Source organism: Neopsephotus bourkii, unplaced genomic scaffold (assembly GCF_033783945.1).
Source record: "Neopsephotus bourkii isolate Nb327-2 ecotype Australia unplaced genomic scaffold, CSIRO-AGI_Nbou_v1 NB_818, whole genome shotgun sequence".
In the NCBI taxonomy this organism is placed as follows: Eukaryota; Metazoa; Chordata; class Aves; order Psittaciformes; family Psittacidae; genus Neopsephotus; species Neopsephotus bourkii.
Genome location: NW_026901314.1, coordinates 1 through 71,340, shown reverse-complemented (window position 1 = coordinate 71,340; position 71,340 = coordinate 1). Strand labels below are relative to the sequence as shown.

The window sequence follows — 71,340 nt, the reverse complement described above, 5'->3', positions numbered from 1 at the left end:
TCTCATGTTTCATTTGTCCTGTTGCCCTCCCCTATGAAAATGTATTCTGGGTTCAGGGATGTTATCCAAATTATTTCAAGAATGTTACAACAATTAATTCCTTCATGCCTTCAAGCAGCATCAGCTTCATCTGTCCCCATTAATGTATTCGCATTGCTTAATTATCCTGTTTGCTTACTTTTTTCCTTTTTTTTTTTTTTTCTAGTTGCTTGCTTCTTTTTAATGTTTATTAATTTGGAAAAATATCATTTTTATTTGCATTTTGATGACTATTGCTACAATATGTAAAGCAGCCAATGAGCCATGACCAGCATTAGCATTAACTGATTTTATTATCTTTTTTATTCTTAAGCAACCAGGTTTCTGAAATCAAACTATCAGCTATGCTGCTGTAACTAGGAAAAGATTTTTCTTTTATTATAACCAATACATTTTATTCTTCTTTCAGTTGATTTCAGTAATGTTTCTGCTATTCTTAGGTTTCTGATGTGCATCTCCAATTAAGTATTTTTTAAAAGTCCTGTGGTACAATACTGAATGTATGTTCATTCTCTGGGTTTCTTTTTTAATGTCTTGTCATGTAGTTGGGAAAAATTTCATGTTCTGCTATGAGAGTTTTTCATGTCTTAACAGTAATTCTAATATTCCACATCTTTTTAATGCTATGTATTTGGGTATGTTTAGAAAACAGAATGACAATTGAAAAATAGTTGAGACATTTCAACCTATAGCTCTGCGGCCAGCCCAAGGATTATTTCTTGCTGTGGTCTGAACTGTCACTCAGCGAGACTGCACTTATGAAATGCAAGCGAGAGAGTCCCTTTTAAAGAGCCCTTCTGCTTTCTTAGTGTTTCCTTTGGGAAGCACTAGTGCTTCCTTTTAGAAATTGTCTTCCACCCCCCACAAGTTGACCATCTTTTGCAGTAGCCTGTTCATTCTTAGTACAGGTTTTCACCATATGTAGTGAAATGTGCACACTCACATATCTGCACCATAGTCTGTTGAAGAGAGAACTTCCATATTAGACCAATGGGTATTTTACATTGAACCTGGAGATGAACATGTGTTCCTAATAAAATAACTTTGTGAGCTTAAAATCTGGAACTGTGTCTAGTGTTTGAGAGCACAAAAATAAAGCAGAACTGTATTTTCTCTGTGGAAATACAGATACATCTGATTCACTCTGAGTCACTTACCTCAGGGACAGCCCAAGTGAAGAAGGCTGACAGGTATCCTGTTCTTATTTGTCAAGGCTCTCTGGTTTTATGCATAATCATCTCTGCTAGGTCTCTGCTACACGGAGTTTGTGGAGTAATGTGTAAGGTGGGAGTTAGTTGCGCTTTACTGAGAAATTGTATTCCCCTTTGGTAATGTGACATGAATTACTGAAGACACACAGATGAATATTTTGTATATGCAGGGGATTGTGAAAGCATGAATAAATAACATCTCTAGTGATAACTGACAGAATGACAAACGTGCTGGTGTTACACTGAACAGATGGATTTTCTGCCCATCATGAGGGTCAAGTGTGGTTTATGCTATTTCCTCATGCAGGGATATCTTCCTGCTTCCCTTAAGCAGTGAATGTAGAGTAAAGCAATTCTGACAATGTCTTTTCTTTCACCTCCATTCCTGGGCTTTGGGAGCTGAACAACATTTTTTTACTCTTAGGGGTCGCTGAAAGGTTAAAAATTGTGAAATCTCATCCAGGCAAAAAAAAAAAATAAATTTCCCCCACTTCCTTCCAAAAAGAAAACAGAAAAGCTGTATTCAAAATCTATTTGAAGAGGACTGATTTGCTTTACAGCCCCAACTTTCTCAGCCTATCTTCATATGGGAGGTGCTCCAGTCCCCTGATCATCCTCGTGGCCCTCCTCTGGACTTGCTCCAACAGTTCCATGTCCTTTTTATGTTGAGGACACCAGAACTGCACACAGTGCTTCAGGTGAGGTCTCACAAGAGCAGAATAAAGGGGCAGGATCACCTCCTTCGACCTGCTGGTCACACTCCCTCTGATGCAGCCCAGGATGCAGTTGGCTTTCTGGGCTGCAAGCGCACACTGAAGCCGGCTCATGTTCATTTTCTCATCGACCAACACCCCCAAGTCCTTCTCCACAGGGCTGCTCTGAATCTCTCCTCTGCCCAGCCTGTAGCTGTGCCTGGGATTGCTCCGACCCACGTGTAGGACCTTGCACTTGGCATGGTTAAACTTCATGAGGTTGGCATCAGCCCAGCTCACAAGCGGTTCATGGTCCCCCTGCATGGCATTCCTTCCATCCAGTGGATCAACCGAACCACACAGCTTGGTGTCATTGGCCAACTTGCTGAGGGCGCACTCAATCCCACTGTTCGTGTCAGCGACAAAGATGTTGAACGAGACCAGTCCCAGCAGCGATCCCTGAGGGACACCACTCGTTACTTGAAAATGGGGGTTATATTTCCCTTTTTCCAATCTTAGGGAGCTTCACCTGAGTACCATGATTTTTCAAATATGATGGACAGTGGCTTAGCAGCTTCATTTGCCAGCTCCTTCAGGACCCACGGATGGATTTCATCAGGACCCATGGACTTGTGTACGTTCAGGTTCTTAAGATGGTCTTGAACCAGATCCTCTCCTACAGTGGGCCCAAGGTCTTCATTCTCACAGTCCCTGCACCTGCCTTCTAAGACTTGGGTGGTGCGGTCAGAGCCTTTGCCAGTGAAGACTGAGGCAAAAAAGTCACTCAGAACCTCAGCCTTCTCTAAATTCTGTGTAGCCAGTTCTCCCAAGAGCTTCCTGAGGGGGCCTACGTTCTCCCTAGTCTTTCTTTCATTTGCAATGTACGTATAGAATCCCTTCCTGTTATCTTTCACATCCCTAGCCAAGTTTAGTTCTAACTGGGCTTTGGTTTCCTAACCTGGTCCCTAGCTTCCCGGACAACATCCCTGTACTCTTCCCAGGCTGCCTGTCCTTGCTTCCACCTTTTATAAACCTCTTTTTTCCCTCTAAGTTTCCTCAGCAGCTCCTTATCCATCCAAGGAGGTCTCCTGGCCCTCCTGCTGCACTTCCTTCTCGTTGGGATGCAACACTCCTGAGCTTGTAGCAGGTGATCCTTGAATATCAACCAACAGTCTTGGGCCTCCCTGCCCTCTATGGCTATATCCCATGGAACCTTACTAAGAAGGTTCCTGAAGAGGTTGAAGTCTGCTCTCTTGAAGTCCAGGGCAGTGAGCTTGCTGCATGCTCTTCTCACTGTCCTGAGGATCTCAAATTCGACCATCTCATGGTCGCTGCATCTGAGGCTGCCCTGGAGGATCACATTTCCAACGAGCCCTTCCCTGTTGGTGAGCACAAGGTCAAGCATGGCACCTCTCCTTGTCGGCTCCTCTATTACTTGCAGAAGGAAGTTGTCTTCCACACAATCGTGGAACCTCCTGGATTGCTTGTGCCGGGCCGTACCATCATTCCAACAGATGTCAGGGTGGTTGAAGTCCCCCATGAGAACAAGGGCCTGTGAGCGTGAGGCTTTTCCTATCTGTCTGTAGAGCCCTTCATCCGCAGATTCCCCTTGATCAGGCGGTCTGTAACAGATCTCCACAGTAATGTCTCCCATCGCTGTTTTTTCTTTAACCCTGACCCACAAACTCTCTGTTATCTGCTCCCCTGTCCCCAGACAGAGTTCCATACTCTCCAGCCTATCCCTAACATAAAGGGCAACTCCCCCTCCCAGGCTGGTGGGCCTGTCTTTTCTAAAGAGCCTGAACCCTTCCATTCCAACACTCCAGTCATAGGAGCCATCCCACCATGTTTCTGCGATGCCTATTGTATCATACCCCTTTAGATGTGCACACATCTCTAATTCCTCTTCTTTGTTCCCCATGCTACAGGCATTTGTATAGAGGCATCTGAGCCGAGTTCCAAATGAAGCTGGCTCATTGGCTGGAGCAGCTGGAATATCTCTGCATTGCTCTGAGCATTTATTATAGGTGCTGGCAACTGACTGGGAGTGTTGGGACGGAATGATGCCCCCCCTCCCCCAACACATCTAGTTTAAAACATCCTTGACCAGTCTGGTAAGGCTCTTACCAAAACTGCTCTTCCCCTTCTTAACCAGAGCAGCTCCACCAGCCCCCAGTAGACCTGGCCTACAAACTTGGGTCCCATGTTCAAGACACCCAAACCCCTGACTATGACACCACCCTTTTAACCATTTATTAACCTGGCCAACCCTCATGGCCTTTAAGGTCCTCCCCTGTATCCTGGAGAATTGACAAAATGACAGTCTGAGCTCCAGAGCCCCTAACCACCTCTCCCAGGGCTCTGTAGTCCTTCTTTATGTTCTCCAGGCTACTACTATCTATATCCCTAGCACCTACATGGATCACTAGAAGTGGGTAATAGTCCGTGGGACTTACTAGAGCAGGCAGCCTCTCTGCCACATCCCTGATCCATGCCCCTGGTAGGCAATACACCTCCCTTGAGACTGGGTCAGGCCGACAGACGAGTGCTTCTGTCCCTTTCAATGTAGAGTCCCCTACTACTATGACCCGCTGCTTTTTCCTTGCAGCATCAGTAGAGATCTTTCCCAGTGCATCAGCCGGCTCTTTCTGGTGTGCGTTTCCTCATGAGCCCCCTGCAGGACAGCAAAGCGGTTCTGCGCGGGGACAACAGATTTAGGAGGAAGTCCCTTGCTCTTAATTGTCTTTTTCCTCCTTTTTTTTGTTGTTTTTTTTCTCACTAATTCCCAGCTTCCCGGGTTAACGGCCTCCTTATTTCCTCCATGAGCTACAGGGAAGCTTGAGGACTCTGCGCAGTTTGGGCCTGTAGCAAGCATTCCTGCTTCCTCTCAGCTTCCCTGGCATCTTGCAGTCTGTTACTAACATCCCGCAGCTCAGCCCCTGCTGCAGGAGGACCTCCATGAGGGAGCACCGAGTGCAGCCCTGCCCGTTGTGCACCCTCCCCTCACCAGAGCAGTGCAGGCACTCTCTGCACCCCGAGCTCCGCACTGCAGCCTCCCCTCTCATCGGCTCTCTCTGGGCGCCTACGCTGCCACCGCCGGGGCAGCCAGAGCAGAGCTCCCGGACAGGACCCCGCTCATGAGGTGGGCGCTCTCCATCCCGCTCTGTTCGCCGCGTTCACCGGGGCACGTTTTTACCCACTCAGGGTTGGTGCCGCTGCCCCTGGCTCCGCCCCCCGTGAGTCACGTGCTCGCGTCAGCTGAGCTGCCGGCTGCGGGGCAAGGCCTGGCGAGACCTGGAGGCTCCCTCCGTGGCTCTTGTAGCTCCCAGTTGGGGCTCCTGGAGGCTGATCTCAGCCCTGCTCCGGTCGGTGCTGAAGGCGTCCTCTCTCGAGCTACTCGCCTCAGCAATATGACTGCATATTGTTTGAAGCTAAAATCCTACCCTTGCTTCACAACTCAGATATAATTGGTCAGACATCTGTGACTTCTTTAAAGGTTTTCTAATGCAGAATATGACTAAACCCAACTCATTTCTACAGGTAAGCTCCAAGGTCTTTGTAAAGTGGAAGCATTAAAGACAGATAATATTTTCTTCCAGTTTAAATTTTCAGAGGTGTCAGAGGTTGACATTACATCAAGGGGGGTGGGGAGCATAGGGGGAAGTAAACAGTTTCCTGAGCCCTCTTTACAGACTTGGTTGGGAACTTCCCGACAAAACCTTTCATCAGGATATTCTGAGTCCTAAAAAAATTTTACTGATACTTGAGTTGCAAAACTGCCAACACATAGACAGCACATGAATCAAATCAGACAGATGCCAACAAATCCCACCTGATCTGGTTAAAAAAGCACAGAGGCATAACATTATCACAAACTACAAGAAGAAACACCCTGTGAGACAGGGCTCATATTAGATATCACTGTATTTTATAGCCTTGATGCCCGTTGATAGTCTGGCCTTCACTAATCTCATGTTCCTCTCTGGGCTGATGTCATGAAAGCTTAAATTGGCTTAACCCTCTTTCATTTGAAAAATGAACTGAAATTTAATTCTACGTAACCCTGACTAATTTTGCTGTGGACGTAGGGTTTGTTGGAAATCCTCCCAGTTACAAGAAGGATGATGAGAATTAGAGCAAGGTTACAGAAACCGGGACATTCTTATGGCCATTCTGTAGCAAAGGGTACTTTAAAAATACTACTCCTTTCAGAAATATAGTCTGCCTCACTGTTTCAATTTGGAGCGGAAAGAACTCACATTTTAATATGATGCACTGTATTCAGCAGGTAATTTCCATTTGTCTTACATATTTTTGTGTCCGGTTTACTCTATTACTACCTTTTACTGATATTTATTTTACTGCTGAACATACCCATGAACATGTTAAAGGCGGTAAAACCATTTTCTTCAGTTTAAATTCAGTAAAGAATGTAATTGTCTCCAGTAAGATTTAAGCTTCCTCTTTACAGCTTAACTGTTCCTCTTAACTGTTGTCTACCTGATAGCAATCAGAAATGGATATTTATTCCATTGATTCACTTGTGCAGTAATATGAGCTTTTGCTCATTTCAGAGGCAAGACTATTTATGAAGCAATTTAGTAAAAGATGTTGATAAAGAGCGAACACATAAAGATGGGAATTCATCAGTTACTTCACTACACCAAGCCAACATTATGCTCTATTTTAACTGACCTAAAGCATTTCCTTCTGTATTGGTATAAGAAATGCACATAGCACCCAGTCCAGAATTTCTAGAGTTCCCTAAGCTGCAGTAATGCTGTTCCCCTTCACTGATGCTCTGAAAAGACAGAATTTATTTGTGCTAGCAAAGTGTTCGCCAAATCCACGCACTGTCTAGCTGAAAATTTCCCACTTGTTTAAATATTGTTTATATTTCCATAATTACAGAAAGTGGTGTTTTGTTTTGTTTTGTTTTGTTTTGTTTTGTTTTTAAAGATATTTTAGTGTTGTACACTATTTGATTGCTTCCTTCAGTAAAATAAAACTCAAGACTCTCGCTGTCTTTTGGTGCCATCTGACTAACCATGGCATGCAGCTCGAAGAACTATCCACATATGCAGGGCACATAAAAAACTCTGGTAGAATTTGACAGTAATTCTTTTTCAAAGAACCCTTGTCAGGAAATTGTTTTGTTAAATTACAAATATTTTGCATGAATATACAAAAAACCCACAAGTACTAGCTATCTGGAATTTAAAAGAAACTGTAATCACTTGGATAAAATGTAGCGAAAATAGCACTTTGGCAATAAATGATTTACTCTTGCCCACTGTATTCTGTAGCACAGACCCATCTTTAATTAACACCTTTTTTCTCATTAATAAGAAATACAAACTGATGCGCACACGATGTGCCTAAGAAAAGGCTTTTTCTGCCTGCCCCTTCAGTGCCCTGCTGTGTCCCATGCCCTGTGTTCACCAGGACTTCCCAGCCTCATGCTGCATCCCAGAGGCAGACCCCAGTCTTGTCCCATATTTGCTTCTGATAAATATTAGTTGATGTTGCCTCAGGGGCATTAGTTGAGACCCATATTAACAAGTCTTTCAATCTGTCTTCATTTACAGTAACCCCCTTCTTCACTATAGCTTTTTCTAGCACTCTGAACACCAATTTGTGCTCAAGGGGATACTGAATTTTCATGCTCCTCCTCACAGCCGCTTACCTCAGTCAGAGGTATTGGTTAAGCGCTGCAGCCATTCGGCGTTCGGCTGGGCATCCCCACCGGTCGCGGAGTCATGGCTCTCTGTCAAGTCCCTGTTCTGGTGCCATTTATAAGGATGGAGGCACGGACCCAGAAGTAGAGTGCAAGCTGGATTGATTATTGCAAAGGTTACACAATATTTATATGCTTCCAAGCAATTAGCCAAGCACATCTGTGTTTGCCTTGCGGTTACATCAGGTGAAAGATCCATCTGATTTTCTTATCGACATCCTCTTTCCAGTTCTGACGTCCTTGTTCCTTGCCAGTTCCAACATCTTCCACGTACCAGTCAGGGATGGGTCACTCTTAATTGCCTGCTGTAGCTCCTCCTTCCCATGGTCTCTGACAGTTTCAATACATTCCAACCCCCACAGTAGTGAGCTGTCTGGAAAAGGCTGTGTAAAACACACTGCTCCTTGCTAAGAAGAAATGGGAAATGTGCTTCTTGAAGAGTTGTCTGTTCTTACGGTGTGCTGGGGGTACTGAGTGGGGCCTAGACACCCGGCGGGTTAGTGTGGTCCAGACACCTAGTTGTGGACTGTCAGAGCACAGCTGGCCTTGTAAAGGTGTGGGGTGACACCTGGAGCTGAGGTGCAGCTTCCTTGCAGAAGAAAGTGGTCAAAGCTGTGTGCTTTTGCCTGAGCTCTGTTGTGTAGGGGAGCTATAAGAGTGGCTGTAGCAAGCTGGGGGAAAGGAGAAGGCTCTAAACCAGATGTGGGCCCAACAGTGACTTCATAGGAGTGGATAATGACAGTTTCAGGTGCTGGGAGCTGCCGAGTGCCTGGGCATGTGGATGCCAGAAGAAAGGGGAGAATGGGAGTGCTGGAGCTTGGGGCTTGGAGGGCAGTGAAAAATGTGCCTTCAGGCTGAATGGTCTGTGTGTGGGGAGCTGTGGCAGGTGGGATGAGGCTGTGCTGGAGAAGGGATTTGTCTATCTGCGCTTTATCTAGCTGAATTGGAGCCACCAGCTTCCAGCAGCAGCACAAACTGTGCAGGGCTTGATCTGTACCTTAGCGTCAGGTAAACATAGAATCATGGAGTCCCAGACTGGTTTGGGTTGGAAGGGACCTCCAAGCTCATCCAGTTGCAGCCCCCTGCCACGGGCAGGGACACCTTCCACTAGAGCAGGTTGCTCCAAGGTCCTGTGTCCAAGCTGGCCTTGAACAGTGCCAGGGATGGGGCAGCCACAGCTTCTCTGGGCTACCTGTGCCAGGGCCTCAGCAGCCTCACAGGGAAGAGCTTCTGCCTAATGTCTGATGATGTTGCCTGATGTTTCAAGGCTGGGGCGGCCTTGCTGTGTTGGGGGACTGAGAAGCTTTGGAGGCAATAGTGGGCCAACAGGAGCGCTGTAAAGCAAGGAGAGGGACCAGTTTGTTGACTCTCAGACCTTTGTGGCGAAGGGAATTGCTGAGCAGAGGGCAGAGGGCCTGGAAATCTGTGTCCTGGGTGGCTTGTCAGGGAAGAGGGACGTTTTGTCAAGGGTTTGATGTGCCCACTGCCTGCTGAGCTTTGGGCTGCAGGTCTCAAAGCTGGCTCTGTTGAGATGGAGCTCTGCCTCAGAGCTCACTGCAAACCCTGTGGAGAATATAGCCACAGCGGTGGCTGTAATTGTCGTGTTCCTGGACCATAACGACGTGGGGGAAAGAAGAGTGGCAGCTGTAAGGAGTGCGTGAGATGTTACGGCTGGTGACTCCCAGATCTTCTTTCTGCTAGGTGTTAGGTCTGCTGTGGTTAGGTCTGCCAGAGGAGGGATGGATGCTTGTTAAAAAGCAGGAATCAAGAGGGAGCCCTGGGCCGAGCTGTCTGCTGGCAGAAGCGTGCTGAGCTCTGTGCCCTTGCTCCAGAAGATAATTTGCCTGCCAGTGCTGGAGGGCTGAGCAGATGCTCCCCACGGAAGGGAAACACTTTGCTCAGTCTGCCCCCTGCCCTCTCCTTGTTCCTTAAGGAAGGAGCAAAGCCCACTGAGGACGGGATCAGTGGCACAGAGGTGGAGTCGTGTGGAGTTCTTTTCAGAGCTGGGAATACCTCTGTGACAGCAGAGCAGGAGAGGAAGGTGGGCGTGACTGAGTTTTGGATTTCCCTTCTGCTGTGGCTCTGACAAGCCCGTGAGCTACTGCCATCCCAGCATACACAAGTGTGAGCTGGAGAAGAGATGGTGGGGTCCCATCCTCATCCTGCCTCAGGGCCGAGGCAGTCTCCTTTGGGGAAGGAGTGCTCTTGATCTGGGTCTGTGTATGGGTCTGGGTCTGGGCAGCAGGATGGGATATTTGCCTGTGACACAGAGGTCGCTCTAGGGCAGAGCGAAGCGCCACGTTTTTCTTTTGACAAATGTTAATTTTCAGCCTGGTTTCCCGCTGTCTGAACTGTTTTGTGGAATCCTGACTGTTCTCCCCAGCTGTCCATCACCGACTCTCATGTTTTGATGGCTCTTGTCACAAACAGCATGCTAAAAAGATCTTGGTTGTCTTCTCCTTTTTCCCCTTTTGAGACATCTCACTGACTTTTTGCAGCTGTCCTGGCTGTCTCCCCCTGTCATTCCTGGGAAGCAATGTGGCAGTTGGAGCTGTCCAGCCCCGGGAGGAGATGTGTTCTGCTGGCCCTAACGAGTTTGCTCCAAAGCTTCTCTGTTCTGCGGGTGCCATGGATTCGCCTGTTCTGCCCTTCCAAGTACAGTCACGCCTGTACAAATGTCGACATTGGAAAGTATCTTGCCTCACATTTTCTCTCTTTCGCTTTGTTTCCACTCAAAGGAGAGGTGTCATCTTAACTGCCTGTCTTGGAGGTGATGTGAAGGCATCTGTCGCTTAAGTATTGATGTGCCAAGCAAGGGCAAAGGAAATGAGCTGTCTCTTTCTGGGAGCATTAGTGCATAGGGACTGATAGTTGTAGTGCCAGCGGGAGACACCTCTTGTGAAGGGATGGTGGGGGTTCCGATCCCAGTGCTGCCAACCCTTGATCATGTCCTAGCTCTGTCACTCTGTGTCACAGCTGCCTTTGTCCGCAGGCTTTGCCTCCTGCCCTGGTGGGACTCTGGACTCCGGAGCTGTTGAGTGCTAGCACCCGAGTGGCTCTGGTGGGAATGGAGCTGGTCAGGCAGAGCCGAGTTCCACCTAGTAAGGAAGGAAGGAAGGAAGGAAGGAAGGAAGCTTCTGTGGGCCAACTGATGTTGCTGAAGCTGCTTTCGTTACCGTTGCAGAAGACCAAGCTCATCTGAGGGTCGAACGGGACCTGGAGGTTTGCTGTAGGTACCAAGGAAACGAGGTTCAGAAGGCAGTGCCTAATCCCATGTCAGCCTCCATGCTGTTTCTTGGTTCACTTGCAAGAGGTATTTTATTTGAGGTCTGTGTAAGGTGGTACAAAGCAATCCCATGCAGCTGGCAGCTAGAGGCAAGGCTATTTGTTCCAGGGCTTTGAAGAGCTCTACTGCAGTGAGAGCTGCCTCGCTGCTGCAGTGGTTGGTTTTATCTGCTTGAGAACAACTGAAGCAAACATCCCTTTCATTTCCTTTTCCCTGGGGCGAAAAGTCTCCCGATGGAGTTATGGAATGTTTTAATCTTCTTCTCCTGGAAAGGACTGAGTGCTGCTTCCAGAGAGACGGGGTTTGGAAGCTTGGAGCGCTGAGCTGGCCGTGCTGGGAGACTCCTGGCAGCAGGGCTGGGCTGCAGACGCTGCAGGTACTGGAGGGAGATGCTGGATGTCTAGTGGGATGACCTTTCTCTTTTGAGGGTGCTGTGGTTTATGTACCACGTGCTGACAAGCTGGTGTCTGTTGGCAGGGTGATGGCCCATCAGTCTGTGTTCTCAGAAATGAGCGCACAGGAGCCCCTTGCCGGGGCTTCGCTGCAGAGCTTCGTCAAACCTTGACAGCACAAACACTTCCCAGAGCATGCTTGAATCTCCCCGTTGATGCCATTACCACTCTGTGAGAGCCTTCCCATGGTTGTACCTGTGAGCTTTAGTTTTCCCTTCAGAGAATCGTTACCAAAAGCTCCTGTGTGTTTGTCACTTGCTGAATGCCACCGGCGAATCCTGACTTGGCGTGGTATATATACGTGCTCCCTCCCCATAGTGGCCACAGGGGTGACCCTTGTACCACCATCACCTGCCTCCCCACCCCGAGGAGCACTGAGGTGCCAGGCTGGATGGTGGGAGAAGCGTGTGAACCCATGTGCTGGATACCAGCGTTTTCAGAGCAAGGTGCAAAGGCTTGTCATGGGGCTGTGCTGGGTAATCCAGCCCATCCTATGCCTGCTGCTGCTGGTTGAAGATCTAGCAGTTCCCTGAAACGGTGGCACTTGCTCTTCTTTTCCTGAGTCTCTGTTGTTCTTTGTTTTGAGAGCCCTGGTGGTTCTTCCATTGTAAGCCTCAGCTTCTCTGACAGGTAGGTATGTCACCAGGGGCTTCTCTGCCCACCATTCCCTGGCAGCACCCCATGTACAGAGATATCCACAAGTGTTTCTACCATGGCCTTGAGGACTGGCCTTCTTGGTGTGGTTGGATTGCAGGAGACCATGAAGGAAGAAGAAGTAGGTTTCCTACTACATTTGCAGGACCAAAGATAAAGGCTGCTAAAAAAGGTGACTTTTATTTCTGTGGGATTCTTGGTCCATTGCACATCCTCAGGCACTTGTTTGTGCAAGGCAGAGCGTCTCAGCGCCTTTCTGCTGTACCCTGGCTTTCCTCTTTGGCACAAAGCTGCTGGCATTTTGGTCTCAGACAGTAGTTCAGCAGATGGCTCCTTAAAACCAAAAGCACCCAAGCCAGGAGACTTGTTCTTCTTTTCAGGGAGCCAAGGACCCTGAAGGCGCGTGCTGAGGTTAACTTCCAGAAGAAGAGCTGCAGGATCACAAGACACAGTCTCTCCTGGAGCCTGTGCTAAGGTTGAGGACAAACGTGACTGTCTGGTAACTCTAAAGGCAGATGGAAGTTTTATGTGATGATTCAGGGAAGTGCAAATTTGTCACCTTGTGTGTCACCCTTGGTCCATCCTTGGTCCATCCACCTTCCCTTGGTGCTGTCTCTGGCATGGGGGAGGATTTTTTTTTTTTTCCTGTGTCTAGTAAAGAGGAAAAAGTTTGGGGTTGGTTAAGGAAAAAGGGAAGGTTTCTTCTCTGTGTCTCGGCTGCTCTTGGAGTCCCTGTGCTGCTTTGTAAGGGAGAGATTTGCAGGGCTGCAAATGTGGGGACAGGACTGAAGCAAAGCCCTTGAAAGGAAGGCTGGTCGCTCTATGAAGCTTCTCTTATGCTCTTGGGTTTAGGGCATCACCTGTCTCTGCTGAGGCTTCTGGAATGCTGGAATATCTGAGCTACAGGCTGGGAGCTGGGAGCGTGAGATTCCTGCAGGCCCTGCTGGGGATCTCAGCTCCCGTCCAGGGACTTTGCTGCAGGGTTTGCTGGTGCTGGGAGGCAGAGGCATGGTGGAAAGAAAGGCTTTGGGCATCGTGGCTGTTTGGGGCAGCACAAGCACCCCTTGCTGTTTGCAGGGGCGGGAGGCTTCCAGACAGTCCTCATGTCTTGTCTTTCCTGATGGCAGAGAGCAAAGGCCTGTCCTGTCCTGATAAAAGGAGCTCTTCTTTACCAAGATTTCATCTGCTCCTGCTGTCTGTTGCCCACCTGAAATCCTCGTCTCCCGATGGCCTTGTTGTCCTTCCAAGAGCAGCCAGTTGTGCTCCTGCTGCACTGGGGAGAGGGATGGAGTCAGGATGGGCCAGTGGCTGGCAGCCTCCAGCTTCTTTTTATGTTTGCATCCATCCCCTCTCTTCCCTTTTAATGAGATCGCGTGCCAGAGTGCACTAGGAAGACTTCCCAGTGTGAGAGGAAGTCACCAATGGGGTACTCGGGTCCCTGCTTTCATCCTTGGCAGGGAGAGGCTGCTCAAATGAAACCTGCACCCCCTGGAGCTGGTCCTGTAACAGACCTTGTAATGGGAAACAAAACCCCTGCAGTGCTGCTGACAGCTCCAGACGGAGTGGGTCTGTCCTGCAGCTCTGAGCCTTGAAACTGGGAGATGCTTGTGTTGATGGTCACATTTGCCAAGGTGGCTGCTCCTGACCCACTGGGTGCCTGTCTTTTCATCTCTTTATCGTCTTTTTTGGTTTGTTTCTTTGTGTGTGCTTTTGATGTGGCTGCTGTCTTGTCTTCTAAAATCCCAGCTGCTTTAAATGATACATCCGAGGCTGGAGAGGTTCATTCTTTCAGGCCTTTGGTGCTTCCTGCAGAGACGTAACAGCTTTTCTAATCAACCACTGTTGATTTCACGAGTGGCTCCACTCCTGCTCTGTGTTTTGCATGGTTTGCCTCTGCTTTTGAGGCCCTGTGTCTGTTACAAAGGTGGTCTTTCGTGTGGGGGGCTGTTTCTGTCCAGGAGAATCTGCAGGAGATATTTTGGGATCACTGCGCTGGTTCTTTGATTCATGGTAGTTCTTGGGGTGCATGAAGGATGGGAAAAGGTTGAAAGGAAGGGCCTGAGGCATTCATTTAAGAATTCAGCTTGGAGGATGTGTATGTGGAAAATGAAGATCTGCTCCTCTGCTGCCAGTGCCCAAACGGGATGTGCTGGCAGTCAGCACAGAGGTCTGGATCACATCAGAGCTGTGGACTCTGACAGTACCTCCATGACAGAGAGTAGGGGCTCTTGTAAGGGATGCACTGGCTGCCCTGTTTAAAAATCAAAGCCCTGGCTCCTGAGCCAAGCTGCTCCTTTCACAGCTTCTGAAGAGCCTGTGGGGCTTCGTAGCTGCTGGGGTTGTGCCCGGTGCTCCTGTGGGTTCAGGTTGAAAGGCACGTCCCGGGCTGGGCTTGTTCCCTCCCTGTGTCTCCTGGTCTGATCTTTCTCTCCCTTGCTTCAAATCACAGAACCACATGCTGGTGTTTGAAGGTGCCCCGCAGCAGAAGTAGTAGCCCTGCTGTGGATGACCAGCTTGCTGCGAAGGCAGGAGCCAAGGAGAGCAGTCCTGCTGCAAATGGAGCTGCCGGGGGATGTCTGAAGCTTCAAATGCCAAGCAAGCTGTCGTGGAGCAGGTGAAGGGCGTGAGGGAGGGCTGTTTTTTGTCTTGGTCAGGAGAAGCTGGAGGGACGGAGTGAGCGCCTGTGGCACTTAGTGTGGTCCTTGGATGATGCCGCTGCCGGACATGGCCGCGGGGCTGCAGCCAAGGCCTAGGAAGGTACCAGCCCCCTATTCTAGTAGTTAAAAAATGAGGACGGAGACGTGACAATGTAACCAAATGCACAATGAAGATTTTGTCCCCAGACTACTTGGCTTGCATACAAGGAACAGAGGAACTTGGGTTGGTGGGGACAGGCTGGGGCAGGGGAAGAGCGAGAGGCTGATGTCTGTGAAAAGAAAGTGAAACTGCCTAGTCTGCTTTAAGAAAGACTGAAGAAAAGAAGCAAAAAAGCACCCTGCTATTGTAGAATCCACCCACTCGCTTCTGAAATGCTCAAAGACCCAGACAGGCATTTACAAACACCACTTCTAGGCACTGAATGGGAAGCAGAAAACACTCCAAATGCCCAGAGGCAGCTTCTGTAGACCCAGAGAAGCAGCTTTCCAACTATACAGGGGTTATGGTCAGAGCCATTTTCTTTCAACTATTTTGCTACTGATGCGTCAGTCATTAAGCTCAGTGTGCCAGACCATAGGAAGACACCTGTACACTGATTTTCAGCTCGAGTTAACCAGCCAACATGCTCTACTTTGTATTTTTAAACAAAGTCACACAACTTCCTGGAGAAAAAAATAGAGTTCAAAAGCAGACCAACATGTCCTATTGCTCAGAAGCTAAAACAATAACAATGATAGGAAAAGGAGCTCGCAGTCAGTTGACTGCAAGACCAGGGTGAAGAAAATGCAAGTGCTGAGCAGGGTTATAATTGCAAGCATTGTTGAGAGGCATTCAGAAGCATGACAGTAAAGCAAAGCTTCACAGTTTTAGTGCTGATTTAAAAATTATTCTGAAAATCATAAATTCAGTTCAAATAAAGTATATTCCGTATAATACAACCAAATCAATGTAAACCAAACCAAACCAAAAGCACACCAAAACCACACAAAGCCACCCCAAATCCAACCTGTGCGGCTTCTCCTATGGCATACAGGGTGGGAGCCACCTACCCCCCACCCCCAAACACCCTAAACCACCCCAAAGGCACCTTCTTCTGATTCTCCTACGGTATACAGGGTCAGTGCCTCATAACAGCCCTAAAATGGCCACAAAACAGCCCAAAACACCCCCAAAACTCCCCCAAAACACCCCCAAAACCAATCCAAAACCACTCCAAAACCACTTTCTCATGCTTCTCCTATGGCATACAGGGGCAGAGCCAGAAAACGCAACATAAGCCCCCCAAAAACAACCTAAACCACCCCAAAATCACCTTGTCCTGCTTCTATAGGATACATGGTCAGAGCTCAAAACCATCACCAAAACAGAAGAAAAACACCCTAAAATACCCCCAAAATACACAAAACCACCAAAAAATCCCACACCAAACCAATTCTCATGCTTCTCCTATGGGATACACAGTCAGAGCCCCAAAACGGCCCCAAAACAGCCCAAAACCACACCCAAAACATCACACAAATAAAAAAACCCCACCCCAAAACATCCCAAAACCACTTTCTCATGCTTCTCCTATGGGATACAGGGTCAGAATCCCAAAACACCCCATAAACAGCCCAAAAGCACCCCAAAAACCTGCAAAACCACCCCAAAACAACCTTGTCCTAATTCTCCTATGGAATACAGGGTCAGAGCCCAAAACCACAACAAAACCTCTCAAAAACCACCACCAAAACAACACTAAAACACCCCAAAACCCCCTCGTCCTGCTTCTCCTACGGGATACAGGATCAAAGCCGAAAACCACTCCAGAAACACCCCCAAAACACCCTAAAACACCCCAAAAACACCTTTAAAAACCCCAAAACCATCTTCTCATGCTTCTCTTATGGATTACAGGGCCAGAGACCAAAACCAGCCCCAAGACACTCTAAAACTTCCCCAAAACACCCTAAACTGCTCTAAAACCACCTCGTCCTGCTTCTCCTATGTGATACAGGGTCAGAGACCCAAAACACCCCAAAACACCCAAAACCACTAAAAAACACCTTGTCCTGCTTCTCCTATGGGATACTGGGTCAGAGCCCAAAACTACCTCAAAACCACCCCCAAACTCCCCGAAACCACCTTCTCTAGCTTCTCCTATGGAATACAGGGTCAGAGCCCAAAAGTATCTCAAAACATCTCAAAAAAGTCGCTAAACAACCCCGAAACATCTTAGTCAGCTTCTCCTATGGGATACAGGGTCAGAGCCCAGAGTCACCTCAAAGGCACCCTAAAACACCCCAAAAACACCTTGTCCTGCTTCTCCTATGAAATACAGGGTCACAGCCCAAAACCACCCCAAAAACGCCTCCTCCTGCTTCCCCTATGGGATAATGGTTCAGAGCCCAAAACCACACCAAAGCCACCTCAAACCACCCCAAAAACACCTTCTGCTTCTCTTATGGGGCACAGGTCAGAGCTGCAAAACAGCATAAAACCACCCCAAAACCATCCCAAAACCACCCTGTCCTGCTTCTCCTATGGAATAAAGGGTCAGAGCCCCAAAAGAGCCTCAACCCAATCCCAAAACAGCCCCAAAACAGGCTAAAACATCCTAAAACACTATAAACAACCTCAAAACCACCTTGTCCTGCTTCTCCGATGGGACACACATTCAGAGCCCCAAAACAGACCCAAAACCATCCAAAACCAGCCCAAAACCACCTCCAAACCACAACACCCTAATTCACCCCAAAGTCACCCCAAAACCACCTTGCCCTGCTTCTCCTATGTGATACACATTCAGAGCCCAAAACCAAGCCCAAACATCCCCAAAACACCCTATACCACCACAAAACCACCAGGTCAGAGCTGCACAACAACATAAAACCACTCCAGAACCACCCCAAAACCATCCTAAAACCCCCTTGTCCTACTTCTCCTATGGAATACAGGGTCAGAGGACAAAATCACACCAAAAACCTCCTAAAACACCCCAAAACCACCCTGTCCTGCATCTCCTATGGGATAGAGGGTCAAACACCCAAAACAGCACAAAAACACTTGCTCCTGCTTCTCCTATGGAATAAAGGGTCACAGCCCAAAACCAGCCCCAACACAATCCCAAAACAGCCCAAAAACATGCTAAAACATCCCAAAAGTACCATAAACCACCTCAAAACCACCTTGTCCTGCTTCTCCTATGGGATACACAGTCAGAGCCCCAAAACAGACCCAAAACAGCCCAAAACCAGCCCAAAACCACCTCCAAACCACCATGTCCTGCTTCTCCTATGGGGTACACATTCCGAGCCCAGAACCAGCCCCTAACCAACCCAAATCAGCCCAGAGCACCCAAAAACCACCTTGGCCTGCTTGTCCTATAGGATACAGGCTCAGAGCACCAAAGCAGACAAAAAGCATCTCCAAAAGCGCCTAAAACACCCCAAAACCACCCCAAAACCACCCAAAACCCACCCCATTAACACCGTGCCCTCCTTCTCCTATGGGGTACAGGTCACAGCCCCAAACCAGCCCAAAACAACCCCAAACACACCTTGTCCTGCTTCTCCTATGGGATACAGGGTCAAAGCCAAAAAACACTCCAAAAACACCTCAAAAACACCCTCAAACACCCCAAACATCCTTAAACACACCCAAAAACCACCTTCTCATGCTTCTCTTATGGATTACAGGGTCAGAGACTAAAACCAGCCCCAGGACATCCTAAAACTTCCCCAAAACACCCGAAACCGCTCTAAAACCACCTCGTCCTGCTTATTCTATGGGATATAGGTTCAGAGATCCAAAACACCCCAAAACAACCAAAACATCACCATGTCCTGCTTTCTCCTATGGGATACAGGGTCAGAGCCCAAAACAGCCGTAAAACAGCCCCAAACCACCCCAGGAACACCCAAAACCAACACAAAACCACCTTGTTCTTCTCCTGTGGCATACATGCTCAGAACCCCCAAACTGATCCAAAGCACTCCAAACCAGGCCAAAACCAGCCCTAAACCACCCATACTCCAGCCTAAGACAAGCCAAAAGCATTCTGTCCTGCTTCTCCTATGGGATACAGTGTTAGAGCCTCTAAACAGCCCGAAACCACCCCAAAATACCCCCAAACCAACTTCTCCTGTTTCTCCTATGGAGTACACGGTCAGAGCCCAGAACCACACCAAAACACCCCAAAACCACCCCAAACTCACCTTGTCCTGCTTCTCCTATGGGTGGCACCAGGGAGAACCCAAAGTAGCCCCAAATCACCCCCAAACCACCCCGAAATGGTACCTTCCGGTGGTCGCTGTGGAGCTGCTTTAACATGGCCTGGAGCTGCGACACCTTCTCGGGTAGGTCCAAGGCCTGGGGGTGCTCTGGGGGAGGCAAAGGGCAATGGGGGGGGGGGGGGGCCCTGGGGTGTCTCCATATTGGGGGCAGGGGGTTCCAGTCCCAAATGTGTCCCAGCCCCACATACAAGGGGGACATGGGGGGTCCCCCAATAGGGGGGTCCCTGTACCCGATGGGGGGCACCCCCATGGCCTTTCCAGGGCTTGGGGGGTGTCGGGGCTCAGCACCGACTCCATGAAGGAGAACAGGGACACAGCCCTTGGCGCTGGGGCAACGGCACGTCAGCACCCCAAAACCAGCCTGGAACAGCCCAAAACACCCCCAAACCAGCACAAAACACCCCAAAAAACCCCACAACACCCCAAACCAGCTCAAAACCTCCACAAAACAGCCCAAACCACCGAGAACAGCCCCAAACACGCCAAAACCAGACCAAAACACCTCTGAAACAGCTCTAAACACCCCTAAAACAGTCCCAAACATCCCTCAAACCAGCCCAGAACACCCCCAAAACAGCACAGAACATCCCCAAAACCAGCCCAAACCCCCCAACCACCCACAAAACCCACCCCTTTACACCCCCAAAATCAACACAGCACCCCCAAACTCACCCCATACTCAACCTCAGCACCCCAAAAGCACCCCAAACCCACCTCAAATCCAACCTCAGCACCCCAAAACCAACACAGCACCCCCAAACACACCCCAAACCCGACCCCATGCTGAGGGTGCAGTTTGGGGGGGGGCTGGTACCTTCCTAGGCCTTGGCTGCAGCCCTGTGGCCATGTCCGGCAGCAGCATCATCCCGGGATCCACGCGGCGCAGGGAGAGCTCCAAGGCAGAGATGGTGCCTGCAGGGACACGGGAACCATTGGCATCCAAAACCATCCCTAAACCACCCTAAACCACCCTAAAACCACCCAAAACCAGCCCCAAACCTCCCAAAACCAAACTAAAGCACTCCAAAACCATCCCCAAACCATCCTAAAACCACTCCAAAATCACCTCGAAACACCCCAAAACCAACCTCAGCACCCCAAAAGCAGCCCAACACCAGCAGTTTCCTGTTTCCATGGGCAGTTTCTTGCTCCCAAATCCCAGATTATCACTTTAGGAAACCTGAACCATAGACAAGGTGATGGCACTGGGGAAGGGAGCAGGGCTTAGGGATTCCAGCCCACAGGATTTGGATGCAGTTAAGGGCAACAGAGGCCCTTGGGATAATCCTTAGGGATAATGATTGAAATGTGGGGTGTGTGACAGCAACTTTGGGATCACTTGGGAAGCTGGGGCCATCCCACAGCACCCGGAGACAAGGAGCTTCCCAGCTCCAGGAGTGAATCCAACGCCCAAATCCCCTTTGCAAAGGGGCTTCCAAGCCCATAGATGGTTCATGGAGACCCAACCGGAACCTCCACCATTCCATGATCATGGAAGAGCCAACGAGGGCACTCAAGTGATGGACCCACAGCACATTACTGGGAAACCATCCCACCTGGAACAGCTCATGGAGCGCAACCAGCTCCTGCTCCTGAGGCAATTCCAAGGCCAAGGAGAAAGGATGGAGCAGCCCCAACGAGAAGGATTTAGGATGCTGGGTGAGGAGAAGCTCAAAGGGAGCCACCAACAGCCCATTGTGTCCTGTGGGATCTTCCCATTGCGTCCTATGGGAGTTCCCCATTGTGTCCTATGGGAGCTCCCCATTGTGTCCTATGGGAGCTTCCCACTGTGTCCTGTGGGACATGATCTGCATGGTCATCGAGGCCATGAAGGACTCGAGAATCTTTGACAGGAGGGTGCCAGAGGACATCCTGGAGCTGGTCACAAGGGACCTCGACTTCTGGCTGGCAGAGGTGGGTGCCCCATGGCTGCATTCCCATCCCCTTCAGTCCTTCCTCCCTCCTCCCAAACCTAGGAGGGGTCTTGGGTACCCAAAGCAGGAGAGAGGGATGGGGAACACGGTCCCAGCCCCACCCGTGCTCCCGCTTCCAGATGCCGAGCGCCGTGAGAAGCATCCATGAATGCCTGCAGAATAGCAGCCGGGAAGCGACGTGGCACAGGATGGAAGGGCTCCTCATCCTGATGGCCATCAACGACCCGAGGGCATTCACAATCAGCATGGTCCTCAATGTGCCCTTGAGAAACAGGTACCAGCCTTGATGTTAGCGTAGGAACTGACACATAACCACCGGAATGGTTATATGAGGTGCTTTATTGCAGCACTGGGAAACCAGGGGCACGCGCCCAAATCTGGCTTCGACCTCGTCACACCGTGTTCGCAATTTATACACTGAAAGTTACATAACTAATACATATGCATTAAGGATTGCCACATCAGTCTATTATGACATCAGCCTCTTCTGCGCTTGCGCAGCCCCCTCTGGTGGTCGTCCTGATGAAGTAAGGAGTCTTCCTCGGATGAAGTAAGAAGTCTTCCTCGGATTGTTCTTTTCACCTTTTTGTCCTCTGGACATATCCCAGCCATTATGTGGACGCCAGCATTGTTCTATTTTCCCTTGACTACCTCTGGTAATTTCTAGGTTCTGCTTGGATAGAATTTCACAATATATCTCTCTAAATTCACCCATACACCCTTCACCATATATGGTTATATAAGCTCTTGCTACCAAGACTACCATTGTATCACTGGTTACAGGTTAACCACGATACCGGACTGCAGACGGAACTGCAAAATTATAGCTCTTTCTAATCTACAAAATCACACTATTGATTTATAAACCTCTCAAACATAATCGTTCCTACCATTTTATATGATTATTTATCTTAAAAACTTCACTCTTTTCTAACATTGAGGGCTTGGTCCCTATGGCCACCAGACCCAAGGACCCACGGCAATGGATGATCTTAAGGCCCTTTCTATGATGCTGAGGATCAGGTCCCTGCATCCCACCCCATGGCACTGGGGCTGGAATAGGATAATCTTAAGGCCCTTTCTCTGATGCTATGACATCCCTGAGGAGCTGGTCCCTCCATCCCACCCCATGGCACTGGAGTTTTCATTGGATGATCTTAAGGCCCTTTCCATGATGCTGTGGCATCCCTGAGGAGCGGGTCCCTGCATCCCACCCCATGGGGAGCACCACCGCTAACCCCCACAGGACATCCCATGGGATGCATGGACCATGCTGACTCAGCGCCCTGCCTTCCAGCGCTGACGTTTACATGTGGGACATGGTCCTGACCACATCTGAGACTTCGGAGGCCCTATGGGAGCTGCTGAGGATGCTCCAGGGCACCCAGGACACCTCCATCCCCAACTTGCTTGTGAGTCCCAAAGGGCCCTGATGGCCTCCCATGAGCCCTACAGGCTCGATGGGGTCTCAATGCCTGTGTTTGCCTTTAGCCCATGGCCTCCAGTGCTGGTGGTGCTGAGGGCGCTGAGGACCCCCAGAGACTGCTGACACTGTCCTTGCTGCTGGAAAGGCTCTTGGAGCTGTCAGAGAAACCTGGCTTGGTGAGCGGGGCATGGCCATGGGGCAGGGCATGGGCATGGGGCAGGGCACGGCCATGGGGAGCCCCAAAACCACTGCAAAACCACCTTGTCCTGCTTCTCCCATGGGATAGAGGGGCAGAGCCCCAAAACAGCAACAAACAGCCTAAAACCAGCCACAAAACCACCCCAAACCAGCCTGAAACGACACCAAAACCACCCAAAACTACCCCCAAAACAAGCCAAAATCCCCTTGTATTGTTTCTCCTATGAGATACAGGGTCAGAGCCCGAAAACAAAACACCCCCACAACATCCCAAACCCCCCTTGTCCTGCTTCTCCTACGGCATACAAGCTCAGAGCACAAAAACACCCCCAAACCACCCCAGAACACCCGAAAACCACCTTGGCCTGTTTGTCCTATACGATACAGGCTCAGAGCCCCAAAACAGACCCAAAGCAGCCCCAAAACACCCCAAAACCACCCCAAAACTGTAGGTAGTTAGGGTCTGGCGATCGGAAGATGTCGCGCTGTACGGAAAGATAAGACCCCCCTCTGAGTAGCCAATAAGACCCCCCTCTGAGTAGCCAATAGGGCCTAACCTAGGTCGTAAGCAGACGGACGTGACGTTGTAAACCTAGGCTATATAACACCGTGTTACTCGCCAATAAACGCCATTTGCCATCCACCACGTTGGTGTCAGTGAGCTGATGGCCCGAGCGGCCAGGGGTTGGCCGTTGTGTCGTTCCTGAACCAGGTCGCCACGCCAACAAAGGCAACAAGTGGTGCCGAAACCCGGGAGTCATCTGGACAGGTGAACGACGGCCGGAGCGGCTGGACCAGCCCGGCGGGGAGGACGCTCCCAAGCAAACAAGGAGGATGGAAGCCCTTGTTAAGGTTGTATCTCAATTACATAAGCAGTGGGGTATTGATTGTAAGCCCAAAGATTTTACTCTCGCAGTCGCGAGGCTTTTACAAACTGGGGTCATTGACCAGCCAGTGGATATTCTCCACCCTGAGGTGTGGGATAAATGCACTAAAGTGTTGGCCGAGGAGACGATGTCCTCGGGTAGTGGGAAATACCTTAAGTCGTGGGGGAAAGTCGTACAGGCCCTGCGAAAGGCCATACAAGAGCAGGAGACCTGGACGGCAGCAAAGAACTGTTTGTTGGCTATCCCGAAATTGGGAGTCGGGGCAGCTACACAAACCCTGCACCCCCCAGACGGTGACGGCTCTACCGAGCCTAAAGATATGCAAGAAGGCGACACGCCTCCCCAATCCCTGAATCCTGACCCGCCTACGGAGGGACAGGAACGAGCAAAATCCTTTTGGGGAGGGCTGGTCGAAGAGGCCAGGGGCGCCGCGGAGAAGGCGGAGTCCGAGGCAATTAGGGTTAGACCACCGCCCTATGCGCCCAAAAATGGCGCTGAGCGGAAAGAAGGAGGGCGGGGCGAAGATATCCCCTGCGGGAAGAAGGAGGAAGTGCTAGAACTAAAAAGTGCGTGTACATGGGGGGCGGAGGAGAAGGAGGAGAATCGAAAGGGGGAGGGACGCGCGAGCGAGGGGCGGACAGCCAATCAGAGCGGCCATCTGAAAAAATGCTGTTGTAGGGCAAACACCCCGCCGAGCAGGGGGCGGGATAAGCCAAGAGGGCGGGGTGAGCCCAGAGGGCGGGAGCGGCCCGCGCGCAAGAGAAGCGGGCAGGGCCGGAGCCCAAAGAAAAGGCACGGGAAGCCGGAAGTAACTAGTCAGTCGACTTCCGACTCGGACTCAGACACTAGCTGGGACGAGTGGTTCGCAACCGATTCAAACTCAGAGGAGGAGGAAACGGAGGTAAACAAAGCTAAGAGCCGAAGGACTCCCATCCGGACTAAAGAGGAACGGCGAGGGGAAGGAGTCCCTCTCACAGACTGGAAGGAAATAGAGCTTGCATGTGCCGACTGGGCCCCAGCAGTCAAACTGGCATTCCCGGTCCGGGTAACAGACGGGGGACAGAGGGTCTATTCGCCAATAAATCCTAAGGATGTCCAAGCAGTTGTTAAGGCAATTGCAGATAAAGGGCTTAATTCTGCCATGGTTTCCACCCTCATAGATGGTGTTTTTGGAAGAGACGATATGCTTCCGTTCGATATAAAACGGGAATGGAGATGGGGATGGGAACAAGGATAGAGGCTAGTCCTTACAGGGCGAGGGTATGCCGCCGTCAGAAAAGATGGCAGAGTTAGGTGGTGCCCACTTAAATCTATTAAACCAGACCTCCAGAATAAAACTAATGAAAATTGTGAGTTTCTGTTCACAGGATTAGATCATCGAACGCCCTCGTAACTCGTACGCCCCAGTGACAAGAGGACGACAAGTCACTAACCCTTGAGTCTGTACCCAGGAGCTCCACACCAGCGGAACCCGAGCAACAGCGAAATAGCCCCCAAGGGAGGGGGCCGCGATGCCTTTGTCTGATTTTGATTTTGGGGTTTGTTACTGTAGGGCAAGTAGAATGATTGTGCTGGTATTGCTCTTTGGACCCTGTATATTGAATCGCCTTGTGTCATTTGTCAAGAGCCGGCTAGAACAGGTTAACATCATGTTTGTAGAAAGCCACCAACTACTTTAAGAATGTATCTACTCAGTATTACCCCCGCTTATCCCAATTTGTCCCAATTTACAACCCATCCCCTTAACTACCCCTCACTAACCACTTGCCCAAAGCCACTAACCACTAACCTGAAGTGCCTTCTACTGTAACATTTTATATGTATATGCGTACTTTTTTCTACTTTTCTACTTTTTTACTTTTTACATTAGCCTATTTAATTAAACATAGGGAGGGGGGAAATGTAGGTAGTTAGGGTCTGGCGATCGGAAGATGTCGCGCTGTACGGAAAGATAAGACCCCCCTCTGAGTAGCCAATAAGACCCCCCTCTGAGTAGCCAATAGGGCCTAACCTAGGTCGTAAGCAGACGGACGTGACGTTGTAAACCTAGGCTATATAACACCGTGTTACTCGCCAATAAACGCCATTTGCCATCCACCACGTTGGTGTCAGTGAGCTGATGGCCCGAGCGGCCAGGGGTTGGCCGTTGTGTCGTTCCTGAACCAGGTCGCCACGCCAACAAAGGCAACACAAAACCACCCCAAACCCAACCCCATTAACACCGTGCCCTCCTTCTCCTATGGTCTAAAGGATCAGGGCCCTCAAACCACCCCCAAACCACCCTAAAACTACCCCAAACCACCTTGTCCAGCTTCTCCTATGGGATACAGGGTTAATGACCAAAATCAGCACCAAAACAGCCCCAATTCAACCTAAAAACCACCAAAAAAACCACAAACCCCCCCAAACCACCTTGTCCATCTTCCCCTATGGGACACAAGGTCAGAGTCCAAAACACACCAAAAAGACAGCAAAACCACCATGAAAAACCACTCAAAAAACACCTTCTCCTGCTTCTCCTATGTGATACTGGGTCAGAGGGCCCAAATATTCCAAAACACCCCAAAAAAACAGCAAAGCACCCCAAAACCATCTTATCCAGCTTCTCCTATGGGATACAGCGTTAGAACCCCAAAACAGGCCCAAACCAGCCCAAAGCCACCTTGTCCTGCTTCTCCTATGGGATACAGGGTCAGAGCACAAAACCAACACAAAAACACCCCAAAACCACACTAAAACACCCCAAAACCACCTTGACCTGCTTCTCCTAGGTTATACTGGGTTACAGCCCCAAAACATCCCCCAAAACTCCACCAAAACCACCCTAAAACACCCCAAAACCACCTTGTCCTGCTTCTCCTTCGGGACACAGGGTAAGAGCCCCTAAACAGCCACAAAACAGCCCAAAACAGCCCCAAAACACCACAAAACCACTCACAAAACACCCTAAACCACCTTAGGATCACCCCAAAACTAATGTGTCCTGCTTCTCCTAGGGTATACTGGGTTAGAGCCCCAAAACAGACCCAAAATATCCCCAAACCCCCTTGTCCTGCTTCTCCTATGGGATACAGGCTCAAAGCCCAAAACCACTCCAAACACTCCCCAAAAACACCCTGTAACACCCCAAAAACATCCTGTAACACCCCAAACCCACCTTCTCATGCTTCTGTTATGGATTACAGGGTCAGAGACCAAAACCAGCCCCAAGATACCCCAAGACTTCCCCAAAACACCCTAAACTGCTCTAAAACCACCTTGTCCTGCTTCTCCTATGGGATACAGGGTCAGAGCCACAAAACAGCATAAAACCACCCCAAAACCACCTTGTCCTACTTCTCCTATGGGATACAGGGTCAGAAGCCAAAATGACCCCCAAAACCACCTAGAACACCCCCAAAACACCCTGTCCTGCATCTCCTACGGGATAGAGGGTCAAACACCCAAACCAGCCCCAAAACAGACAAAAACCACCCCCAAAACACCCCCAAACCACCCCCAAACAACATGGTTCTGCTTGTCCTATGGGATACAGGGTCAGAGAACCAAAACAGCTCAAACCAGCCTCAAACCACCCCAAAACCATTTTGCCCTCCTTCTCTTATTGTATAAAGGGGCAGAGCCCCAATACAGCCCTAAAACCACCCCAAACACACCTCATCCTGCTTCCCTGGGATACAGGGCCAGGGACAAAGACCACCCCATAAACACACCAAAAACACCCTCAAACAACACAAACCCACCTTGTCCTGCTTCTCCTCTGGAATACAGGGTCAGAGCCAACAACGTAAGAGAACAGAGGATGGAAGGTGATAGCGGAATAGACTCCACAACTCGTTAAAGTTGTAAAGTAGGTATGCCTTATTCAGCTGAAGATTGGTCCTATTGAAGGTTGGTCTTATTGAAGATAAGGTATGCCTTATTCAGCTGAAGATTGGGGGGATTGGTCCTCCAAAAGGCATGCGTGCCTCAGTCCCGTTTTCCTTTTACATTTATCCTGTAAAGTCATACATATGTATTAGGTCGCACAATACGCCTATACATATTCAAATTCTATCTCCGCTTCGTATTCTAATGAGCTAAAAGGCTCTCCACGCATGCGCAGTGCCTCCTGGTGGTCTTGGGCAGGGGTCTTCAGATGAAGTAAGTAGTCTTCCTCTTGTGGGTAGGGGTCTTCAAGATGAAGTAAACGAGTCTGCCTCAGGCTTGAACTTTTTACCTCTGGTCCTCACGCCTGCTCTTTAGGAGCTGGATGGGCCTGGTCTGTGTCCAACTGGTTTAATGCGCTATTCCCTTCGTTAGGAGGTTCTATCCTGGTACTGCCTGATAAGGCATCTGCTGAGCTTGTCAAGCCAGCTATAACTTAGGCAGTATCCCCTTGTACAACCCCCCTCTATTCTCCTTATTAGGAGGTTCTTTCCTGGTAATGCCTGATGAGGCATCTGCTAAGCTTGTCAAGCCAGCTATAACTTAAACAGTACCCCCTTGTACAATCCCCCCCGTACATTTTGTCTAACCCCCTTGTACAACCCCCCGTACACAATAGGCCACATCAGTTTCAGAAGGGACCCCAGAAGGTCCCAAGTCCAAGCCGTCAGGAGCAGGGTCAGAGCACACGGTTCAAGGCTTGGTTCAGCGTGAGCTGGAACTCCCCGAGCCCAGAGACTGCACAGCCTGCACAGATGCAGCACTTGCCTGAGCCCATGGCAACAAGGTTGCTTCCTGTCCTGGCTGAACCTCTCCTCTGTCGCTATCCCCCCCTGCCTTTTGTCCTCCCACCAGGCACCATGGGGAGGAGCCTGGCTCTGGATCCTCCATGTCCTCCTTGCCGGTACAGGCAGACAGTCCCCATCAGCCTTCCCTTCCCAAGATCTCGGATCCCCATCAGCCTTCCCTTCTCCTCCCCAGCCTCTCCCGCAGGTGCCATGGGGAGGAGAAGAGAGGTGCTTCTTCCTCCCCGTGGAAGGAAGGAAGGAAGGAGCTTGCCAGTAGCGTTCCTGAACTGGGGATCTGAAGCCTGGATGGAGCATTCCAGAGCATCCCTTCCCTTGTTCTCCTGCCGTGCTCCTGCTCATACAGCCCGCGATGCTGCTCTCCTCCCTTGCTGCCAGGGCACACGCTACCTCCTGTCCAGCTCCGGCCCACCCAGACCTTTCCCATGGGCTGCTCCCAGCCAGGCAGCCCCAGCCTGGGCCATTGCAGGGCAGTTCCCTGCAGGGACCCCTGTGCCCCCTGCTCTCCTGCCCAGGACACCCGGAGAGCTCTGCAGCCCCCCCATGCCATCCCACCTCCCCACTCCAGCACAACAGCTCCCCAAGAGCTCTTCCTGCTCCAGGCACAGAGCAGCCATCCCAGAGCTGGAGCAGCCAGAAAGCTGCTCTCGTTCCCCTTCATTCCTGCCATGGCAGGACTTACCACAGAGAAGAAGCTGCTGCAGGATCATTTACTTTACTCAAATCCATCTGCTGCCTCCGGGCATGGGGCACTGTCAGAAGAGAAAAAGGCAGTGACAGGGTAGGGGAGACTTCTCAGGGTAAAACCAGTTCATTTCCCTTCAGATTTCCACCATCCCCTCACGTTCAAATGCATTTCCCCGTTCCTGGTGCTGGTGGCTGAGTGTGCTGGGTGAAGCCCTGTGGCTCCAAGGCCTCAGCTCTGTGCCACTGCAGGGGTTGCATGGAGCCGCTCTGCAAAAGCTCCAATAGGCATGAGGGATGTCAGGTTGTAACAGAGGTTCAGGGCCTGCATTCACAGCTATGAAGATGGTGGCTGCAGAGCAGAGCCTCGGCGTGACTTTATCAGCATTTTCTCAGAAGTTTCTCAGCTGACAAGTGCTATTTTAGGTGTAGAAATCCTCATTTTTGTAACTGACCGTGTGGTCAGTATTGGGACAGGACAGGGGAAAGGGCTCAGCAGCCCGTGGGTTAGTGCATAGTCTGGAGAGCTGCAGAGTCCATCGCTCTTGCTCCCAGCTGCCTTGCACTTGTCCTTGCCATACCCCAGCTGTGACTGCACACACAGATAAACAGAGAGAGAAAAGGAGAAAGAATGAGATACAGAACAACTGCACTCCTTCCGGTGCCAGGGAGGGAGCCCTGCTGATTCAAACCAGCCCAAAATAGCCCGTAATAGAACAAACCAGCACTAAACCAGCCCAAAACACGACAAAACAGCCCAAACCAACCCAAAACCGCCCCCAAACACCCCAAAAGCAGCCCAAAACAGCCCAAACTGGACCCAAAACAGCCAAAACCAGCCTCAAAACAGCCAAAACAAGCCCCGAAACAGCCCAAACCAGCTCAAAACCAGCCCCAAACCAATCCAAACCAGCCCTGAAACTGCCACAAAACAGCCTAAAACAGCCCAAAACAGCCCAAAACCACCCCCAAACACCCCCTGCACTTCAAAAACATCCTGAATCCCCCCTAAATCACGCTAAAACCACCCCAAATCAACCCAAAACCACTCAAAAAATACCTGCAAAATACCCCCTCCATCCCAAAACACCCTCTCTCCCACAAACCCACCCCAAAACACCCCCTGAACCCCAAAACCACCCTGAAACAACCCTTAATCACACCAAACCCACCCCAAATTCCCCCAAACACTTCAAACCCACCCCAAATCAACCTAAACTCACCCCAGATCAACCCCAAACTACCCCTAATTCACCCCCCAAAGAACCCAAATGACCCTAAACCCACCCCTAAATCACCCCAAACTCACCCCAAAACTACACCCAACCCCTCCAATCAACCCAAACCAGCCCCTGTATCACCACAAAACCCCCCCAAATCAACCCAAAACTACTGCTAAATCACCTGAAACCCACCCTAAATCACCCCAAAACCCAGCCCAAATCAACCCAAAACTACTGCCAAATCACCCCGAATCAACCCAAACCCACCCCTTGCACCCCAAAAACACCCAACCCCCCCAATCAACCCAAACCTACCCCAAATCACCCAAACCCACCCCCAATCACCCCCAAACCATCCCAAATCCACCCTAAATAACCCCCAAACCACCCCTTGCACCCCAAAACCACCCAAACCCCCCAAATCATGCCCCCGGACCAGCTGCTGTTCTGTGCTGACTGCGACCGCGGGTACCCCAGGCACTGCCTGAGCCCCCCATGGCCGAGCCCCCCGAAGGTCAGTGCGGGGGGATCAATGGGGGGCACTTTGGGGGTACCCCCCCGGGTTTTAATTATTTGCAATGGGTGGGGAGAACTTGGGGACCTTCGGTTGGGTTGGGGGGGGGGGGTGTTGGTGGTGCAAAACAAGGGGGGGGGGAAGGGAAAAGAGGGGGTGCCCCATGGGGATTATGGGGTGTTGTGTAATAACGGATGTCGTGGCCACCCCCCCCCCCCATCGTGGTGCTGTTGGTGTGAGCTGTGAGTGTCTGTGATTAAACTGTGACAGAGAGAACCCCCCCGTTATTGACCCTCCGGCACCCAAATGAGACCCCACAAATGGGACACCAGCACACAAAATGGGCCCCCTGCCCCCAAACTGGGACCCGGGTACCCCAAATGGGACCCCTGCCCCTCAAACCGGACCCCAGCCCCCAAACGAAGCTTCCCCCCCCCCCCCGCTCCGTGAGGAAAGGCCCCGCCCCTCACGGGGGTCCCGCGGCCCCCCCGGGCTGCAACGTGCGCATGCGCCGGAGTCCTGACTACAACTCCCAGCGTGCCCCGCGCGGAGAGCCGCGCGCTGATTGGCTGCGGCGGAGGCGGGCCTTGAACCGGCGGTGGGGCCTGTATCCGGCAGCAGGGGGGGAGCAGGGCTGGGGGTGTGCGGGGTCCACGGGGACCATGAGGACATAGGGGTTAGAGCTGAGCTGAAGCAGTGACAATGATGTGTCAGGTAAAGAGCAGCTTGGGCCTGTTCAGTCAGCAAAAAGGGATGAATGAGGGCTGGGTCAGGAAAGGGATGTGTAAGGCATGGCTGCATTGAAGGCTTTACAGAAATCTGCACGTTTCCCAGTACTGGATTCGGAAGTTTGATTGAGGTCCCATTAAATCAAAGTCCTATTCAAGTTCCCTATTTAATCCATAGGAAATCAGCTACACGTGACTTCAACAAACCAGTGGTAAGTGGGGCCTAAGAGTTATTGCGGTCAGGCTTCAATTCACTGAACTTAAAGTGTTTCTTTATCCAAAGTCCGGGACAAGTTTCCTTCCCTTTGGCTGCAGCAGCTCCATTCCAGATGCCCCAACAGCCCATATTGAGCAAAGTTGCATTCCAAGAAAGAGGGCAGGTTCCCTTCTTGACCCTACTCCATTTCTAACCCTACAACATGGAAGCACCTGAGGAGGCTTCCTCAGAGCAGCCAGGGCCATGGGCAGAGGGGAATAAACTATGTTAGGGCAGGCAAAAGCCCTTCAGGAAACAGGCGAAGTTGATTGTTGCAGACACAGGGTGGAGGTAGGGAAAAATGACATCAAAACCCCCTGATTTGTCCTTTGTGCTGCTGATAAAGCAGCACCTTGTCCTGCTTCTCCTATGGAATACATGGTCCGAGCCCAAAAGTATCCCAAAACATATCAAAAAAATCAGTAAACAACCCAAAACCATCTTAGTCAGCTTCTCCTATGGGATACAGGGTCAGAGCCCAGAGTCACCTCAAAGGCACCCTAAAACACCCCAAAAACACCTTGTCCTGCTTCTCCTGTGGGATACAGGGCCAGAGCCCAAAACCAGCCCCAAACCTACCCCAAAACCACCCCAGTAGCTCCCACATCTGTAACGAATTCTTTTCTCTCTGATTTAACACCAATTAAGTTGCTCCTATATCCACTAAAATTCCACTTTATTTCCTCTAGTCCCTAGTTTTCGTGTAACCGGTGGATCTGCTAGCGTAGATTCCCTAGGTCCCCATCAGTTTAGTTCCAGTTCAGTCACCAGAACCACCCCATGGCACTGCCCCCTCCCCCCAGGCAGTCTCACTTCCAGCGTCCAAAACCCCCCATAGCACGCACACCGATCCGGTCCCACAGAAGAGAAGAGCCCACTCCCCCACCTCCTCCCGACATCCCTCCTCCCACACTCAGACACAGGAGCTGCTCGAGCTCCCCCTCTTTCCCCCTTGGTTTTCCCTTTTTTTCCTTCTCACAGCGGCTCCCCCTGCTCTGCAGGGCCTGCAGGTGCCTGCCTCTGCAACACCGCTTCTGGTTTAACCCCTTCTTAACTCTGAACGTGGATGTGCCGCTGGTTGCCAGTGACAGCAATCTCTTCCTCCTTATCAATATCAGATAGGAGAGATGCAGAGAGTGCTCCTCTCGGAGGTACCTGTGGTACGTGATTTTCCACCCTATCTTCCTGATTACTGTTTTTTAACTTTAAACATCTTTCCCCAATGTCACAGGCTGAGCATCTCCAGCTTAACTTTCAGTTTTTCCCTGTCCTTTTCCAAAGCCAAAATTAAGGAATCTGGCAGAGCTATATTAATTTTGCATTCAGTCTGTCACTCCGTGTGATTTCTTAAAGTGAAAAACATATCTGCATACATTACTTCATCCCATTTTCCTTCCCCCTCAGAACAACATCAACTGTAACAATGTATTACAGTTCAGAGTTCCATTTTTAGGCCATTTTTCCTGATCTTCCAAAGTATACAAAGGCCACCATTGGTTACAATATTTTACCAATATTTTCTTATTTACCAAGCCCCCAGGAGACCCTCCAAGTTCTTTCCAGTGTGCCAAAATGCACCCAAAAGATGCATTCACTCTCACAAAATGCACCCCAGATCTCTTCACTCTGCTGATTTTCCATTATCAATCTCACATTCACACACACACACACAAACGGGATCCCCCAGACACACTCCACACAGTTACAACACTTGAGACAGAGACTTAAATTCAACCAGTTAATAACACAGTTATAACATCCTGTCACCAGTACCAAAATCACAAGACCAAAATCATTACTGTAACAAGCCACAAAATAAGATGAATAACATTAATAGGGGAGTTTCCTTGAACGCTCTATAGTTGACCAGCCTGTCAGTGTCCCAGGAAGGACGAGACCCTTGTGTCCGACCAGCCTGTCTGTGCCCCACTGTGGGAACCATACTGGACAGCCCACTGTATCGGAGGGTAATTCGACTAACCTATTCAGGCACCCACGCTGACAGCATCACTGAATCAAATCCTTTATGGGCTATTTATAGCACACTGGACCCAAAACCATTTCCACAAGACACCCCCTGCATCTTGTGGGACCCAAACCACAAGATGCCCCCTGTTTAGTTATAAGAGTCTGTCGCTGATACCAAAATCACAAGACCAAAATCCTTAACATAACAAGCCACAAAATAAATCAAATACCAACAAGATCCAAAACCATTTCCACAGGACACCCCCTGCATCTTGCAGGACCCAAACCACAAGAAGCCCCCTGCTCCTTGTGGGTGTATACCAAACGGATGCCAGCAGCTGGTATATACCTTTACCTACGAGATTTCCTATCTGGATTTACAGAAGGCTTCCAAACCATGCGTACGCTTACCAAACCAATTTACCAAGCCGAGATGCCCCCTGCATCTTACAGACTATAGAAAAGAAAAGAATACCCTTTATGAGATGGTCCTTGTCTGCTCCCGCAGCGATCTGCATGAGTTGAGGGGTCCCTCCGGGAAAAATTCCCGAGGTCCCTAGGGAGCCCTGTCCTCAGCGGGTCCTGCAGCCGAGCAGAGAGGGTCCCATCTGGGGTGCCAAACTGATTCGGAGAAAACTCCAGGAAGAAACTTGCCAACAAAGCTTTCAAGCTGACAAGCAGGTATTCTTTATTGCGGCGCCGGGAGACACGGGGATAACTCCTCCTAACGTGTGTCCCCGTATTGCTATACAAGCCATCCTTTTATAGTTCCTGGGCATACATACATATTCATGAGGCTACGTATGGATTACATCACTTTCCAGAGAGTTCCCCGCATGAGTACAGAATTGTGGTGATGGTCTCTGAGGGTCGTTTACTTCTTCCAACAATCTTCATCACTTCTGGCAGCCTTTGAAGCACGCGCAGTAGATGCTCATACCAGTTTAATTGGTTCGTTAGCACCAGAGACATAATAATCCTCCTATCCTCCTACTTATCAGTTAGTTTACTGTAGCCCATCCTGGACACTTGCAGTTCCCAGATACTCCTTATCCCTGTGTCCTGTTCTTCTAGACTGTTTTTCCTAAAACTATGCCAACTGTAATGATTCATCTTGTGAGAATTCTCAGTACGTTCTCTAGCTGTACTCTATTTTTTTTCTATGTGTCATGCGCCTCAATAATTTTCCATTGCTACTGTTACAAAGCCATCAAACTTAACATTACTTAAAACTGATTCTAAATGTTTTTATATATTCCATTTTGTGATTTTGTGCCCCCTTGTCTCACCAACTCCCTCCCCAATGGCTGTTATGTCGTTGCTGTTATGTCCCTGCTGTCATTTCACTGATGCCAGATCCCAGTCAAGCTTTTCCATAAGGGCACATCATTTTGGGACTAGCCGATTTCCCTTGCCTTCAGAGAGCACTGAGCCCCGGCCCCATGGTCCCTCTCCACGAAGTAGGATGCTGCAGGCCCCTCACTGCTCATGACACCCAATGGCAAACATCATGGAGTTCAACAAGACCAAATGCTCCAGCCTGGAGAAGAGAAGGCTCCAGAGAGACCTTAGAGCCGCTCCCAATGCCTGAAGAGATCTGGAGAGGGACTTTATACAGGGGCCTCTAGTGATAGGATAAGGGGGAGTAGTTTAAACATGACTCATTCCTTTTAACCTGAGTTTAGATTTGACATTAGGTTTAGATTCAACTTTAGGTTTAGATTAGACACAAAAAAGAGTCGACATTACGTTTAGATTGGACACAGGCTTCAGATTAGACAAGAAGACAAGAAGAAGACTCAACATTAGGTTTAGATTAGACACACAGAAGATTCGACATCAGATTTAGATTAGACATAAGGTTCAGATTAGACGAAGATTTGACTTCAGGTTTACATTAGACATGAAGAAGACTCATCTTTAGGTTTAGATTAGACATTAGGTTTAGATCCAATTTTAGCTTAGTTTAGACACAAGATTCGACTTGAGGTTTAGATTAGACATTACGTTTAGCTTAGACATTATAGGCCAATAAAACTGTTGTGTTGTTCATTCACCCTGTGTCCTGTGAGTTGATTAGACTTGTGCCTTTTGGAGTCTTGCCCTGGTCTTCAGAGCAAAACCAAGCCGTGCCTGGAGAACCTATGAGCAAAGCACGGGGGTGTCAGTGAAATGCTGGGTGCACGGCTGCATCCTGGCTCAAATACAGCGTGTTCTGGTGCTGAATAGGGTCCAAGAGGTGCTCTGGCACCCTGCAGCTTTCTGAGGGTGTGAGAGGTTGGAGAAGGAGTTTACTCCCTTGACTTGGAAGCCTTTGTCATCCAAATGGAGAAGGAGATTGGCCAGCAGCTCACCGCAGGGTTTGGGTGTAACATCGACACTGCCAAGCTCTGCATCCAAGGGAGGCTCCACACCCTGAACATCTGCAGGTGTCAGTGCTGCTGTGGACACATCCACATGTCTTTGGGCCATGGATGTGGCCTGGAACACAGCCAATGACTTGTGCAGGACATCACTCACGAGGAGCCTGGCTGTTTCCTGATCAACCACCTCCTTCGCTGTGGGGCTGAGCAGGGCAAAGGCATTCCTCTGTGCCTCTGCTTCTGCCTCTCCTTCTGCCTCTGCTTCTGCCTCCTGCTCAACAAAGCCAGGGGAAGCTGGTACCGCTGCTTCTTCCTCGTCTTGTTCCACAGCAGCGAGAGGTGTGTGGTGCTGCTCTTCCTCAGTATCCGAGAAGACATCTACTGTCATGGCCTCTTCCTGCTCCTCTAGAGACACGGAAGGCACCATGTCTGCTCCAGCCTCGCCTGCTGCTGGGATGAGAGGGGCTGTGCTGGGCTCTACCTGAAGCTCTGCAACCAAGAAAGGCTCCACACCCTGAACATTTGAAGGTGTCAGTGCTCCTGTGGACACATCCCCACGGCTTTGGGCCATGGATGTGGCCTGGATCACAGCCAATGACTTGTGCAGGACATCACTCACGAGGAGCCTGGCTGTTTCCTGATCAACCACCTCCTTCGCTGTGGGGCTGAGCAGGGCAAAGGCATTCCTCTGTGCCTCTGCTTCTGCCTCTCCTTCTGCCTCTGCTTCTGCCTCCTGCTCAACAAAGCCAGGGGAAGCTGGTAGCGCTGCTTCTTCCTCCTCTTGTTCCACAGCAGTGAGAGGTGTGTGGTGCTGCTCTTCCTCAGTATCCGAGAAGACATCTACTGTCATGGCCTCTTCCTGCTCCTCTAGAGACACGGGAGACACCGTGTCTTCTCCAGCCTCGCCTGCTGCTGGGGTGAGAGGGGCTGTGCTGGGCTCTACCCGAAGCTCTGCATCCAAGGGATGCTTCATGTCCTGAACATCTGTAGGTGTCATTCCTGCCATGGACACATCCCCACAGCTTTGGGCCATGGATGTGGCCTGGATCGCATCCAATGACTTGTGCAGGACATCACTCATGAGGAGCCTTTCTGTTTCCTGATATACCCACTCTATCGCTGCATGCAACCGCAGCAACTTGCTGTTGAGGCTGCCCTTGCTGCCCGCTGCCAAAATTGGTGGCAGGGGCTCTGCTACTTGCACAGTTTTCCTCAGTTTTTGCTGAGTTGCTGGGGCCTTTCTGCTGTTGGCTGCCAGGAAGGTGTCTCCTCTCATGTGTGTTCCTGCAGCTGGTGACTGCTGGCAGGGTCCCTGGCTCCTAGTGGTGTGCCTGCGCAGCACTGTGCTCATGCTCCCTGAGTTCTTTGTTGTGGGAGCAGAGCCTGTGGACCTGCGTAGAGCAGGCTGACAGGTCTCCAGCCATGTATCTCTGCTGCCGTAATTGGGGACATGGCGCAGCTGGGCAGAAGCTCTTAGAAGCTGCTGTGGCTTGCTGCTTAAGGTGGTGTTGGCTGAGTCGCTCACACTGCCAGAAGCTGCAGAGGGTGCTGGTGTTACAGGTGCCAGCCTGCAGCAGCTGCTGACTGCTCTCACTGAGCGAGGTGGTGGCCGGGGTGCCATTGTCACCAACGGTGGCTGACGGAGTGTCTGCTCCTGTCTTGACCCCCTGGTGCTGGGCAGCACCGCTCGGTGCACCAGGCTGCCCATCTGCAAAAGAAGCCGAGGAGAGAGGCTGTGTGACTGTGTCCATTGTGCCCACGTCCCAGCAGGCTGAGCTCAGGCAGTTGGGATCCCCTGCCAGCCCCAGGGCAGGGCTCAGTCCCACAGGTGGCTGCCTCCTGCTCCTAGAGCTGGCTGGAAAGAGGGCTGGGCACCCGCAGCCCACAGGCACTTCCCAGAGCACCCCCGGCATACCCGGGCAGCCTGCAGGGGGCACGGCATGGGGGGCTCAGCTTGCTCCCTCCTGCACTTCCTGCCTGCCCGTCAGTATCTCCTGGGGTTGGGAAGACGTTTGGCCTTGTCTCCCTGGGGCTGCCTACCTGTGCCTGTTGGATGGCGACAGCCTGAAACTTCTCTGGGTAGCGCAGCTGTAGCAACGTGATCCCATGGTGGGATGACGCCTGCCTCAAGCTGCCCTGAGGCACTTCTTCGGGCTGCCTGTGTGCCACCTGCGGGCAGGAGGAGGAGGAAGAGGCGTGTGATGGAGGCGGCTGCCTTGGCGCAGCGGCCCGTGCAGTGTTATACTTGCATGTCCTAAATCTAACATAATTACAAAAATGATCAAGCTGCTCAACATCGTTTCCCTGTTCTCTGCCAACTCCCAAAACCACAATTGAAACCACAACTACTACACCCAAAATCATGCAACAACGATTGTTCCACCCAGAAGGCTCAAGTACATCCCCCACACAGTAGTGTTACCCAAACGGAACAGTTTACCCGACCACAATCAAGGCAGCGGTGATATGCTGGCCCTTCCCTGTTAAAAGTCTGTAAGGAGTTAAGCAGTTCAATAAAGTTCTCAAAACTCTTGCATCGGGTAATGTCTCGATCAAGTTGCTTGTGGTAACCTTTCAGTTGTGACAGCAGGGGTATCAGGATGAGCTTCGCCTTCTGTCTGATTCTCCTTTTGGTCTCTGCAGTTATCGCTAGAGGGAGGCGCTGCATCAGCGGCGGGCCTTGTCCAACGCGCGGGCACCCACACCGTTCCTGTTGGAGTAGAAACACAAAGATATCCCCTTCCCCAATATATGACTTTAGCTGGATCTTGCCAAACACCTGTTTTTGGGTCCTTATATTTAACCCAAACCTCTTTTTCATTTCCTAATGGCTTTCCCTGAGCATGACGCTGCTCTGCGGGGGACTGAGTTGCGTCTCCAAAAACGCACAAATAATTAATAACAAACAGACTCTTTTGCAATCTGGAATAAATATCCTTAACCTCTTTATGTTTTTCCAAGTATCGCTTTAGAGTACCGTTTGCACGTTCAACTATCGCCTGACCTGTTGGCGAGTGAGGAATCCCGGTTACATGCTCTATCTCCCAAGTTAAGAAAAACTGCTTTATTCTATCGCTTATATAAGCAGGACCATTAGCTGTTTTTATTCTTTTAGGGATTCCCATTACCGCAAAACAACTGAGTAGATGACGCTCCACATGTAATGCCTTTTCTCCAGTTTGGGCTGTTGCCCAGATAAACCGACTATACGTATCTATAGTAACAGGTACATATTTCAGACGCCCGAACTCAGATACATGAGTAACATCCATCTGCCAAATTTCGTTTGCCTGCAGGCCTCGTGGATTTACACCGACTCCGAGGCCAAGACCACTATTATGATGGCTACAAATAGGGCAGGCTTTTATCAGCGCTTTTGCTTCAGATAGAGGTATTTTGAATTCCTTAACCAAGCCCTTAGCATTTTGATGGAACATAGAGTGAGCCTCTTGAGCCAATTTTAATTTGGATATCGGTGTCTTTTGAGCCACCGAGACTAATTTATCCGCTCTGGCATTTCCTTCACCCAGGCCCACTTCCCATTTGTGGCTCCTAACATGAATAATGGCATATGCATGTTCTCGCAACTTAGTTGCTCTTTTTAGTTGCATCAATAATTCAAACAGTCTAGGGTTTTTCACTTCTCTTACATAAGCATCCTCAATTCTATCTGCCACTCCTGCCACATAGAATGAATCTGTTACCACATTTAATGGTCCCTTCAGATTCATTAATGCCCATACAACGGCCAGGAGCTCCATTGTTTGTAGGCTGTCCGAGTCCCCTGCTTTTAGCACCTGATGTTTCCACCCTCCTTTATCCTGCCAGGTCACTGCGGCAGTTCGGGATTTCCTCCCGGCATCAGTAAAGGCGGTTATCGCCCCTGAGATAGGTTGACTCTCTTTCTGTGGACGAACTATCCAATCCCAACCTCCCTTCCATTGTATAGGTGGTGGCCGCAATTTGTCTGTTTCAATCAGACTGCTTACACCCAAAAGGGCCTCCTGCAGATCAGGACTATTTCTTAAATAGCACTCAAAACTATCCTTTTCCATAGGAATCCTGATTACTGCAGGCTCTTGGCCCGTTACCTGAGTCAACCGCTCGCGACCTTTCTTAATCAAGGCCGCCATATTTTCGATTTTTTGTACAAGAGTTTTTGTTTGTTGTAATGGCGGGGAGACCCCCTCTAATACCCATATCTCCCCCGTTTTCCTCTTCAATTGTGTGAGAGCCCCAAGAAGGTAAACTGGGCCATTCCAAATAGTTAAGTCGATAGAGAGAGTCAGATCTCGGCGAAAAACCTGTCCTTGGGTAACACACTTTAAAATCTCTTGCAGGGCTTGTCGGTGTTCTGTATCCAGGTGTATACGCCGGGCTGGATCTGTGCCTCTTAACAAAGGACGCAGGACAGATAGGAGCTCATTAGGGATTCCCACTATTGGTCTGAGCCATTGAAGATCCCCGAGCAGGTTCTGTGCGTCGTTCAGAGTTTGAATGTCAGTGCTGAGTTGCACCTTTTGAGGTGTTATAATACGTTCTGATATCGTCCACCCCAGATATTTCCAGGAAGCTGTAAACTGGATCTTCTCAGGAGCTATGACAAGAGAAGCCTGCGCTAGTGTGTCCCGGATATCCATAATTTGCGTCTCTGAAAATGGGGTTGGCTGCGTAAATAAGATGTCGTCCATATAGTGATATATGATTGCATGAGTCCATTTTTGCCGAAGAGGCTGTAAGGCTGCATCCACATATATTTGACACAAGGTGGGGCTATTGCGCATGCCCTGGGGAAGTACAGTCCATTCAAATCGTTGATTCGGACCTTCCCGATTGAGTGAAGGGAATGTAAAAGCAAACCGCTTCATGTCTTGTGGATGGAGAGGTATAGTAAAAAAGCAGTCTTTTAAATCAATAACCAATAAGGGCCATTCCCTCGGAATCATAGCAGGATTAGGCAGTCCAGGCTGTAGGGCCCCCATTGGTTCCATTTGTTTGTTAACAGCTCTCAAGTCGTGTAAAAGACGAAATTTTCCAGATTTTTTCTTAATTACAAAAATAGGTGTGTTACAGGGACTGGCAGACAGTTGTAAACGCCCTTGTTCAAACTGTTCTTTGACTAAGTCATGGGCATGTTGAAGACTCTCCCTTTTCAGAGGCCACCGCTTAACCCACACTGGTTCATTTGTAGTCCAGGTAATGGGAATTGGCAAAGTCCAAGCAATGGCCATTAGCCCAAAGGGTGCTCGTTCGTCAAAACCACCCCCAATTGAGCGAGGATGTCTCTGCCTATTAAACACTGAACAGCAGGGGGCAGCGTTTTGCAACTGAAAAAACTGCAGTGCTCTGTTTCCCATCCATCAGCACCTGCAGTGGTGGAGATTGGCTAGCCAGCTGCAACCCCCCCACTCCAGTCCCCGTGGTAGTTGCGGGCTGTATTGGCCATTCGGGTGGCCAATACTGCAGGCTGATAATGCTAGAGTCCGCCCCGGTAGCCAGGAGCCCCATAAGGGTTTTTCGTTTGCCTTGAAACTGCAATTCGATCTTTTTCTTTGGTCTGTCATTTAGATTCATAGTGAGGAGGGTAAGGCCACCGGTAGACCCAAAACCGTTATCCCCCCTCTCATCCTTTACGTCCTAGACAAGGTTCTTAGTCATTTGCTCTAAAGGTATTAATTGGGCAATCCGCTGCCCCGCTTTAATACTCATAGGTGGAAATGGGGTATACGTCATAATCATAATTTCCCCGCGATAATCCACATCGATTATACCTGGAAGGACAAACAGTCCAAGCATGGAGGCTGACGAGCGTTCCAGCAACACAGCTCCCATAACCTTTCCGTGGATCTGAATCGGGCCGTAAACGCCGGTAGGGACCTTAACTGGGTGATTAGTCATTAGGGTGACATCTACTGAGGCTGCCAGGTCCAAGCCGAGGCTCCCGCTGGTGGCTGGCTGGAGGCAACTGAAGGTGCCTGCGCTGCAGTGGCGACTTGTGTCGGAGCGCGGCTGCTGGGTCCCGTGCTCTTCTTGAAGTTTCCCAGTCCGCGCCGGCAAATCGTAGTATTGTGACTGTCGGTCCGACATTTCTGGCACCACACTCCTGTCGCCGTACAATCACGACGGAAATGTCCCATTCCTCCACATCGACAACAACGTGCGCGGCCATAATTACGACGGCCCACATTAGCCGAAGCTTGAAGGGCCGAAGCTTGAAGGGGAGTAAGAGTGGCTAACACCTGAGTTTGAGGGGCTTTTGCCTGTTCCTGGAGCCCTACCGCTAATTCTTTTATAGCCTCCACAATTAAAGCTTGCGGTCCCATTGGAATTGACGCCGCTTTTTCTAGTGCTTCCTCTATAGACCAGTTAGCCCCTAACGTATTTATCACTGATCTAGTTGCTTGATTACAATTCTGCAAAACGCATTGCTTCAATAACATTCCGTTCATAAAGTCTGGAACTCTGGCCCTTTCTATAGCAGCGGCGGCTTTATCAACAAAAGATCCGAGAGACTCATCTCTGCCCTGCTTAATGCCCATATATGACGGAATTCCCCCTGGTTCCTTAACTCGATCTATTGCCAGGCGAACGAGCCGCATGGCTTCTCGGCACTTTTCTGGCCCTATTAACGCCTGTGCCTCAGTTCGGAGAAAGGGACCTAAGCCCATTAGCTCGTCTATTGTAATCCCTGCCAGAGGATCTCCCGGTCCCCTCTGTACGGCAACGCACTCGTTAACTAAATCCTGCCAGTGAGCGTTAAAAAGTAACCGTTGATGTTGGGTGAAGATCAATTTAGCTATGCCGCGACAGTCGGCCGGTAATAAAATTTGAGTTCCCCAAATGTAGTCTAACATTTGGCGTACTGGCTCACTCGTTACCCCGTATTGACTAACGGTCGAGCGTAATTGAGACAAAAGCTTCCAATCAAGTGCAGTAACCGTGGCTAATAAACCTCCTCCTGGGTTCTGCTGAAAAGTCACCGGGCACGCTAGGGAAGTTGCTACTGCGAGCGCCTCAGTATCCCCCTGGTTAATACCTTCTCCAGCCAGTGCAGCCCAAGCTGCTCTCCTTTCTTTCGCAATAGCCTCCGCTAGGTCACTTTCTGCCCCAGGGATAGGCTCATTGCAAATTGGAGGGGCTGATGGCGAGGCTGAATGCGATAATGACTCCACAGGGGGTGCAGCGGGCTCCGCATTTTGACCAACGACCCCATTGTTCGGCGCAGGAGGAGGCAGCACCATTTGCGTGAATGCGGGGGGCATAGGGGTGGAGGGAGACCAGCTATGATCATAATTACGATTCTTGCCCTGAGCAACAGCCGCTTGCTCGGCTGCCCGTTTCTCAGCCTGATATTGTAACAACTCATTATGAACCACCCTCCATAACTTTCCCAACTTTCTAGCAGTTTTATCATCTTCTAAAGATGATATTCTTTCCCAAAGAATATCACCAAATCTACACCATTCCGCTAGCTCACGGACAGTGTGAGGGTTGGCAAAAAGCCCCTTTTCTTGCCCGTAGGCTAACAGCCCTGGCAATTCCTTTTGTAAATCAATTCCCTTAACCTGTCGTTCCCCCAAAAAAGAAATAAATAAATCATATGCCGCTTGCCTTTCCATTATTCCTTTATGTCAGCACGCTGTTGCAGCCCTTCAAGGTATCGGCGGCACGTATCGGCCGGGCTCGTCTATACGGTCACCCGGGGCTCTCCTCGACTTAACGACGTCCGTCCCGCGGCTGCTATCGGGACCCAAACTCCTTCGTCGTCCACCGTGGTGCTCGAGTTCTATCACGTCGGGGTCACCATTTGTGGAAAAACGACGGGAGACAAGTCCATCCTATAATGCAACTGGTCTCGTTTATTGAACGCTCGGTAACAGGTTATATAGCATCTATAATGAGCTCATTCATAGTGCAAAACCTGAGCTCATTATTGGTTAATTGCTAAATGTCAACACCGCCCCTCTTGTGGTTAACTTCAGTGAATTAGAGCCTCTTTTTACCCCCTGTTATTGCAAAAAGGGACTTTCCCGCTAGCACAAGCGCACAACGACCTTGCCTATGATTGGTTGCCTGGCCGTTGCTTATACCTTGCTTTTGTTACTGGCCCACAAGCCGTATGTGCTCTTCATGTCCCCGCTCTCCAAGCCATGTCTCAATAAAACTCTCGACATACAACTGGCTATTAAAAACTACACTGAGAGCAATGGGTGGTGGGACTTGCAAACATTGGGGTACACCTTTAGCAAAAGCCACCTGGTTGGTCAACACCAGAGGATCTGGCAACAGTCTAAACTTTTACATACTGTAGAAGGGGATGAATTTTCTGATGGCCAGGCCGTGTCATCTGCACGATTCTTCGTTTGGCAATTCCACTTCCTCTGACATTTGAGAGGGAAAAAAAGTCCTTGGGGCATAAAGAGAAGACTTTTGGGAACAGCATTTGACTGAAGAATCTATATTGATTCAACTGGAGTGAAATTGGAGGGAAAAGGAGCAGGCAGAGGCAAGCACTGGGGAGAAAGGGACCTGGTTTATTGGCCCGAGAAAGTGTCCACAGCGAGCGCAGGCAGCAGCACGATGTCTTCAGCGCAGCTCCCTCCGGCCTGGAGCTGGTAGTGGAGCACTACTCCTCCACTTGCGGGCTGATGCAGGAGTAGCAGAAAGCCCTGCGCAGAGCCTTCAGCGCCCTTCTGAGGCGAGATGGTCGTCGCTGTTGGGCTGGCCCTGCGTCCGGGAGAGCGGCGATGCCTGTGGGGAAAGGAAGGCTGTAGGTGTGGGGCTGGGCGACCAGCAGGCAAGCTCCTGCTGCCACTTGCCACCAAGGGCTTCCCCTGGGGGCTTTCCACCAAAGGCTTTCAGCGCTCACGCAGGGAGGGGAGGCCGGGGCACAGCCAAACTTGTTCACAGGCTGCTGCCGGCCTAGCCTGGGTGCCACTTGGTTCAGGGACGTACCTGGCTCCTTGGTGTCCTGAACACTGGCAGGCAACCCTGCCAGTTCGTTTTTCTGTAATGGTGGGGAGGCAACAGCTGTGCTGGCCTTTCCCTGTTGCTCCTTAGGTGCTCTTCTCACTGCAGCCTGCACAGCTGTGTCAACTTCTGTGACCGGCTGTGGGGCAGGTGCCTGGGTCTGGGCCTGTACTACTGTCTGCTGCTCATCCATGCTGGCTTCTGCCGGTGGCTCTGCAGCCACAGAGGTCTCTATGTCCTGAAGCTCTGCAGGCCTTATTGGTGCCGTTGTCACATTCACATGGCTTTGTGCCACGTCCTCCTGTTCCAGAGGCTGCTCATGCGTTTCCTGGATGCCAGCCAACGCCTCGTGCAGGACATCGCTGACTACGCGCCTGGCTGTTTCCTGGAGAACCAGCTTGGCGACATCAGGGGTGAGCATGGCAAATGCCTTTCTCTGTGCATCTGCTTTTGACTCCTGGTCGTCAAAGTCAGGGGGCACTGGTGCTGGTGCCTCCTCTTCCTGCGCTACTGCAGTGAGAGGTGCGTGGTGATCCTCTTTCTCAGCAGCTGGGCTGACGTCTACTGTCGTGGCCTCTTCCTGATGCCTTTTGTCTCTGGCATCTTTGCATTCCTCCTTCTCATTCTCCTCCTTGTTCATGACGGTGGCGCTGCCAGAAGCTGCAGAGGCTGCTGGTATCACAGGCGACAGCCTGCAGCAGCGGGTGCCCGGCCTCCCTGGGCGACGTGGTGGCCGCGGTGCCATATTCACCAACAGTGGCAGACCAAGTATCTGCTCCTGTCTTGACTCGCTGGTGCAAGGCAGCACCGCTCGGTGCTGCAGCCTGCCCATCTGCAAGAGAAGCCGAGGAGAGAGTGTCCCTTGTGCCCACGTCCCAGCTGGCTGAGCTCGGGCAGAAGGGCCCCTGCCAGCTGCAGGGCAAGGCTCAGCCCTGCAGGCAGCTGCCGCCTGCTCCCAGAGCTGGCTGGGGAGAGGGCTGTCCCCCCGCAGCCCACGGCCACTGTCCAGAGCAGCCCCAGCATGCCCGGGCCGCCTGCAGGACACGGCACGGGGGGCTCAGCCTGCTCTCTCCCGCACCTCCCGCCTTCCCTTCAGCAGCTGCCGGGGTCAGGAGGACGTTCGGCCCCGTCTCCCTGGGGCTCCCTACCTGTGCCTGCTGGGTGAGCATAGGCCGAAACCTCTCTGGGTAGCTCACCTCTGGCAGCGTGATCCCATGGTGGGATGATGCCTGGCTCGTGCTGCCCATCCGGCACTTCCTCGGGCTGCCTGTGCGCCACCTGCACTTATTGTGACCTCATTGACCCCATTCTGACATCATTGTGAACTCATTGATCCATTGTGACATCATTGACACCCATTGTGACATCGTTGACACCCATTGTGACATCATGGATCCCATTGTGACATCATTGACCGCATTGTGATATCATCAATTCCATTGTGACATCACGGACCCCTTGTGACCTCATTGACCACGTTGTGACCCCCTTGACCCCACTGAGACCTCATTGACCACGTTGAGACCCCATTGACGCCATTGTGACATCATTGACCCCATTCTGACATCATGAACCCATTGTGACCCCGTTGCATCCATTGTGATATCATTGACTGCATAATGGCATCATTGACCCAATTGTGAACTCATTGATCTCATTGTGATGTCGTTGACCTCCTTGTGACCCCATTGGGACATCATTAATCCCATTGTGGCATCACTGACCCCTTTGTGACCTCATTGAAACCATTGTGACCTCATTGACTCCATTGCGATGTCACTGACTCCATTGTGACCCCATTGTGACATCATTAATCCCATTCTGACAACATTGACCCCATTGTGACATCACGTACCCCACTGCAACCTCATTGACCCCATTATGACATCATTGACCCCTTTGTGAACCCATTGTGACATCACTGATACCATTGTGACCTCATTGACCTTATAGTGACATCATGGACCTTATTGTGACCTCATTGACCCCATTGTCACCCCACTCACCCCACTGTGACATCATGGACCCTATTGTGACCTCATTGACCCAATTGTGATGACATTGACCACATTGTGACCCCACTAACCAATTGTGACATCATTATGACATCATTGAACTCATTGTGAAATCATTGACACCTATTGTGACATCATGGAACCCATTGTGACCTCATTGACCCCATTGTGACCTCATTGACACCTATTGTGACGTCATGGAACCCATTGTGACCTCATTGACCCCATTGTGACCTCATGGACACCATTATGACATCATTGACACAATTGTGGCCCCACTGACCCCATTGTGACCTCATTCACCCCCATTGTGACATCATTGTGACATCATGAACCCCATTGTGATCTCATTGACCCCATTGTGACCCCGCTGACCCCATTGTGACATCATTGTGACATCATTGATCCCATTGTGACATCATTGACCCCATTGTGACCTCATGAACCCCATTGTGACCTCATTGACCCCTTATGTCCTCATTGACCCCATTGTGGTGTCATTGATCCCATTGTGACCTCATTGATCCGACTGTGATGTCATTGACCTCATTGTGACCCCATTGTGACATCATTAATCCCATTGTGACATCATTGTGGCATCATTGACCCCATTGATACCCCGTTGACCACCCCATTGTGACATCATTGACCCCCATTGTGACCTCATCGTGGCATCACTGATCCCATTGTGACCCCATTGACCCCATAGTGACATCATTGACCCCACTGGGAACTCCCTGACTCCATTATGGTATCATTGACCCCATTGTGACCTCATTGATCCGATTGTGATGTCATTGACCTCATTGTGACCCCATTGTGACATCATTAATCCCATTGTGACATCATTGTGGCATCATTGACCCCATTGATACCCCATTGACCACCCCATTGTGACATCATTGACCGCATTGTGAAGTCCTTGGCACCATTGTGACCTCATTCACCCCCCAATGTGACATCACTGACCCCATTGGGACGTCTTTGACCCCCCTATGGGGAAACTTTCACTCCCCATTTCCTTCCAGACAAAATGGAAAAATGTCTGGTTTCAGCTAGGCAGAATGTGCGATTCCAGCTCTCCATGGAGATGCACTGGCTCTGCTGCCCCCAAACCATCAGAAATGGTTCCAAGGGAAGGCCCTGTGCTGAAGCACCCTCAGGAAGGATGAAGTGTGTGTGAAGGGGGGGCTGTAGGGTAGGATGTTTGCATCCCACCTTCTCAAACCTATTTCTCTTCCTATTTCTGCTGACCAGAGCGCTTCCCTCTTTTCTAACCAGGTGCTCTCAGAAATAGCAGAGCCTTTGCCATGCTCTGCCCCCAGTTTGGCACAGGGCTAGCCCAGAGGACACACGCACCCCCTCTTTGGTGTACAACAGCAGCTGCCCCAGGCTCAGTGCTCACAAGGAGGTGAAGGCGGTAGAAGGCTCTCACGGCCCTGGAGATGTCTTTTTTCCCCAGGACTTAGTGCCTGGGCTCTCCTTCAGAGATGGGTCATGTTAGCACCGAGCTGAGCACACAGGAGAGGCTGGGAGTGCAGCAGTTAGCACAGAAAGTGCCAGCGAGGGAAAGCCAGGCTGATGGCACGCTGCTCTGCCTGCAGGGCCCTCGCTCCTGCTGGGCACAGGCCCAGGGTACTTTTGGGACACAGCTCTGAGCTCCTGTGCTTGCCCTGCCCTCACTGCAGCTCCCTGGAGCTGAGCCCAGCTTGCCCTAGGTTGCAGCTGAGCAGGTGCTCAAGGCACAGAGGCAGGGCTGTGCCCTTGGCCACTCCTGGGATCTTCCTTTTGGGACGAGCAGCAACTTTGTCTGGAGATTCCCAAAGATCCTTTTTCTCTCTCCCAGCCTCCTGCTGGGCTCGCTCAGCTGATGGGGAGGCCATGGGCCTGGAGCCAGAGGGTTGGGTGCCCCACGGGGGTGCAGGGGTCTCTGGGAGTGCCAAGACACCTCCATGCCTCCTCCTCAGTGTCCCCTCGCAGCCGATGTGAGCTGTGCTTCCAAATGTGCTGCAGGCGGGGAGCAGCAGCAGGAGTCCTGCAAGGGAGGAGCAGCGCTTGGTGGGGGCTGAGGAGCACTCATGTCCCAGGCAGAAGAGGTGCACGCTGAAAACGGGTGAGGGCAGAGGACTGTGAAGAGCTGAGGCTGGGTGACCAAGGATGGTGAGGCCACGATGTTCTCCAGGGGTAGTGTATGGGCTCCTGACGTTTCAGGCAGGTCCCAATGCATAAAGGAAGAGTTTCCATGGGACTTGGCTGAGTGGCCACTCCTCCGCTGCAGCAGCTGATAGAGGTGGGTTACAAACTGCTCGTCCCAGTACATGAGCGATTTTGGGTTAGGGTTAGCATTAGGGTTAGGGGTTAAGTTTAGGGTTAGTGTTAGAGTTAAGGTTAGGGGGTTTAGAGTTAGGTTTAGGCTTAGGGTTTGGGTTAGGGGGTAGGGCTTTGGTTAGGGGTAGCTTTAGCGTTAGGCTTAGGTGCAATGTTTAGTGTTTGGGTTAAGGGCAGGGATTGGGTTAGCGTTAGGTTTAGGTTTAGGGCTTAGGGTTATGTTTAGAGTTCTGGTTAGGATTAAGTTTAGGAGTTAGGGATAGTTTTAGGGGTTTGGGATAAAGTTAGACTTAGGGATTAGGTTTTCATTTAGGTTGAGTTTTAGGGTTAGGTGTAGAGTTAGGTTTAGGATTACAGGTTTGGGTTCGGTTTAGCGGTGAGGTTTAAAAGGTTGGCTGCTATATCGTACCCAGTTTTCACCCCCATGGTGGCACTCGGTTATGGGGCAGCCAACCTGGCCCTGGCTGTTCACTGTCGTCTGAAAACTTGTTCTTTTTGTCCATAAATCACCAGATGGTTTTGCTGGTGATGGGATGTTGGCTTGAGACAAATGGGAATGTCAGACCATCACCCCTCGTCCTATCACAACAGGCCCTGCTGGAAAGTCTCTCCCCATCTTTCCTACGGCCCCACTTTAAGAACGGAAAGGCTGCAATAACTATTCTATGATTAATAAGGTCTCCCTGGAGTCTTCTTCAGGCTGAACAACCCCAACTCTCTCAGCCTTTCCTCACAAGAGAGGTTTTCCAGCCCTCTGATCATTTCTGTGCCTCTAATGCTCTGCAATTTACTTAGTACCTAATCAATGGCAGTACTGCCCATCTGCAAGGTCAATGGGGCAAGCCTGAGCTGCGCAGAATCAGTGCTCACCGTGCACCTGGCCAGCACAGCCCTTTCACAGGAGCAGGCCCAGCACCCGCTCTACCAGAGCTGGTTTTGAGGGTACATCACTGCAGCTGCCCCTCTCTGATTTCCTGGTTCTTATTTCTTTTTAGTTATAGGAAATACCCAGAGTAGGAAAAACCACTTTATTCACCATCTGCATTGCTCTGCAGCTGCGCACAGGGGAAGCTCTCCTGCTCATGGGTGCTGTGCCAAGAAGCCGCCTGGAGCAACCTGTTGTTTGTCCCCTGCTGCAGCAGAATTTGCTGTGAAAACAAGATAAAAAGGCTGTGAAATCCCTCCAAGAACCACAGCAGCTCCCGCTGCCGGCCACTGACACTCAGCACCATCCTGCCCCATCAGGCACCCATCCTGAAGGAAGCCTGTCAATAAAAACCCTGGGGGTCCTCTCTTTTTCTCATTCCCCAGGTATTTTTGTTGTCCCCAGTTTTTCTAAGGCTTGTCCCAGCTGGAATCAACATCCTTGCCAGCAGCCGGGGCACTGCCATGACCCAGGAGCTCCAGGGCTGTTGTTCCCCTTTCAACTCTGATTAAAAATGAATAAATAAAATCAATCCTTTTCCGTGTCTGGATTCAGACAAGGCAACGCCTCTGTTGGAGGAATGCAAGGGAACAAAAGCAAATCAAGTGTAAAAGAAAAGAGCAACCCAGGGTTTCTGCAGCTTCTCAGCAAGGCAGGGCACTGGGAGGGGGTTCCTCTCCCAAGTGGCAGAGGGTCCTGGGATTCTTTCATCCGTGTCCTTTGTTTAAAGCCAAATTAAAGAGGAAAATGAAGCGAGTGGGGCTTTTCGCCACCTTGTGGTGCCTATTATTCATGAGCCCCAGGCCAGCCAGGCTGGGCTGGTACCACCAGCACCAGCAGCTCCATTTCCCATTACAAGCTAATTGTCCTTTTACTCATTAACTCTGATAGGACTTGCTCATTTTCCTTGGTATTTTTCTGCCCCTCAATCTTTCTCAAGAAGTGCTCCGCAACACAGGACACTGGGTGCTGCCCGTGTTTACAGCATCAGAGCAGCAGTTAATGCTGCCCAGACTCAACCCTTTAGTTTAGGGGCAGCTTCCAAACATCTGGTCTGGTCTCACACATCAACTTCTTCTCCAGCAGAGCCGGCCTGCTCAGGGCTCCCAGGTCCTGTCAGCTCCAGGAAGAAAATGCAATTCTGGGCTTAGTTTTGTAAAGTCACCCAGGGCAAGAATGGCCCAGCCTGCTAAAGCCCAAACAGGGGATGGGTTTATGATGGTTTCTCTTAAAATAACCACATAGGAGCTGCTGAAGCCGGGTTTTCAGCCCAGTGGTCCCAGCCCTCTTCCCAAAGCAAACATTACAGCGCTGAGAAACAGAAATGAAAATTACTGCATGGATTTGCCACGGGCCTAAGCTTGCAGAAATTAAAAATGAGCTGGGCTTCCAAACTTCCTCATTTCCCAGGATCACAGGTTTATTAACAAGTTTCTCAGCAAGGATTTTTTTTACTCTACATCCAACATAAGCCGCAACCTGAAGTGACATGCATATAGCCCTGTTCTGTTTTCCCACCCTCAAAAGGCCTGGGGACAGCAACCCCAGTAAGAAGCACAGGCTTGAACAGGCACCCCCAGCAGCAGCAGACTTGCCATGGCTGCTTTCAAACAAGAGCATAGCAGAGCCCAGCTGCAAACACAGCTCACGTGGAGACCTGTTCTGTGCTGATCACAGGATCGGTTTGCTGAGAAGGGACCTTAAAGCTCATCCAGCTCCAACCCCTGCCACGGGCAGGGAGCCCTTCCACTGGAGCAGCTTGTTCCAAGCCCCTGTGTCCAACCTGACCTTGAGCACTGCCAGGGATGGGGCAGCCACAGCTTCTCTGGGCACCCTGTGCCAGCGCCTCAGCACCCTCACAGGGAAGAGCTTCTGCCTAAGAGCTCAGCTCAGTCTCCCCTCGGGCAGGTTCAAGCCATTCCCCTTGTCCTGTCCCTACATCCCTTGTCCCAAGCCCCTCTCCAGCTTTCCTGCAGCCCCTTTAGGCACTGGAGCTGCTCTAAGGTCTCCCCTTCAGGAGCCTTCTCTTCTCCAGGCTGCCCCAGCCCAGCTCTCTCAGCCTGGCTCCAGAGCAGAGCTGCTCCAGCCCTCGCAGCAGCTCCGTGGCCTCCTCCATCCTCGCTCCAACATTTTCATTTCCTAATGGAGCTTCCCCTGTATGTGGCCTAGTAGAAGGTGTCCCTACCCGTGGCAGGGGGTTGGAACTGGATGTCCTGGTATTGGCTGGAAGAGAGTTACTTCCTATTTCACATTATTCTGCATATGCTCATTAGCACCTTTCCTCTTCACAAAGATCTTCACCAGTTTAAGATTTCCTTACGAACAAGTCTGATCCTAGCCCCTGAGACACATCTTGGAACCCCTCCCAACATTTTTTGGCATCACAGATCAATAATTCAGGAAAGACTGACTCCAGGGATCAGTAGGCAAGCAGTGAGAATGCTGAAAACCTGGAGTTGCTTTGCAAGGTTTACAGGGATTAGTAATTTGCAGTGTGGGTGCTGGTGATTAGGCAAGTCGTCTTGTACCTGAATGATTGAAGGGCATAAGGACCCTCTGTAGAGGCACATTTGTGTGCTCCAATGGAGCAGGGGCATGACATGCACATGAAAAAATATTTGTTCTTCTAACTCTACCCTTTGCATCCTAGCCTCTTGCCTTGGTCTTCATGGGTCAGCTTGATTTTTTTGTGACACAGGCTTGGGGCTCACCTGTGGGCCGGGGCTTTTGCTGGCTGACGCCAAGGCAGCGTTGGATGAGGCCACAGAAGGATGGAGCAAGCTGGGCAGCCACTGCAGCGCCAGCTCTGGAAAATCGCTGTGTGAGCCCCAGCCAGCAATTCCCACTCACCAGCCAGGTGTGAGCTGAGTTTCCCATGCTCAGCCAGTCTCAGCCTAGCGCCTGGGGCAGCCATGGTTCCTTCCCAGGGCTGGATCCAGCCTGCTGCAGTGATGCTGGTCCTGGGGCAGCGATGGAGGTCTCTATCCTCCTGGCATTGATACTAATCAATATGGCTTCTCCCATGGCTTCACAGCACCCGGAGCAATGCCCCAACTACCCATCCTCTCAGCGGCCATCCCCATCCCAGCTCAGTCACCTGCAGGGTGCCAGGGGCTGCATTAAGCCCCTACCCACTTCCCGCTGTGCAAATGACTGCAGGCAGAGAGGTGCTGTGAAGCAAACACCCAGACCTTTTAATGAATGGAACAAGAAACAGGGATGGGGAGAGGGCTGGGGCAGGTCCTTGACCATCAGTGGTGTCTTCTTTGTTGGGGGGACCTTGACCTTGAACAGTGACGACCATGTGACCTTCTCCTGGAATAGTCACGACTCTTCCTTCTGCTTCTTCTTGGATACTGCGGTGATGGCAAGTTGGAATGTGAATGGGAACAACTGCGTGAGCCAGAGTAGCAGCCAGTGCAGGAAGGACCTGATCTTGGCTTGGAGTAGGTATGCGAACTCCTAAAGTAAAATGAAGTACGACAGTGAGGCTGGGATCTTAAAAAACCCACAACACACACACACACAAATGGAAGTTAATTCAAAACAGTCATTCTCGCTAATTTTTTTCCTCCCAAACTTGGTTTGGGCTTTCTTCTCTTTTAGCTGCTAACTTAATGCTACTGCAAATTGAAGAGCTAAACATAGCCTCCAGCAGTATTACTCAAGCCATTATGTAGGTTTCAATTATAGGTTTAAACTAACAATAAAGTTAAACTTTAAACTAACTTTAAACTAACACAGTAAAATAGAGCAAACTGTTCTTACTGACACGCAGGGAATAAGGAATGTCCAGCTGATGGGGGAAGGAACATCAAGGGAATGGTAACAACTAAGGAGGCAGTAAGTAAGACCAAGGATGCAGACCTTCAGGATAACAGAGACCGGAACGCAAAGAAAGCAAAGCCGTACCTCTGCTAACTCAGCACTAGGACCTTGCGAGCATGCGCAAGCAAAAATGTCACTCAGTAAACACAGTAAGGCAGACTGTGGGCGACCATCAGAGACCCCCACTCCGCAAGAAAGCGCATGTGTAATTGAGATGCAGATATTATAATTAGCTCCTGGGAATCTCGTGAGTATGGAAATGCTCTCCTGGAAAGACTGTAAATATGCATGAGTATGCTGAATACAGAGCTGCTGCCGGCAAGGAACGGGCACGCTCACCTTTGCGGAACTGTTTGCGTGTGCGCCCAGCGCTGCAATAAAGAAAGCTGCTTTCTGAAACTCCACATTGAGCCTTAGAGAGTGTTTTTTGTTAATAACAAACTGCTCAAGAGCTGATGTTCTGCGTGTAGTATTGGTAAGAGGTGTGTTAGATGTAGGTAGGAAAAAGAGGATGTGGAATTATTACTTGGACCACAAATTAAAAGAAGGAAGGCGCCTTGGCGGGGCGGGGGGGGGGCAGGTTTGGATGCCGATGGGAAGAGAGCTCTAGCTCCATCATGAGGTGAACAACGAAAGGTGCTCTCCGAGGTATACAAGCTCCTTACACCAAGGAACAGGGGTGGAGGGACTGGTGACTATCACGGTATCGTTTTCTGTGTCAGATTTATGAGCCTGTAAAGAGTTAGCCGCTCCCTATAGGGAAGATCCTGAAAAAGTAACTAAAGTGATGGAGCCGATTATTAGAACACAAGATCCAGACTAGAATGATTTACAAGTAGGACTGGATACTTCGGTAACTTACGATGACAGAGTGCTGGCAAAAGCAAGGGAGGAGGCAGAAAAGATCCATACGCAGGGGGCACAGGGCAGTGTCAGTGGACGACCACTTTCCCTCCACAGACCCTACATGGGATCCAAATGTTCTGCCTGAGCAGGATCTATTAACCAAATATCAGCAGTTGGTTTTGTTTGGAATGAAACATAAGTATAGAGGTAAGGACCCTGAAAAAGGTGCAGCACAGTTATCTTACCTTTTTTATTGGTCAATCAGACCTAGGTATTAAATGCAAGCTGCAAAAACTGGGAGGGACAGACTCTCAGTCACTCAATAAATCACTGGAAATAGCCTGGAGCGTATACAGTAACAGAAGAGTTGAAAGGGAGATGGAAATCATAGGGAGGAAACAAATGTTGTTGGCTGTTGCTCTCACCCAGGAAAGCAGGAAAGGGGGGAGCGGCCTGGGAGGAAGGGATCAGAAAGAAGGGTTACATGGAAAGGCTTGTGAACAGACTGCATGGGTTGCACTTGGAGAATGATCAGAGTGCAGTCTGTAAACAGAGGGAGCACTGGAAGAGAGAATGCCCTCAGAGTGAAAATAAACACCGGAGATTTAGTGGAATGTCAGGGCCTGCCCTGACATACTTTAGATGAAGATTGAGGAGGAGTGGGGGAAGATTCAAAGCCCTCCCCAGCAGAGCCCCTGGCTACAGTTAGGTTGGGGAATGATAAAGGAAAATTTCTTGTAGAAACAGAAGCTACTTTTTCTGTTCTAAATTCTTGTAAAGTGCAACTTATCTATATAGAAGCTTCTATATAGAAAAGCTATCCCTAACAAATCTATACCAAAACGAAGGACTAACGTGACACAGAAACAGGCTCTTCTCTCTCCAACTGAGAGAAAGCAGCTTGGCCGTTTGAGATGACTAAGTGGAAACAATTCAGAATTGTCATAAAACGACAGCACTGATTTTTCCAAGAACTGCCTCAATCAGTATCAACTATGTTGTTAGAACAAGAATGTTGGACGCTGATTTCTACTAAGAACCCCATTTCTTCAGCCCTACTCAGCCAGTAATGCAAAACTTTCCATCTGATTCTTTCATTGTTTAATTTTTATATGTACTTATGGTTTTCTCAAAAAGCATCCTTCTTTCAGTCTTCTTTTTAATCATGTACCAGAGTTTTAGTTGAAATAATCTTGCTGCAAGCACGCATCCCCTTTCTTATAGGCAATTCAGACTGAGCCATTCAAAAATCAGTTACCAGTTGTATTCCCCGCAGCTCTCTGTGCACACTTATTTGATTATCGATCAGCTGTTGTCTAAGTCATACATTACAGCCTAGGTTACCAGTAGTTACATATTGAATTTCTATAGCATACTTACAGTTCATAGCTTGTTCTGGAGTGGATGGTACTGTCTGCCCTCGGAGGACCTTTTGGAGAGGGGAGAAGAAAAAGTAAAAAGACCCATTCAGCTTATCTGAAGGTAATTTTTTAACACAAGTTCTAAAGCTATCATTACTTACCAGCTGTGGGTACCGATTGCCCTTGGGAGCCCAGAAGACTTGGTAGCGCTAGCTGTCTTCGTACAGGAACTTGAGAGCCCTTGTGAATAAAGGCAAACAGCTGCAAAATAAGCTCTACTGAAATCCTGGAGTCACCGCATATGTGGAAATAAAGCTTACCTTCTCTTCCAACAAGCTGCGGATTGACAGAGAGGAAGATGGAGGCAGTTCAGCGGCAGTCACCAAAGCAGCAGGAGGGATAACAGTCGTGAGTGGTGCTGCAGGTGGTGGCGGCGGCTGCTGCTGCTGCTGAATCTGCTTACGGAGCCTTTTTGTGTAGCCAGCTCCATTTCTGAAGTTGTTCACAGCCTAGAGGCAGAGGAACATTTTATAAAGGTAATCTGAAACTTCAGCAGATACACCAACAAAACCTCCACGGAGTAAAATGACTCGTGTACTCCTGGAAATGCTATCAATCCTAACAGCATTCGACCACAGCTATATAAACACACCGCATTCAACACTGATGTCAATGAGGGTTAACTCAGGGTATCTGTATTTAAAATACTTCAGTGTTAACACCAAATTTGAAAGTGAGGTGATTGTGTTAAACAGAAGCGTGACCTGAATTTGTCAGATTGTCTCTAAAGAGCTGTCAGAGATAATGTGTTTGAAAAGTAAATTTAGCCTTATTCAATTTAGCCTTGCTTAAGGCTAAATTAATGTTACAGTAATATTGTCTTCTCTCTCAGCTCCTTACAAGCTCTTTGTACAACTGATGTAAAACTCATCACACTACCTGGCGTAGGCTCTGGTTGGCAGCTAAAGCATCAGGAGAAACATCTGTCTGATGACACGCTGGGCATGTAAATTCCTCAGACTCCAGCAATGCTGTTCTAATACCTGTGCATAATTAGTATAATCACAAGACAATAGTTTTTAGCCAAACTAAGGAAAGTTGTTGGGTTCTAACCAAAACACGTGTATGATTCATTGGTGAATGTGGTCTTGAGGGTACAGCATGAAGCTACAAATATTCAAGAGTGTAAAAAATTACTAGCATGCAGCAAATAGTTCCACAGTTTTGACATTTCACTGTTGTAGTATTTGAAGATGGAGTGTGGGCTGTGTCTTCATGATTCAACTCATCCTTTCTCCACTGTCCACTACAGCAAGAAGTCATGGACCCCAAAGTTAATGAACAAAGCACATCTCAAAAACAAGCATTGGTAGCTCTGAGTTCTGAAGGTTTGAACCAGCTCTCCCATGGAGAAGAATATGGATTAAATGCCTTAGTATCCATTTGCTGTAGACCACAGTCAGTCACCAGAGATGGCTGTATAATTTTGTGTGAGAGAAAGGGCTGTGGACAAACATTTGATACCTAATACTGTAATCACCTGCACAGTTAGGCACTCCTCTGCATGTAAAGAGGATGTAACTGGATCTGTAGAAAGAGAACCAGGTTTTCTGCCTTTTCTTTTTTGGTGTTTTGGGTTTTTTTTTTCTTTATACGAGACGAGTCCTTTCCTAGTCAGGGTATACTTAGGTTTTAATTAGAACAGGTAACAAAGTAATCTTGTTATCTGCTATGTTTGCTTTCAGAAGATGAGATGTGATGTTTTGAATTAACAATATGGGAATAACAATTACATTCGTCACAATAACTGCTTCTACAGAAGGGAAGAATAGCTGCATCAGTTATTATATCTTTACAAATGAGACATAACAGCTCATCCGGAATAGGACCATCAGAAGAGGAGGAGGATGGCTCCTCTGGTAAAAATGGAGGCCTTTCCCCTTTCCTCTAGCATAAGCTTCCCTGGAGGGCGTGTGGGGAAGAAAAAAGAACAAATTTAAAGATGGGTAAAGGAATACTTTTCCGAGTTTTGCATTTTATCAAAGGAAGATACTGGACAGAATTCTTCTCACTCCACGTTAGCCTTCTGAAGTGTAGGCACTGAGCTGAAACTACTTTTCTACAGCCATAACTCTGTAAAATAAAAACTCGGAGGGGGAGGAAATCTCAACCCAACAGCTATTGGTTACAGTTTTGTAAGAAGCGTTTGAAACATAAACCAGAAGCAAAATGAGCTCTCAAAGAGAACGAGTCCCCTGCCAACACTACCAAAATGTTTTGCAGAAATACAGATCCCTGGTGCACCACAACCTGAACCAGCTTCCAGGGGCATGACAAGTATGAATGACCACCCTCTTTTTTAGAGGGGTAAGTGTCACAGGTCTTAAGGTTAAAATGCAAGGACTGCGCTTCCTCTCCCGTAATTACAGATGCAGTCCAACTTGGTGGCATGGCCACTCAGATGTTTATGCATGCTTTCTCTCATTCGCTTTTTGGTCAGTCCAATTAATTCCATACTTACGCATTAATAACCGGTATTGCATATTTGCCAGTGTTTGTCAGCATTGCACCCTTAGTGTTGGGATCTTTCACCTCTATCATGAAACTACTTGGAATTCCTGTGCTCCTTTTCAGTCTGGGAACAGACTGGACATTTTTGTCCTGTTAGGAAAAGAAATGCAGACATACCTCATCTTAAGACCTACACTTAAAATGACAGTTCAGTGATGACTGTAAGAAGCAAAACCCTTTAAATCCTCTCCTTTTACCCAGCGTGAAGGTTGTTCAACTGAAATACTTCTTTTCCTAAATGAACATGGCCAGGATGTTCCTAAGTCAGCTATTGCTCCTAAGTCAGCTTCTCAGGGAAGTGGTGGAATCACTGTCCCTGAAGTGTTCAAAAGAACACATAGATGAGGCCCTTAGTGACATGGTTCGTGATGGATTTGTCAGTCCTGAAGTATCAGTTGGACTTGATGCATCTCTTCCAACCTAGTTGGTTCTCTGATCCTGTGAAAGGCTTCAGCAGAGTTTTGATCTGAGTCGACATTCTTTGGCTTAACAACAGGTTTCTTAAGGGTGAAACATCCCTTGCCTCATGATGCACTGGGAGAAGAGATACAAACCTGCTCCCCCGCTCCTCCCCCCCAGAAGCACAATTCAGAGGGAAAGCTTAAGTCAGGGCTCTGGGTCAGCCACTGGAGAAACATCTATTCACCAGCTATAGATGAAGCTTGAATTCATACCTCATGAGTATACATTCAGGGACTAATGTTAAAGGGCATGAATACTCAACCAGGGACTTGTGTCAGTAAAACACACAAATATTCAGTAGATGGGGTCAACAGAAGCATCTTGATTTCGTACAAAATCCTGAAAACGTGAACTGTCATTAAAAAGAGCTAAACCAGAAACATTTCCAGTAATATTGAAATACATAAAAATATGCATGTAAACTCACAGGTGAAAAGATCTATGGACTTACTTCAGGCCTGTGGCTTAGAAAAAAGAAAAAATTACATTTATAATCCCGGCTTTCCCTTGAACTTTGAAGGGCTTTTCAGCATTGCCATGTAACCTCTGTATTTCCCCTCAAGAGTTCTCAATACGATTATTCCTGTATTTGGTACTTGACTGCCATGGTCAGAAATTAAACAAGGTCAGAAAGTAACACCGGAAGTCCCCAAAACCTTACCCCGTTTCTTGGGCAGTCCTTTCTATAGTGGCCAGGTTTTCCGCAGTGAAAGCAAACATACGATGGTGGAGGTGTACCCAAGGGCTTCTTCCTGTAACTGAAAAGGTTTCAGGAAGAAAAAGGTGTGCATGTGTCTCTACACAATTTTTCCCATAATCATCAAAGGACTGATTTGACATTATCGACACTTACTTGACTGGATCATATTGACGGGCAGACTGTATCATCATGGCTTTTATTTTATCTTCTTCAGAAGCATTGGCTTCAGCCAGGTTGGCAGTCTGTTTAACACGGAATTATTTGACACACACATTAGAAACACATGCAAGCTCACCCAGCCAAAGACAACACCGCTTGCTCAGTCCTGTAAAGGGCACCACAATGCTAGCTGATGTTGCCTGAAAACAGATGCTTCTATAAAACACTGTTGTCCTGAGCGTGCGCTGAGGAGACTTTGTGCTTCTACAGGATGCTTATGTGCCCGCTAGCCTACTTGAAAAGAGCATTCTTGGGCACTCAAAACCTTAGGCTTGACATAGACTTGTGTAACTGACCCACTTTTCTTCCAAGTGGACTGAAGTGATCAGTAAAAGAAATGACCTAGCAGTAGTTTTCAACTGGTTTTGAAGCTCCAGCCCATTTGAAGGAGGAGATAGCTACTGTGCATCTAATTGAGAAAGATTTCTGCAAGTTATAGTATTTACATTTTGCAGCACTAAAAAGAACACACAGTGTTAGTGGCAGGGCTGTAGTTTTTGCTTGCTGAAACTTAGCATCAGACACAAAAGCACTGAAAGGAATCTTTCTGATCCCTCAGCAAGACACAAGGTTCTTTTCAGTAGAAATGTGACCATCATGTCCTGTAGGCAATCCAAACTGCACTGACCCCCTACTAACTTCTTCCTACTAAGGGATTTAACTACAGAGAGCACAACCTGCAGGCTTTTCCAGGGGACTGTGTCCTTTTAATGGACATATTGTAATACCACTTACGTGCAGAACTAGATCTTGAAGCCAGCTGATTTTTCTGGTGTTTTTATTACACACTAGTCCATACACAAGAAAGGTCTAAGGGAGTGCCTGTAAATGATTCGGACCTCCAACCACCCATCTTTCAGATCAACCACGTACGTCTTCACTTCTACACGCATTCGTTCACAAGAGCAATCAACCAGTTTCTGCATTTTATTAAATGGCTTGTTAATATACACAGTTTTTTCTTACCAGTTATACGATCCAGATGGACATCTATGAAATCATTTCCATTAACGTTTACAGGAAACTTTGCAGACGTTTTGACTGATTTGTTCAAACCCAAACAGTTCACAAAACATAGCCAAACCTCACAAAACGTTACTAGCAATAGACCAAAATTCAACTATGACATTTACTGCACTCTAATAATAAAACAGAAACTAGTTCACAGCACACTGCCCCTGTGCTAAGCCAGCCTGAATAATGTGTTTCGAGCAAGTAACAGTTTTGAGCTGCCTTATGTGTTGTTCGTGCGTTTCTCAAAAGATTCAATGTGCACACCACAGTTTTCCACATTTGAGAGTAAAACTTCACATGGGTTTACAGAACCAAGACACGCAGGGACAGCCGAAGGCCCCAGATTTCATTTCTTCAGCGAGAGAGGGAAGATGCTGCCGGTGGGAAGACCTCTCGTTCTTAGAAATGAACTCCTGCCTCTCTTCTTAGGAGAAAGAACTAACTCCCATCTTTTCCATTTAATTGGCTAGCGCTACGCTTTTTCACAAAGGGCGGTCATTAGTGTCCTGCCAAAGTTACACAGTGTTGAGCCAAAACAGCAAGCAGTTCCACCCCAAAACAGGCCATTGCAACATTTTCAGCTGGTCACATCTGCTAACACACCGTAGATACACACTGGTACATTCCCCTAAACAATCAAGTACACAATTTACAGAGTTGACACAGTCTGCACGCAAACAAATTTGATTGCATTCTCCACTGTCCAGAGGCTGGAATTCACGGGACTGTGCCGTGTTCAAAGAATGTTTCTATGCCTCGAATGACCAGAAATTCAAAACCAGCCATGCCTTTGTCCAAGTTCCAGAAACACTTCTACTTCAGCTGTTGCAAACTGCCCTGAAATGTCCATACCACACAGCCAATTAAATTCTTTTGTAAAAATGCTGTTAGATTCCAACACAAACTTAATGAAACATAGGAAAAACAGTAAACAGCTTTTGAGGTACTGCTGCTTTATGTCCTGAAGATGAGTTACGCTGCAACATTATGTTGAGGCTGAGAAGGTACTCCCCTTCTGTCTTCCCAAACTGGCAAGTACTCTTTACAGCACAGTATCAAATTAGACATACCTGTTAAACTAAATACTTTATTAAAAATTAAAGTTTTGTTCACGTTACAACAGTTATCCATCTATAGACTGCAAGTGAGGCTTAAAAATATGAAGGAAACACTTATTTTTAAGTATTTTACAACAATACAAATATACACACCTTTAAAAGCTGGGCCAGAGAAAGAGATGCAGAAGGCTCATCATTCACCTGTTCAGCAAAAAATAAACGCATATTCAAGTTCTATAATCAAAACATAGCAAGAGTTAACCTCTACTGCAGTCTGAAAATCTAAATCTGCACTCTATCCTCTGCGTGTCACTGAAAGAGGCATTGCCAACCTACTGCAATTTGTATTTGTTCAGAATAAAGTCCAAACCTGTGACAGCTGAAAAGTGCCTATGTGGCTAATGAGACGAAACTAAACTAACCAACTCACTGGAGATGGACTTACTGCTCCAGAGTACCTCAGAGAGGGGCCCTTGTGAAAAATGCTGAAGTTTATTTGAGAAGGAAGCATCACTACAGGAAACTTACTTGCAGTGTAGTTTGTAAATTAGTCAGCTAATGTCTCATCATTTAAACATGCATTTATACAGTTATGCTTTGACGAATAACTGCAAAGATGCCAAACTCACCATACCCCACCAAACCCAAACACCAATCTGAACCACCAGCCATAAAAGTAACCTGCCAATTTGTCTAGGAAAAAAAGAAACTGCTCAAATTACTGGGAAAAAAAAAAAAAAGGTGTTTACTATGACAGAATAGCCTATAAAAATGGAGAAAAAATATTTCTTGTATTTTAATAGACCACAGGACACACTCTCCAAATCAGTTTGGGAAGTGTGAGAATTTTTGTTCTTCTTTCTATCAGACCAAACCCAATCTTTCCTGACGATGAAAGCATGGATTCAAAGCACAGTCATGGCATTTTTTCCTCCATTGCAAACATACTCCTCCCTCCCAGCTGCCTACGCCTGTAGCTTGCCACAATGAAGTCCTCAGGCCGCTGGTTAGGAATGGGCCGCAGTGTTTGCAGAGAACTACTGCTGAAGTGCAGTTTGTACAAAAAGCACAGAAAAGGCTGCACAAACTCACAACATTACTAACTATAGGCAGACAGATCTCGAACGTGGCACCAAGTTCAATTGTGCACACCTGGAACCTGCGTGAACTAAAGATGATCAGGCACTATCTGCACAACACAAAGTCACACAGGACATATCCTAGCATATGCAATAGGAAATACCATGCATTACTAGGCATAAATCCCAACATTCACATCAGAACTCTGCAAATTGATGGCGTGACTCAGTTTTCACTATGATGAATCAGTGCATTTGAATTACACTCTGGACTGTGTTTTACTAGAAGACAGATGAAGTTAATGTTTGGAAAATTAATACAAGGCTACATTGTTTAGAATTCAGTGCAGTGCGTAGAAAAACAGGTTAGATCGGGTCTTTACATACTGCTTCTGATGTTCTGCTCGCTGGCTCCGTTCGACTTCTAGGAGGAGACAGAAAGGTGATCAGAACTTAAAATAAAGCACTTGTACCCAACAGAAAGCACCAAAAATCAATTATAAATCCCGAACATCAAAACATTATGTTCCCATAGTCTAGGGAATATGGAAATTTATTTGTGTACACAAACTGTTATCTCTTGGTCATTCAGTGCAACTAAAAAACCTCCAAAATCCCATTTCTACTTTGTCACAAAGTCAGACTTACAGATACAGAACACAACAGTGCAAAAGAAAGTCCTCAGATATTTTCTCCGCCACATCAGTATCAAATATATCAAGTCTCTAGTACAGCTTTGTGTTCTTAAATAATCAACCCTCAAACTATGAACGTAGCTTCAGGCAATCTGTACACCCCTAGTATTACAAACAGGTGTCACATACAGTACTTTAGTTTCTATGGCAGAACAGTGATAGTCCCAACACTTCAAAGGGCAAGTTTACGTCAGTGAAAAAAAATCAGTCATCTGACAAAGAAATAAAAACTGTTAGCAGCTTAGTTTTAGAAGAGTGTTTCTTTATGGAAGCCCAAGCACTGTGTTCAGGTATCTACCATGCTTAGCTGTGAAAGTGCCAAAGTACTAGACATGTTACATACGCTTTATTGACTAAAAATTGGAGTAGAAATGTCACCTGAAAGAAGCTGCTCCAGGGCTTTTGTGTGACTGAGGAGCCCTGTGACCAAAAAAAAAAGTCTTAATTGCACTGCACTGCAGAACTCTCTTCGCTATAAAAGCCATAAAAGCGAACACATATAACAAGGAATCTCTCCACGCAGACAAAACAGGATCTACAACTTGGTTCGCATAAAAATTAACCCCTAGAACAAACCCTATAGAAACATTTTAAAAGTTTCCATTGTTGGAGTTTGAACCCCGTATCCCAGCAGGCCTAAAAACATAAGTCTGCTTTGGGACCGATACATGAAAATCTACTCAGTGACAACAAAATCTAACAGAAGCTTTAACAAGAAAGATACAATCTGAATGCCTCAAATGCATCACAACAGTTCACACACTGAAACCAACAGCCAAGAATGCAATGCTGTGTGGACACTTACGGAACATCTGTTTTGCCGGTAGCTTTAACTCCTTTAACTCCTCCAGCAGGGATTCTTTTGACAATTACCGATGAGTTTTTAGGAATCAGGGCATCTTCTGTGTATTCTGAAACCAACAGAAGTACAGAAAAAAACATTCAAAAGGACATGTATTAATACATAATTAACTACATAGTGCTTCAGAGAAGGCCTCTACAGATACAGAAGCCAAATTTCGTATGTAACATCGTGCCTTCATTGTCTGAACGCACTAACAGTACCTTTCAAGACATTTTCAGGTTTGATAACCAAACACCAGCAGCTAAATCTTTTTTTAAAAACAGTTTGAATGCCAGCAGGAAAGGGTCTCAGAGGTCACTACAGGACAGCCTGCTAATACAGGGGGGGCTTTCCTGAACTAACTGAGGTTGCTTTTGCTTCTATTAGGCTACAAAACCAATAGATCTCTGGAGAAAAACAAACCACCACAAAGTCTCACCTGCATAAAGCAGGTTCTAAAGTCTGACTAGCTTGCTCAGAAACAAGCCAGGCATTAGTAAAAGCATGAAAACTCAGATCCACTGCTTTCACCACTGTTAACTGGGTCACTTCTGCTGCTGGTGCTCCAGAGTGAAAGAATGCAGAAGACAGCCTGCCACCTTTCTCTGTTTCTTGGAGCTTAATCCATCCAAAGCCACACTTCTCATCTGCTCAGTGCTTTACATTTGCTTGATCAAGTCTGACACTAAGACTAGATCCAGCCACACCTAGGCTCCATCAGGAGTTTAGAAAGCCAGGGGGTCCACTCTGAACATTGTGTCTCAGTGGGAGGGCTTCCTTTTTTCATCTTTGGTTTCCATGAAAATCATTTTAGCTGGATTCTACCTTGATTTTCTTTTTTGACATGCCATTAGACATGAACCATTGACCAAGCCTGAGACTAAGGCTAGATCTAGCTTCACCTAGGCTCCCCTCAGGGGTTTAGAAAGCTCGGGGCTCTCTTCTGGACATTGTGACTCAGTGTGCACATTTGACAAACTGGTGTAGCCAGCAGGATGCTCAATCAGGTTTCATGACTCCACCCCACTTAATCCCTGGCACTGCTTACCCTCTTGGTGCTCCTGCCAGCTGGCAGGATGGGCCTCAGGCTCACTCGTGCTATGTGCGGATGAGCCATAAAAGGCAGAATGTGGCTTCTGCTGGCTGCGGCCATCATGGGGTGCTCTGCAACGTCGCCAGCCAGGACATCCCCAAAGCCCAGCACATGCTGCGCACACGTACCTTCTTTGGTCTGGGCATTGCTGATCTGCAGGTCACAGTTGGCTGCCTTCAGCTTCTCCTTGCGCATGATCTTGCACTTAAGGTCGCAGAGGGAGATGTTGAGGCCACTGAAGGTGACCGTATCATAGTTCAGCTTGGAGAAGAACTTGTAGTGGATGCAAGACATGGTCGGGGCCAGGCAGCGCCTGCTCCACTACCGTGTCTAGCTCGGCAAATGACAGGTAGGCGTTCAGAGGCTGCAGCACTCTGCCACAGCCAGGCCCTGACACATCAGGCAGCCTCGGCTGACAGAGCCTCAGGCCTCCATCGTGGCGTAGTGAGGCCCTGGCTTTGCCACCTAAACAGCTCCAGGCTATGGCCCTCAGCAAGTGAGCTGTGCTGTGTGTTGGCACCTGCCCCAGTCCTACTCAAAGCCCAGGGGGGGAGAGTTCCCCAAAGCCCTAGCTGGCCTCAGTGTCCTCTCCCGCATGCAGCACTCTGAGGCCTGACCAACCTCTACGGCGACTCAAGCACCTCTGCCCCAGTTGCCACAACACAGCACACCCAGGCGACCCAGCGCATTGTGACAAAAGGCTCGTGTCATGCGCAGGTCCAAGCTCCCCCACCCAAGCAGGGGGACCCGTCACACCTGGGCCTGTCACCGCCCTGAGCTGCTCCTGGCCCTGCTGTCACCCCATCCTGACCTCACACAGTGACCACCCTGTCATCCCCACGCTGTCACTACAGTGACCCTCCCTTCAACATCCAGCCAGGGTGAAACATCCTGGGCCAGATGCAGTCCCTCTGTGGTGCTCAGCTCTCCGTGCCACGGAGCCAGCAAAGGCAGGGGACATAACGAGGTGCTTGAGCGCATCTTAAAGAATCAGAGACTTCAGTCAAAGCAGCCAATGACCATTTATGTTTATTGCCATCAACCAATGGACTTCCCCAGTGTCACACATCCAGAGTTGCTTGAACTCTGCAGGAAAGGACTAAAAAGTAGCAAATGAACCACCAGCACTGGGAGAGGCCCAGGACAGAATCAGTATCTCTTCTGATCCCCTCACTCTTAACTACTGATAGCTACAGGAAAAAGTGTTGCAGCCCTCTGGCAGAATGTAGCTCTAAATTCCCCCCTCTCTGTAACAGCTTTTGTATCACAGTGAGGGGTTGCAAAACTAGAACAAGCTATATGGCAAACATGTCAAGGCAATTAGAAAAAGCCATTCCTGAAAGCGCAAACAGCATTATAGCCCTACAGGAAGAAACCAAATCCTTATCACAAATGGTAATACGGAATCAATCAGCTCTAGACCACCTTTTAGAACTACAGGACAGAGAATGTGCATGACAGAGCATGTGCAGTATTGACTAATAGCCACTGGGGTTTTATGTGAATCAGTACCAGAACAACAAAACTGACAGGAACAAGATAAAGCCTCGTTTAAAACTATTACATGAAGTAAGGCAGGGATTTCCACTAAACCCATTTGGGTGGCTAACTTCCTGACTCCCAACAAAGATAGAGGACTGTGAACTAAAAGGAGCTGAATTGATGTAGTCCCTCTCTTGTTTTGCTTTGTAACGATGTATGTCCTCAGTGTTGTGTGACCTTATGGACACAACTTACGCCTTGAACAGTGAATAGGACAGTGTGACCCTAAAGGTCACAAGGAGGGACTGTCAGGAAAATCTCTTTCCCTAACTATTATAGCAATTGGTCTTTCGACTATGAAGCTGGATGAACTTTCTTCAGGTACATATAGTTGACACTGTAAGCTGTATAGCTGTGGTTCAGTCAGCACAACTGAAGAACCCCAGCTCACTGCAACGGGGAGAAGAACAGCCCCAACTTTGAAGAAGAAAGGATACCTCTGCACTACCCAGAACAGAGCAGCAGCCCAGCCCCTCTGACATCTCAGTGAAACCCTTCCCTCACCTCGCAGCACAGAGAAGGTACAGCAGCAAGACCAGCTGCAGGGATGTCTTGGTCAAGAAAGCAGCAGACGGAGGACAACGCCACACAATTAGAGCTGCTTTGCAAAACAGGAGTACATGTGTGTGTTGAGTAGGCACTGGTCAAACCACTGAGCGCTTGAAAGGTGTAAGAACCACAGCCTGTTTAGTCTAGAGAAGAGGCGACTGAGAAGGGATTGTCATCAATACATATAAATATCTGAAAGGCAGGTGCCAAGAGGATGGTGCCAGACTCCTTTCAGTGCTACCCAGCGACAGGATGAGGAGCAATGGCCATAAACTAAAGCACAACAAGTTTCATCTCAACACGAGGAAGAACTTCTTTCCAGTGAGGGTGTCAGAGCACTGGAACAGGGTGCCCAGGGGGGCTGTGGAGTCCCCCTCTCCGGAGACATTCCAAAACCAGACACATTCCTGTGTAACTTGCTCTGTGTGGCCCTGCCTTGGCAAGGGGTTGGACTGGAAGATCTCCAGAGCTCGCTTCCAACCCTAACAATTCTATAATTCTGTAAAACCACGCTCAGGATGCCCCACAATTTGACTGGTACACCTCATGGCCATGAACAGAGAATTACTCTTGAAATTCTGTATTTTGTGTCCTAGCCTCTCTCCTTGGATAGCACATGCCAGTGGAAGAATTTTAGACGCTACTCCTCTCCCCGGTCTGAAAGGTGTCCTCCAAGGCACTGCCCCTGTGGAGGCCCAGAAGCCTTCTGTTCATGGGGGGACACTTTACCTCCATCATCGCACTGTCCTCCCAGGAAATGATCACTCTGCAAGGAGTCTCACTGAAAACGTAACTTGAATAGGACTGCTGTGTGATGTAGGTCAGGTTGGCTATGGGGAATGGCCAAGCCATTCTGTGGTGAACTGGAGACAGTGGCAGAAAGTCCAGGGTACCCAGCTGCCAGTACTGGGGCTCAGCAGGCTGCAGGACACACAGAAATCCCCAGCTGCTCACCAGTGCTGCTGACAGACATCAGGGTTTCTTGAGATGCCACTGCTGGTCAGAAGGCTACGTGCAGCAAAACATCTGCCTGCGTGATGAGGCCTAAAGCGGAAAAACACAGTTAAAACAGCATCCACATGCACAAGGGAACCCTCCAGCTTCTCCCCCCCAAAATCAACTGCATCCTTAGATGAAGCAGACAGAGGCTTCAGCAACAAGCCCAAGAACTTACGACTTGTGCTCCTGACCACCTATTTTCAGTGCATGTTGCAAATGCTCTCAGGCAGCTCACTACCCTGATCCAGGTTTTAGAAAGCTGCACAACTACAAACCTCCTCCACTTACACCCTGAGCCACAGAAAAGCACACACAGGGCAAGTGGGATGTGCTAACTCCCTGGTTAAGACATTCACTGCTCACTGGGCTGCTCCAGGTAGTTGCACTGGCATGAAAAGGACACTTTGTATCAGCAGCACATCACACCTTTGGTGGTCGGGGTCCACTACAAAGATGGTTTCCGTTCTGTCACATCCTCTGAGCTTTAACAGCTGGCAGAGCTGGTTCACCCAGGGTCTCGGTACCACCCAGGCACATCACCTGCAGTCCAGCAGTACAGCTGAAAAGACATTGATGGCCTGCGTTAACACACTGTCACGCAGCTGGGATGTAAATACTGCCAAATCATCTCTCAGTTGCAGCAGAGTACCAAATTTAGCAAAATTAGCCTTACTCCTGACGAAGCTTTCCTTACAGACAGCTCATCTTCTTTGTTTATAAACTATAGTAAAGACCTGTTCTAGCATGAAGACTCAAACCCTGCCGGCAGTGAAGCAGCCGTTCAGACAAGCTGCACTATTTTTTCCCTCATTCCTCCTTCCTTCACAGGAATCAATCCCTACCAAAAGTACCAAAAGCTCTGCACAAAGACTGCATAGAAAAGCCAACTGCAAGTGCCTTTACCTGCTACTATTTTATCAGGCAGCGTTCTGGGAAGAAACTAGCTTTTCCCGCTAGTTTTGCTACAGCTTCACTACCTTTGAAGACAACGCTTGTTACATTTACCAAGCCAAGGCAACCTCATAGCTCAGCAAAATCATGCTGCCTGTAAGAAACCTTCACCATAAGGTGAAGACAGGCACGCTATAGGAACAAGTTACTCTCAAGAGACTCTTTCAACCGCTCTTCCCTTTGCTTACCAAAGTTCACAGAGCATTAGAAAACAACAATGAAAAAGCAGGGCTCTCTCTCCTGTTGACAGAAGCCATTATACCACGTGTTCAGTCCAACTCCAGTGTGAACCCCAGAATAAGAAATGCAGTCTTCAAGTTTCTGGAAAAAAAAGGAAGAGCTTTGAAGTGGCAAGACCAGAGAATGTTCATGAAAGCAGCACCAGCACCCAAGTACACATGCCTTATCACAGACCACCCACCCTATTACCAAAGTGAGTGATGCCATCAGTATACTTGCAGCTCAGGGTCTTATGATCATGAATTAGTGCCAGCAAAGTCAGCTGGAACTGGAGACAGGAAGGAAACCAGATGCGATCGGTCTCATTTCATTCAAGCTCAAGTAAGTTCAATTTCACATTGACTGGGATTCACAGCAGGTGCCAGGCAACAACAGGACACAGATCCTCCAAGAAAAGCACAGGCAGCAGGACAGGTGAGAGAGAGGGAAAAAGGGACAGGAAGGCAGGACAAAGGCAAAGACAGGCAAAAATAAGAGATGGGGAGCAGGCCAGAGTTGGAGGTAAGAAAGCCAGGGCTGGGTAGCAAGACAGAGAGATGGAAGGACAAACAACACACTGTGCTGCTGGCTGAGAAATACCAGCGACAGAGAGCAGGACAGAGTCGTGGTGGTGGGGAGCCCTAAGAGGAAGTATGACAGAAAAATGGGGGGGACAGGGCAAAGACAGGGAGCAGGAGGGAAACAGAGAAAATGAGAGGGACGGAGCAGGGCAGAGGCAGAAAAAGAAAGGAAAGAAGAGAAAGGCAGCAGAACTAAAAGAAAGAGAGAAAAGAGCAGGGACGGAATGCAAGACAAAGTGATGGATCAGAAAATCCTGATGGGCTTCAGGCTCAAGATGAAGGAATGAAAAAAATGGGAATTCAGTCAGCTGATTGGAGCTAGCCCAGCGAGAGCCGCAGCCAGCACGCTACAGCGATATCGAGGTTCTACCGAGATCAGGAAAATCAGAGGGGATAGCGCAGAGCCATCGCGATTCCCGACATTTCTCGACATTTCCTGATCCCTGAAGTCCCAGCAGCCCTTGCGAGAGAGCGGCTGACGTGGCGGGGGGGCGTTCCCACGGTGACAGCGACCACCCCCCTGCCCCTTGACTTGAAAAAGCCTTTGAGAGGGCAGCCCCACATCGCTGCCCAC

General features: G+C 49.1%; 1 protein-coding gene and 2 long non-coding RNA genes across 3 annotated transcripts; all 3 read right to left on the bottom strand.

The window, feature by feature from the left end:
• Positions 1-26,102: 26,102 nt before the first annotated feature.
• On the bottom strand, positions 26,103-32,159 carry LOC133213441 (uncharacterized). Its single transcript, XR_009725816.1, has 3 exons — positions 32,086-32,159; positions 26,685-26,774; positions 26,103-26,180 (listed from the first exon to the last, which is right to left on the bottom strand). It is a non-coding gene; the product is annotated as an uncharacterized LOC133213441 (long non-coding RNA).
• Positions 32,160-56,233: 24,074 nt separating this feature from the next.
• Positions 56,234-57,376, bottom strand: LOC133213435 (uncharacterized). Its single transcript, XR_009725815.1, has 3 exons — positions 57,130-57,376; positions 56,511-56,699; positions 56,234-56,430 (listed from the first exon to the last, which is right to left on the bottom strand). It is a non-coding gene; the product is annotated as an uncharacterized LOC133213435 (long non-coding RNA).
• A 658-nt stretch (positions 57,377-58,034) lies between these two features.
• Positions 58,035-64,402, bottom strand: LOC133213440 (E3 ubiquitin-protein ligase RBBP6-like). The gene is made up of 7 exons (XM_061355653.1): positions 64,367-64,402; positions 63,681-63,717; positions 62,368-62,448; positions 60,077-60,165; positions 59,885-59,981; positions 58,712-58,851; positions 58,035-58,152 (listed from the first exon to the last, which is right to left on the bottom strand). Exons 3-7 carry the CDS (start codon positions 62,437-62,439, stop codon positions 58,035-58,037), a joined length of 516 nt encoding a protein of 171 aa, XP_061211637.1. The 5' UTR covers positions 62,440-62,448; positions 63,681-63,717; positions 64,367-64,402.
• Positions 64,403-71,340: the final 6,938 nt, after the last annotated feature.

Bases quoted from the DNA above. Each gene is read 5' to 3' on its own strand.
- LOC133213440 (XM_061355653.1), bottom strand. From the start codon at position 62,439: ATGCGTTTATTTTTTGCTGAACAGGTGAATGATGAGCCTTCTGCATCT. The intron at 60,166-62,367 runs GTGTGTATATTT...CGTGTTAAACAG, and splicing joins CTCTGGCCCAGCTTTTAAAG to ACTGCCAACCTGGCTGAAGC. The intron at 58,153-58,711 runs GTAAGTATGGAA...CACGCCCTCCAG, and splicing joins GCAATACCGGTTATTAATGC to GGAAGCTTATGCTAGAGGAA.